At 40.6% G+C, this 72,089-nt stretch overlaps 4 protein-coding genes and 1 non-coding gene across 6 annotated transcripts; 3 read left to right on the forward strand and 2 right to left on the reverse strand.

Moving 5' to 3' along the window:
• Window positions 1-20,962: 20,962 nt before the first annotated feature.
• LOC138909193 (uncharacterized) lies at window positions 20,963-21,682 on the reverse strand. The gene has a single exon (XM_070200380.1). It carries the CDS (start codon window positions 21,680-21,682, stop codon window positions 20,963-20,965), a length of 720 nt encoding a protein of 239 aa, XP_070056481.1.
• Window positions 21,683-27,674: 5,992 nt separating this feature from the next.
• Window positions 27,675-31,856, forward strand: LOC104112346 (uncharacterized protein At3g52155, chloroplastic). The gene is made up of 5 exons (XM_009622232.4): window positions 27,675-28,125; window positions 29,450-29,549; window positions 29,667-29,846; window positions 30,975-31,092; window positions 31,419-31,856. Exons 1-5 carry the CDS (start codon window positions 27,879-27,881, stop codon window positions 31,485-31,487), a joined length of 714 nt encoding a protein of 237 aa, XP_009620527.1. The 5' UTR covers window positions 27,675-27,878; the 3' UTR covers window positions 31,488-31,856.
• Window positions 31,857-34,068: 2,212 nt separating this feature from the next.
• LOC104112345 (uncharacterized) lies at window positions 34,069-45,428 on the forward strand. Its single transcript, XM_009622231.4, has 13 exons — window positions 34,069-34,417; window positions 35,388-35,469; window positions 35,616-35,719; window positions 35,980-36,106; window positions 36,185-36,279; window positions 36,435-36,558; window positions 37,843-37,923; window positions 38,153-38,251; window positions 38,331-38,513; window positions 42,471-42,611; window positions 42,742-42,798; window positions 43,631-43,765; window positions 44,953-45,428. Exons 1-13 carry the CDS (start codon window positions 34,377-34,379, stop codon window positions 45,154-45,156), a joined length of 1,473 nt encoding a protein of 490 aa, XP_009620526.1. The 5' UTR covers window positions 34,069-34,376; the 3' UTR covers window positions 45,157-45,428.
• LOC117280599 (U6 spliceosomal RNA) lies at window positions 34,692-34,798 on the forward strand. Its single transcript, XR_004511125.1, has one exon. It is a non-coding gene; the product is annotated as a U6 spliceosomal RNA (small nuclear RNA).
• Window positions 45,429-45,918: 490 nt separating the features above from the next.
• LOC104112344 (protein PHR1-LIKE 3-like) lies at window positions 45,919-51,229 on the reverse strand. Of its 2 annotated transcripts, none has more exons than XM_009622229.4 (6): window positions 50,824-51,229; window positions 47,947-48,023; window positions 47,712-47,766; window positions 47,138-47,216; window positions 46,931-47,000; window positions 45,919-46,584 (listed from the first exon to the last, which is right to left on the reverse strand). In XM_009622229.4, exons 1-6 carry the CDS (start codon window positions 51,011-51,013, stop codon window positions 46,105-46,107), a joined length of 951 nt encoding a protein of 316 aa, XP_009620524.1. In that variant the 5' UTR covers window positions 51,014-51,229; the 3' UTR covers window positions 45,919-46,104. The 2 variants fall into 2 exon arrangements, with proteins under 2 accessions (XP_009620524.1, XP_009620525.1); XM_009622230.4 differs by having other exon boundaries at window positions 47,754-47,766; window positions 50,824-51,159.
• Window positions 51,230-72,089: the final 20,860 nt, after the last annotated feature.

Consider the following 72,089-nt stretch of genomic DNA (forward strand, 5'->3'; position numbering starts at 1 on the left):
AGATGAGTGTGGCCAATTATACATACCTCTGTTATTGTTGAAGGTAACTCAAAAGGCTTATATTCCTCTGCCTGAATTGTAAATACTAATAATCTTCATTAGCTGGGCCCCTCGTACCCTTCTTCCTCTTGCTTCTTTTACTTATTGAAACTTGTATCTATCTTCTGGATCTCTCATTGCCTTTCACCATAGAGGTGGATAGATATTCCTATCTTAAGGCTCCTTATCAAAAGGCTTACCCGTCTTAGTACACACATGATCTACTGAAAACCTTATATTTATCCATCATAAGCATCATGCAAAATTGAGATCCTCTGACTCGACTGTTTCACATCCACATACAATCTCTTACCAACCGTCTTTCTAGATATAGGCATCATCGTATTATGAATAAGATAGAGTTTAGGGAATTGAGTACCTACAACTGAGCGCTACCACACGATCTAGAGTAAGAAGAAAAAGTGACAGTCCTAAATGCCTTGTAGCCTCCTGCTTATAAGGGTGGTGCACAACACACCCATAAACAAGACTCTACTAGACACGGCTTGTAGACTCCCTAGGACAAAACTGCTCTGATACCACTTTTGTCACGACCCAAATATATGGGCCACAACGGGTACCCGGTACCTTACTCAACCGAGTACCAATATACATATCTTTCTTATCGTACTTTCATTGTCAATTGGGACAAACGGGCCGTCATGGGCTAACCAGAATAAATATAGGGGAATACTCAATATAGGACGAACCAACCTGATATAAAAACTTATAAATGTGACATATGGGCCTATAAGGCCAACATGATCATTTGTAAACTAAACATAGGCCGACAAGGCCATACAAGTATTCGTATACATGACATCTGTCTACAAGCCTCTAAGACTACATAAGTATCATAAAGGTCGGGACTGAGCCCTGCCATACCAATCAATACATATCCTAACTATACTGACCAAATAAGAAACTCCGGAGCAAATGGAGCGCACCAACATCTTCCATTGAGCTGATAGCCTACTTGGAGGACTCTCGGCATGTCTATCGGGACCTGCGGGCATGAAACGCAGCATCCCCAGGAAAAGGGACGTCAATACGAAATAATGTATCGAGTATGTAAGACACTATACTGAAAGCTGAAACTGAACTGATAATATAATAACTGAAAGCAACTGGAAGTCAATGATAATCTGAAGATATGCTTACCTGCTGATACTGACTCAACTCTCTCAATATAGTAGGTAAAATAGTTGTCCGGCCTTATAAGGCTCGGTATATATATAACTTCTCTGCCGTAGTAGGCTCGCTCATAGGCGCTCGGCCACAGTAGGCTCGGTATATAACTTACCATCTGATCAGAGGCTGCCCAATAGGGGCCTGCCCATCGATTATAGCTCGATGGTAATGAAAATACTGTAATACTGTATATATAGACTTTCTACTCTCTTGACTGGAAAAGGGAAATACTCAATTGAATATGAAGTCCCGATAAGGAGAATGTTGTAACTTACAAGGCTAGGAAAATATACGTAAATTTTGGGACATGAACGTTTTTCTTTATACCTCGTTATCAAACTTGTGTAATTACGAGATCATGCCAAAATGAAGAAAGTGCTTAACCTTAACATACCCGGAGTAGGGAAAAATCCGTATGATATTCTTGGAAAAGGTTGCACCGTACTCCCCTTAGAATCGCAAAATTCCGTTACTATTACACAGTATAATTTCGGATAAAACAGTTTTGCTGAAGCAAAATCACGTAGATTTATCTCACTTTGTAAAAGATTTGCATGAAATCTTGTTTGAGACTTTTCTCGTTTCTTAGCAACACAAGTGCTCTATTTATTATTGTGATTCCCTTCCAGTTTTCCATTAAAGCATTTCTTTGGAGTATAATATATTTGTATATAATCTATCAGTAGGATATTGTGTACGGTCAAAACCGATTCTCAGTCATAAAGACTGGTCGAGACAATGACGTTTCAATCGAAGGGTATCCACATGACAAGCTCGGACGAATTCCGAAGTAGGGACGTCGAGCTATAAGACCAATCAACGGCAAAACTCGATATCATTATCGAGCCCGTGTCCGAATCGGACTACGAGGCAACACCGATCGATACAGGCCCTGAATATCGATGCCCCAAGGTAGAACCGAGCTCGAACCAAGACTGGGGGTTCGATCTAACACCGAGCTTGAGCCCGTGCCAAGCTCGCAGACAAGAGCCGTTACAACCGCACCGAGGGAGAGAATCTTGGCGAGAATCAAGGAAGAAACAAACCATCATGGGTCCTCCACTATATGTATTATTTTATTATGTTGTTATAGATAAAGCAGTGACCCTTTACTATAAAAAGGGGGATAGACTGCAATAGAGGCAAGTCCTCCAAGATACATTAAGATTTCATTGTGCTTGTTTTTCTAACTCATTTCAGTCTTCCCGTCCATCATTCCCATTTTATAGCAAAAATACCTGTATTGTCATTTTGTATCAAAGGAATTTGCATACCCTTAGAACCACGTCTAAATTTAACATTATCCGATTTTTCGGGTAAACAGTTTGGCGCCCACCGTGGGGCTAAGGGTAACAGTGATTGTTTGATATAAATCTACAGTACACTCCAGCTTACAACTTCAAAATGGCTCTACCTATCAACCTCGAAGCCGGCCTTCAAGATGAAACCAACAACTTGGCGGCCGGGGCCGGAAGGCTACCTGACGACGGCAACTAGGCTCGAATTGAAGAACCCAAAATTCGAGCCGAAGTACCATTGGATATCAATTCACAAATAGCTCTAGAAGCGAATCAGCGTTCTGAACCGGAAAGAAGCGTTCAGGGCGGTGCTCGACCCATAGCCCGAGACACCTACAGCATGGGGGAAATCGGGGTCAGCTTGCGTATGATTTTTGAAATGTTACAATCCCAACAAACAGCGATAGCTCAGTTGCAGAGCCGAACTCATATGCAAAGCGGGCCGAACTCCAATCCGCTTCTTCGAGAAGTCACCCCCAGAACGGAGCCCGCCGTAGTGAAATCAAACGAGCAGGAATCGGGGACCGCTCCTGAAATTGCTAAATTGCTCGAGGAACTCACAAAACGAGTCGAAGCTAACGACAAAAATATGGAAACGTATAACGCTAGGGTCGATCAAATCCCGGGGGCTCCGCCAATGATAAAGGGCTCGATTCGAAAAAATTCATACAAAAGCCTTTTCCCTCGAGCGTGGCCCCAAAACCAATCCCCAAAAAATTCCGTATGCCCGAAATTCCCAAATATTACGGTACGACTGATCCTAACGAATACGTCACCTCTTACACATGTGCCATCAAAGGCAACAATTTGGAGGATGATGAGATCGAATCCATATTGTTGAAAATGTTCGGAGAGACCATCGCAAAGGGAGCAATGATCTGGTATTATAACTTACCACCAAATTCCATTGATTCTTTTGCCATGTTAGCAGATTCGTTCGTAAAAGCACATGCTGGTGCCATAAAGGTTGCAACAAGGAAATCAGATCTCTTCAAAGTAAAACAAAGGGGTAATGAAATGCTGAGGGAATTCGTATCCCGATTTCAAATGGAACGTATGGACTTGCCACCGGTCACAGACGATTGGGCCGTGCAAGCTTTCACCCAAGGACTGAACGGGCTAAGTTCGACAGCATCACGTCGGCTGAAACAAAATTTGATCGAGTACCTAGCAATAACTTGGGCAGATGTACACAACCGATACTAATCAAAAATCAGGGTTGAAGATGATCAATTGGGAGCTCCGTATAGGCATGTACGTCAGAACCACACAACCACTAAAAATCAGAGGCAAATCAACAGAGAACAAAGGTCGAACAGAGACCGATACCAACCATACGACACAGATCAAATGAACAATGGCTCAGCACGTGATGCGGTTCGGAACAACCGAAGGACTGATCAGGGACAAAATTCTCGAGGACTTATGAGCAAGAGCGGCTTTGATAAATATGTCGATCCTATAGAAGTCCCTCGATTATCGGAGTATAACTTCAACATTAGTACATCTGCCATCGTATCGGTCATCGGACGCATCAAAGACACCAGATGGCCTCGACCCATGCAGACTGATCCTGCCCAAAGGAATCCTAATCAAATGTGCGAATATCATGGCACCCATGGCCATATAACGGAAGATTGCAGGCAACTAAGAGAGGAAGTGGCCCGCTTATTTAACAAAGGACACCTTCTAGAATTTCTGAGTGATAGGGTGAAGAACCATTTTAGGAACAAGGAATTCGGCAAGCAAAATGAGCTAGAAGAACCGCAACACGTCATTCACATGATCATCGGCGGCGTCGATGCCCCTCAGGGACCGATGCTTAAACGTATTAAAACATCGATTGTGAGAGAAAAGCGATCTCGAACTCAAGATTATACACCCATAGGGACTTTGTCCTTTAGTGATGAAGATATAGAGGGAACCATCCAACCCCATAACGATGCACTGGTAATATCCATACTCATGAATAAAACTAAGATTAAGCGTGTGTTAATTGATCCAGGTAGCTCGGCCAATATCATCAGATCGAGGGTCGTAGAACAGCTCGGCCTGCAAGATCAGGTCGTACCCGCAACTCTGGTTCTAAACGGATTTAATATGGCATGTAAAACCACCAAAGGCGAGATTACCCTACCAATAAACGTGGCCGGAACCATCCAGGAAACAAAGTTTCACATGATCGAAGGTGATATGAGATATAACGCCCTTTTTGGAAGGTCGTGGATCCACAGTATGAGAGCCGTACCCTCGACCCTACACCAGGTCCTCAAATTTCCAACATCGGGAGGTGTCAAATAGTGTACGGAGAACAACCGGCCGCAAAGGAAATGTTCTCCATCGAAGAAGCAAAATCAATATCCTCGTCTTCTCCGATAAAAGGATCAAGTTCAGAAGGAGACACAATTGGAGAGCAGAGCGCCAAATAGCAATCATAGACATCGGCTTCGACCTAGCCAGGTAAGCAGAACATTGAAGAAGATGATGATGATCTATGGATCCCTCGATCCTTCGTAACCCCCGATGATTTCGATTCCACCAAATCAACAATTGAGGAACTGGAGCAAATCATATTGATCGAACACTGGCCCGAACGAAAGGTATACCTGGGAACGGGTTTGAGCCCCGAACTCAGGAAGAGACTCATTCAATTTCTTATCAATAACATCGACTGTTTTGCCTGGTCCCATCTAGATATAACAGGGATCCCGCCGGATATAACGGCGCACCAGCTAAGCTTGAACCCTAGGTTCAGACCGGTGAAGAAAAAAAGAAGGCCCCAGTCTGAGGAAAAGCACACATTCATAAAGGACGAGGTAACCAAACTTCTCAAGATAGGGTCCATTCGGGAGGTAAAATACCCCGAATGGTTAGCCAATGTGGTTGTAGTACCTAAAAAAGGAAACAAACTTAGAATGTGTGTGGACTATAAGGATTTGAACAAAGCATGCCCCAAAGATTCCTTTCCACTGCCCAACATCGATCGCATGATCGATGCCACAGCCGGCCACGAAATCCTCACCTTTCTCGATGCCTATTCCGGGTATAATCAAATTCAGATGAACCCGGACGACCGGGAAAAGACTTCATTTGTGACCCGATATGGAACATATTGTTTTAACGTAATGCCCTTCGGGCTAAAAAATGCAGGAGTTACTTATCAACACCTAGTGAACAGAATGTTCGAAGAACAAATAGGTAAAACAATGGAAGTCTATATTGATGACATGCTAGTTAAGTCCGTACGCGCAGAGGACCATTTGGCCCATTTGCAGGAAACGTTCGAGATTCTGAGAAAATACAACATGAAGCTCAACCCCGAAAAATGTGCTTTCGGGGTCGGTTCGGGCAAGTTCCTCGGCTTCATGGTGTCAAATCGGGGAATTGAGATCAACCCCGACAAAATCAAGGCCATCAAAGACATCACCATCGTAGACAACGTGAAAGCTGTACAAAGGTTAACGGGAAGAATTGCAGCCTTAGGCCGGTTCATTTCAAGATCATCAGATCGAAGTCACAAATTTTTCTCCCTACTCAAAAAGAAGAACGACTTTGCCTGGACACCAGAATGCCAACAAGCGTTATAGGATTTGAAATGATATCTATCGAGCCTACCACTGCTTCACACTCCAAAAACCGATGAAAAACTATACTTGTACTTGGCGGTATCGAAAGTCGCCGTAAGCAATGTCCTAGTTCGAGAAGATCAAGGTACTTAATTTTCCGTTTATTATGTAAGTCGGACCTTAGGAGAAGCGGAAACTAGGTATCCACACTAAGAAAAATTGGCACTTGCGCTGGTAATCGCATCTAGAAAGTTAAGGTCGTACTTTCAATGTCACCCCATAAGCGTATTAACCACCTGCCCACTCCGTAATATTTTATATAGGCCCGAACTATCAGGCCGATTGGCCAAATGGGCCATCGAACTCAGTGGGTACGATATCGAATATCAACCCCGTACGGCCATCAAGTCTCAAATTTTGGCAGACTTCGTGGCCGACTTCACGCCAACCCTCATACCCGAAGTCAAAAAGGAACTCCTTTTGAAATCAGGTATATTGTCCAGGGTATGGATCCTTTTTACGGACGGTGCTTCAAATATATAGGGGTCTTGGTTAGGCATAGTTTTGAAACCCTCCACGGGTAACATTATTAGGCAAGCTATTAAAACTATCAGATTAACTAACAACGAGGCCGAGTATGAAGCCATGATTACAGGTCTCGAACTAGCTAGAAAACTTGGGAGCATAAGTCATTGAGGCACATTGTGACTCTTTGCTGGTGGTGAGTCAAGTAAACAAAACCTTCGAAGTCCGAAAAGGTATGATGCAAAGGTATTTGGACAAACTGCTTATCACTTTACACCATTTCAAACAATGGACCCTACGGCAAGTTCCACGAGAACAGAATAATGAGGCCGATGCTCTTGAAAATTTGGGATCGTCGGTCGAGGTAGATGATTTGAGCTCAGGGACTGTCGTTCAACTTTCAAGATCGGTAATCGAAGATGGGCACGCCGAAATAAATTCTACTAGCTTAATCTGGGATTGGAGAAACAAGTATATTGAATACTTAAGAAACGGAAAGCTCCCTTCAGACCCTAAAAATTCCAGGGCCCTACGGACTAAAGTTGCTCGATTCACGTTGGCTGCGGACGGAACACTATATCGAAGAACATTCAATGGACCGATGGCGGTATGCGTGGGTCTAGGAGATACCAATTACATTCTCCGGGAAGTACATGAGGGCACTTGTGGCAATCACTCCGGTGCCGACACATTAGTTCGAAAAGTGATCAAAGCGGGGTATTATTGGATCGATATGGGCAAGGATGCGAAAGAATTTGTTCGTAAATGTGATAAATGTCAAAGGTTTGCGCCAATGATCCATCAACCCGGAGAGCAACTTCACTCGGTCCTATCCCCATGGCCATTCATGAAATGGGGAATGGACATCGTCGACCCTCTGCCATCCACCCCAGATAAAGCCAAATTTATTTTATTTATGACTGACTATTTTTCTAAATGGGTTGAAGCACAGGCGTTCGAGAAAATAAGAGAGAAAGAAGTTATAGACTTTATTTGGGATCATATCATATGCCGATTAGGGATACCCGCTGAAATAGTGTGCGACAATGGGAAGCAATTCGTTGGAAGCAAAATCACAAAATTCTTCGAAGATCACAAAATAAGGAGGATATTATCAACACTATACCACCCCGGTAGGAACGGTCAGGCCGAATCAACGAACAAGACTATTCTTCAAAACCTGAAGAAGAGATTGAACGACGCGAGGGGAAAATGGAGAGAAATCCTGCCCGAAGTCCTTTGGGCATACCGAACAACGTCAGAATCCAGTACGGGGGCAACCCCATTCTCCTTAGTATATGGTTCCGAAGCATTAATACCAGTCGAAGTCGGTGAACCTAGTCCCAGATTTTGATTCATAACGGAAGAATCAAATAACGAGGCTATGAACACCAGCCTTGAATTATCGAACGAAGGACGAGAAGCTGCCCTCATCCGATTGGCCACCCAAAAGCAACGAATCGAAAGGTATTATAATCGAAGAACTAAACTTCGCCATTTCAAGCCCGGGGACTTAGTGTTAAGAAAAGTCACCATCAATACTCGAAATCCAAACGAAGGAAAATCAGGACCAAATTGGGAAGGACCATACCAGGTGCTTGAAAACATTGGAAAAGGATCATACAGGCTCGGCATCATAAACGGCAAACAGCTATCAAGCAGTTGGAATGTATCACATCTAAAATGGTACTACTGCTAAGGTACGACCTTTCCATTTTCATCTAACTGACCCATGCAGAAGTCCGAACAAGAGCTGAAGAAGATATTTCGCTTAAAAGCACGCATTGTACTCTTTTTTCCTTAGACCGGTTTTCTCCCAAATGGGTTTTTCGGCAAGGTTTTTAATGAGGCAACCATCGATCGTGCTGCACTTTTAACAATATCCGAGGCCTCTTTCCAACCGACCTCGAATACCGGGGAGGCATCAGGGCCCTCAAATATATCGAGTTCAGATGCAATAAAGTCATCTCACAACAATAGGGTTCCAACAGGAAAAATTGTAAGAGCCAAATGGTCAAAATGAACCATGCTCATATAGATTGGCCCAAACATAAACACATGTGCAATGACTTGAGATTTATTGTGCAACCAGAATTAAGCCTACGGGCTACTTTCATTCCGAGTTCAAAATGATCACTCGAATATTAAGCCTACGGGCTATTGTTATTTCGAGTTCGAGCAAGCACTCACTCGACCATTAAGCCTACGGGCTACTTTCATTCCGAGTTCAAAATAATCACTCGAATATTAAGCCTACGGGCTACTTACATTACTTCAAGTTCGAATCATTCACTCGACTAAGCCTACGGGCTACCTTTATTTTGAGTTCGAGCAAACGCTCACTCGACCATTAAGCCTACGGGCCACATTATCTCGAGTTCTTCATTCGACTATTAAGCCTACGGGATACCTTTATTCGAGTTAGATCAAACACTCACTCGACCATTGCACCTACGGGCCACATTATCTCGAGTTCGAAACATTCACTCGACTATTAAGCCTACAGGCTACTGTTATTCCAAGTTCGAGCAAGCACTCACTCGACCATTACGCCTACGGGCTATAATATTTCAAGTTCAAAACATTCACTCAACGGCTAATAAGCTACTTTTACTCCGAGTTTACATTAACTCAACCAGTACATTACACCTACGGATTATGTTCCTTCAAAGTTTGAATAATCGACTCAACAAGCAAACCCAGGGGCTACAAATCTGATCGATCAGAGAGACTACAAGGTCAACATTCGATTAAAAGTCTTCATAAAACAAAAACAAGTCGACCTCGTTATACATATATATATACAAAAATTGCCTATGTGATTAAATTGCAAACATGAAGAATTAGAAATTAAGCTTCCTGGTCGAGCTCTTCCCCGTCCTCGGATCCGCTTTTGCTACCATCATCATCATCAGAAGCCAAGGCTTCAGCTTCAGCTTCGAGCTCTTTTGCCTTTTTAACATCTTCGGTAAGGTCGAAACCTCGAGCGTGTATCTCCTCGAGGGTCTCCCTCCGAGACCTACACTTGGCAAGTTCGGCAACCCAATGAGCTCGAGTATCGGTGGTCTTTGCCGCTTCCCGGGCCTCCATCTGAGCAGCCTCAGCATCAGCTCGATATACAGCAATGGACTTATCTGCCAAGACTTTCGATGACTCAACCTCCGCCTTAGCCTCAGCAAGTCGTGTTTCAAGCTCCTCGATCTTCTTAGCTTGAACCGACCCCTTTTGCTTGGCACTTCGAAGTTGAATGTTGGCCGATAATAATTTTGTTAAGATGGTTTCTTTTTCCGCTGCCAGGCGGTCGAGGGTCTCCTTCCACCGATTGCATTTAACTCGGATTTGATCGACTTCTTCTCGAAGTAACCCGATCTTTTCAATCTTTTGCTGCAACTGAGACAACGAAGGGTTAACTTCCACGGTTGAGTCAGACCCATACTTTAACAGAACGAGGCTCACCTGCTTATCGAGATCAACCCCTTCTTCATGGACCTTAGCCAAATCCGCTTGGAGGTCCTTTATAGCCTCGTCCTTTTGGCTGCAAAGAAGCTGCAGGGCATCTCTCTCACCTGAGACATTCCGGAGCTCGGCCTTACACTGGCTAAGATCGATTTGAAACCTACTAATGGTCTGCACAGTAAGAAACACGAGTCAAGTATGGAAAGAACAAAGAAACTAAGCATGGAAGAATCATTACCCGAGTAATGAAACGCTGAGCCTCCTCTAATAAAAGAGAAGCGTCACCAATATCGGAACCATCGTCGACTCCAGTAAAACAATCCCTAAAAGGATCCCCTGCACTAGAGCCTGTGCTGATATCGGGAGCCTTCAAATCTCGAGCTTCCTTCAACGCCTCCTCAGAAAAAGATGGAAGAGAAGGCAAATGACCCATTGTCATAGCCCCGAGCAAATCACTCGGAGTACTCCAGTCTAGACTCAGGTCTTCGGAAACAACCCCGGCAGTCACAGCCGCGATCGTCTCGGGAGCTCTGGCAACCTCGATGGCCTCCGTAGATCGGACTAGCAAAGCCGAGGAGCTATTTTCTTCTTCTTCTTCTCTCAGTCGTTGGATCGAGTCAATCGAAAGGACAATTACTTTTCTACTCACCCTTCTAGTTTTGGGCTTGGGGTCCTTTGACCGAGAGGAAGCTCTTGGCTTCTTATCTTCCCCCTATTTAGGGACTTAGGACTTGTTTCCTTCTTCACCGCTCGAAGGCCTCAAAGCGACATCCCTGGTTACGCCTGCACAAAAGGAAATCGGTAACGAATAGAACGCAAAGAATACTTCGAAGGAAACAAGAAGCAAACCTCACCATGGTTCTTGGCCTCCCATCTGCCTTTTGCCAAATCACGCCAAGCGCGCTCGGCATAAAAGGAGGTCGAGGCTAACTTTCGAACCCAGTCCTCGAGGTCAGGCACCGCTTGTGGCATCCAAGGGGCAGCTAAACAACAGGGAAGGACATCAGAAAAAATTGAAAAAGGACATGAAAAGTGAACAAAAATCACTTACGGTCAAAATTCCATTCTTCAGGGAACGACATCTTCTCCTCCGGAATGAGATCACTAGTCCTCACTCGAATATAACGACCCATCCAACCCTGATCCTTGTCTTTATCGATGCTCGACATCAAAGACTTCGATGCCCGACGATGAAGTCTGATTAGTCCTCGAAAGATCTGAGGCCGATACAGTCATATGAGGTGGTTCAGAGAAAAATCCAACCCCCGGCTTTGATAGAGAAGAAACACAATAAGATCACTATACGCCATAGAGAGGGATGAATTTGGCCAAGGGTGACTTGATACCTTTTGTAGAAATCAATAATCACCGGGTCGACGGGTCCCAGTGTGAAGGGATAAGTATAAACGCTTAAAAACCCCTCCACGTAAGTGGTAACACTCTCATCGGAAGATGGAATTTGCAACACGACCTCGGAACCCCAGTTGCAGTCTTTTCGGACGGCCTCGAGGTGATCCTCCGTTATAGAGCACGTATACATCGATACGTGTTCACATCGACCTGGAACGGAGGAAGGATTCTCCACCTTAAAATCGGTCTTCAAAGTGCACGGACCAGGAACATAGTCATGAACTGACGGCTCCACCGGCGCCTTATCATCAGACGGCCATGAGGAAGAAGCTTTCTCCTTCTGAGGTACGATTTTGGATGTTTTCGCTATTGATATGAAAGGAAAGAGTGCAAAAGAAGGTGAAGAAATAGACAGCACCAAAATTCTGGTGTGGGCGACCCCGTAGCAGCGAAATAGAGAGGATAAATAAGAAAGTTTGGAAGAAGAGAAGGCGCAAAAGTGGTAAAGGTTGTATGGAAAGACTATTTATAGACTAAGGCATGACGGTTCGGTATCAGCGATGGCCGACCACCGTCTAACACACATTAAATGCTTCGGTAAAACCGAGTTGATGGGACAGCTATCACATATGTCAAGATCGGGTTCGATAGAAATGTCAACATAAATTTGATCGAGCCGCAGGGAAATCATATCGTTCCTCGCCACATCCTTTTCAAGAAACGAGGGGACTATCTGTGTACGGTCAAAATCGATTCTCAGTTATAAAGACCGGTCGAGACAATGACGTTTCAATCGAAGGGTATCCACATGACAAGCTCGGACGAATTCCGAAGTAGGGACGTCGAGCTTCGAGCTATAAGACAAATCAACGGCAAAACTCGATATCATTATCGAGCTCGTGTCCGAATCGGACTACGGGGCAATACCGATCGATACAGGCCCCGAATATCGATGCCCCAAGGCAGAACCGAGCTCGAACCATGACTGGGGGTTCGATCTAACACCGAGCTCGAGCCCGTGCCAAGCTCGCAGACAAGAGCCGTTACAACCACACCGAGAGAGAGAATCTTGGCGAGAATCAAGGAAGAGACAAACCATCATGGGTCCTCCACTATATGTATTATTTTTTTATGTTGTTATAGATAAAGCAGTGGCCCTCTACTATAAAAAGGGGGATAGACTGCAATAGAGGCAAGTCCTCCAAGATACATTAAGATTTCATTGTGCTTGTTTTTCTAACTCATTTCAGTCTTCCCGTCCATCATTCTCATTTTATAGCAAAAATACCTGTATTATCATTTTGTATCAAAAGAATTTGCATACCCTTTGAACCACGTCTAAATTTAATGTTATCCGATTTTTTGGGTAAACAAATATAATAAGTATATTGAAGTATAGTTACAGAAGTTACGACTCAGGGTTAGGTGTATCACAATTATGTTCTTGTAGTTTCAAACAATGGATTTCTTTCTCTTATTTCACATTACTTGTAGCAATTCATATGTCGACAGATTATGAGAAAATAGAGGGCAAAATAACCAATTTACTATTAGTCTTTTATGTAGTTATCCACATTCTCTTATTTTAAATACTTGTGGGCCCCACTTTTGGGGTTTATTTAATCCAAAACTTTCCATACACATGCCACCTACCAATGAGTCATAATGCCTTAAGGCCTTGCTGCCACATTAAAAGCCTTCTTAAACTTATCCAAAATCTTAATTAATCTCTCACTAACCAATAATTAATCAATTACCTACATACTTAACAATTATCCCAAATTACTTAAAATACTACTCACTTTTATACATCTTACTATCATTGTCATGTAGTATCTTGTATGGTACTAGTCCATAAATACCGGATATTTTAGCTCGGGCCGTATTTTATCCCAAAATGTCAAACTTTGACGAAATTCTTTTTTTTGGATTTTCTTACCTCTCACCTTCATGAATTTACTGATCACTTGTTGAAATAGAATAATCCTTATAATCTCAAAATAATCTCATTCCCGAACTTTATGTCAATTAACTTACGACGAAACTTTAACATACAAAAATGCGGGATGTAACAGCTTTGCCGACTCTTTGAGTCATTTTCTTTTTCCTTAGGGGAACTAGAGAGACTTAACATCATTCTTTCTTGGTCATGATATTCATTTTCTCCTTCTTTGTTTTCTCCATGCTTTGCATTTTTGCTTTTCTTTGAATCCCTTCAACTCTTCAACTTATTCACTTTCTCTTTGCATCTTTTTTTCTTTTTCTTTGCCTTTCCTTTTCTTCATTTTTTTTTCTCTTTTTGTACCTCGATATCACTTTCAAATTTCTCGTCTCTCCCCCAAACGTATGTTTTAGCCAATTATTTCTCAAGAGTGTTAAGAAAAGCTCGGGTGCCAAGAGAGGATCACTACAAAATGGGTAAAGGCTTATAACATGATTATCAAATAAGAAAGGTTTTAGGCTCAAAAGAGTTGACTAGGGATAACAATATTGGTGGATCATGGAAAATTTCAAAACGGGTCAAGGAGAGCCTACAATCACTTCTCAAGCCAAGCAAAACTTAAAATTTCGCCTAGAAACACATTCAGGGCAAGTTCTAGACCATTTGCACAGGTACTTGGACTTGCAACAAAATATCTCACCTCGCACAAAGCTGGATTGTTCAAGAGGATAGAGTCGAAGGCCCACAACAACCATATTCGAGATTGAAAATCACTAATGGTTCAACTAAATCACTCGATGATTGCTTAAGTCAATATAACAATCAAACGGTCACTAACTAGAGCTATTTCTCTCCAAGAACTTATTTTTAATCATAAGCATGTACTTAAGTGTATTAGTACCAAGTGAAGAATGCTTGACTCTTCTAGTTCGACTCAATTAGGTCCTCTTATTCATTATTACTATTGTTCTTACCGATACATCAAAAACGGACTCAATCCCTTAAGAAGGTTGTCACGCCATCCATCGTTGGGAAGAGTCACCCGGTTCACATAAAAATTACCTTTGGAAAGAACCGTGGCATTAAGAAAACCAAAGGTTTATTGATCACTTAAACATGAAAAGAAACTACTAAATTAAAAAGAAGCTATTAAAGTAAATAAGAAGCTATTAGACTAAACATTGACTACTGAGAAAACAAAATAAAGAAGCTATGAAATAAACTGCTGAAAGCATAAATGAATATACAAACTGAGAAAGGGAAAGAGAATATATACATCAATAGAGAGAGAAGAATATGTACATAATGAAAGTAAAAATAAAAAGAGAATGTTATCAGTTATTACATGCCAATGTCAAATGTCAAATGTCAAATCAAAATAGACTCCACCCCCTGAATAAAAATAAGCATTGTCCTCAATGCTTAGCAAAATAAAAACAAGGAAGGTAAAGAATATAGAGGACTCCCTATGTGGTCTCAGTGTCCATAGAAGCATCACCTCCCTCAGGCTCCTCCAACTGGATCTCATCATCCTCTGCTCGGAGAGTAGCTGGATTGGTGAACATCTGTAGCACCGTCTTAGCCGTATGGACAGTAAGTTCTGGCTCTTCAGACTGGCCAGCTGGTGCCACTGGTACTAATAGTGTTGTTGGGTCTGCTAGTACTAATGGATCTGTCTCCATCAATAAGTCAAATGGAAGATCTCCAACAGCTGCTATCTTGGTCACTTCTCATCTCAATTTGTCAACTGATTTCCTTGAAGCCTGAGATTTCCTCAACTTCTTCACCTGCTACCCAAACTCCTCAATTTCTCCCCATGTGCCACCAAGGTGTCCATGATAGTCTTTTGATTCTCCAATATTTTCTTTAAAGTTTCCTCCACTGACGAAGGAATCTGGGGTGCTGGGGTAGAAGTCTGAGCTGCAACAGCACTGGATAGGTCAGACAGCTTTGCAGTAGCTGCCTGCATCTAGTTGTTAAGACTCGCCAGGGAGACTCGCAGCGCAGAGAGTGGATAAGTAGAGGAGGAAGGCACTGATATTGATGGCCCTGAAGATGGACGTGAAGATATGGTAGCTGTATCAGTGGAAGGCCCGGCTGTTGTGAAAGGCATGGCAGTTGAATCTGCAACTACCATCGACGGCTCATCAGATTGGCCTATGGTAGTAGTCGACTTACCCTTGTTCTTCGGGTTCCTTGGGTCCTTCATAGAGTACCAGGAGAAGGGCTGCTTAGCCCTAACCTTCGTATCAAAGATCTTGGGCTCTGCCCCCGCATCCGTGAGATACTCTGTGATAGTGTTGGGATACGGATAGGAGCTTTCACCCTGCCTGACAACTTGAGACATGTTGGCCGACATGATGTCACTCACATTGATTGGGTACCCGGCCATGATGGAAGCAACCAGGACTGCCCGAGGGATTGGGAGATTGTTTTCATTTCGGCTTGTGTCTATGCGACTGCACACAAATGTTTGCCACCATTTTGCTTCAAAGTTGAGGGTGTTATGCTGAATAGGAACCCCTGCTGTGATCCATGGTGGTGGTGGTCCTGGAGCTGCTAGTATCTCAACTAGCCAAGGGCGAGCTACATCACCAGTGCGAACTTCTATAAATACTGCACCGACTCCTTATCCTCGAGCCCCAAATAAGTGTTCAGATTGGTTTGATCAAATCGTACTTTCAAGTTCCGCACCTTAGTCACCTTAGTCCCCTTCTTGATGTGCGCCACATTGGCGACTAAGTACTCATTGGCATCCAATATGCTTTTCATGAACCATTTTCACCCTTTTCTTTCCCGAAATTATCTTAACACATTCGGGTTGTATCTATCCAGATCTTTCAACACAAACTGTCACTCAAAAGTGAGCGATCTCTGCGGCCACCACTCTCGAAACCTGTTAAATGCAGTCAGGCTTACAAACCTATCTTCCCAAACTTCCTTCTTCTTTGGCCTCTCTAGGCCTGCAACTCTGGTATCCCCCCGTCCCCCGACCGTCATCCGGAATACCATCATCATCATCAACTGTAACTGGTGCAGCGGGGACATGAGTAGCTGGGGGCTTCAAAGCCTGATCATTCCCTTCCGACCCCTCAGAAGTACTCTCAGAAGAGGTAATCTCATCTCTCAGTCAGTATCTGTCCTGGGGCAGCTGTGGTTGTGATTGCATAGTAGGCTGCCTTTGCACTGAGTCGCCCTCTGATGCTTCCCTAGACGGGGCATATAAACTTGATTCAGAGGGCTACGACTGTCTACCTCGGCCTATTGTTGCTTTTTACTGATCACTTTTTGCACGAAGAGTGGTATGGTAACCCTACCTCGGCCTCGAGATGGTTCACCCTTCCCCTTAGATGTATCACCTCGTCTCTGTGATCTAACCATTGTCTACAATACATAGCAATAGGAATCAGTTATAGTTAAATAAAGGCAAGCATAAAATTTGTAGAACAAAACATGTTGCAGATTGGGGAAATGCGGGCCGCACATTTTTTAGTGCGCCCGCAAGTGGGGTTGTGCGGACCATACAATTTGAAAGTGCGGCCGCAGTGATGATTCTGCGGTCCGCACAATTTTAAGTACGGCCGCACATCTGAAGTGCGGTCCGCACAATTTTGGGTACGGTCGCACATTGAAACTTCAAAAATGACAACTCTCTGGATACAGAGAATTGCTTGATCTGCGGCCGCACACACTTTTCTGCGGCCGCTGTTGAATTTCTGCGGACCGCACAATTTCAAGTACGGTCCGCACAATCATTCTACACCAAATGCCCTAGCCTACTGATTTGTGGACCGCACAATTCCTTGTGCGGCCACACAATTCAAAAATTTATCGGGTAGATTCTTAGGGTTTCTAATTCACGCACAATTTAGACATGGTAGTAGCAATTTAGACATGATACACATTTTACCCATCCCCCAAATAGCAAATAGGAAGTTACCCACACAAATTTAAGCTCACATGATGATGAATTTGACATTAGGCCTAAAAATAACAAAACTAATTATGAACAAAATTAAGAAAATTGAAAATTTTAAAGATGAATTGAACATACTAGTAATGTAGTGATGCTAAGTAAGAATCAAAGATGATGAAATGAGTGTTAGATGCGTGAATCAGTTGAGTGCACTGTATTTGCCTTTGTGTTAATTGTTTAGAGTTCGTAAAGTCTCAACAGTAGTGAGAAGGCTACTATTTATACTTGACCGGTTAGGGCAAAAGTTTAATAGATGACTGCGGTCGCACAATTTTGTGTGCGGTCCTCACTCCTTTATCTATTACACATTACCCTTTTGCTGATCTGAGGTTCGCACATTTTTGAGTGCGACCGCAGATTTTTGTGCGGACCGCACATTTTTGAGTGCGACCGCAGATTTTTGTGCGGACCGCACATTTCCTTGTGCGGCCGCACTTTGTCCATTTCTCTGACGTGCACAACTTCAGAAAGTTTGCAATTTCTGATCTCCAGTTGTGCGGCCGTAGATCCCTTTCTGATATGGCCTTCAAAATTATGCGGTCCGTAATTTTTTTTACACTTAGCCACTTTTCTTGAGCACAGTTCCTGCAAAGCACTCATTCTTGCAACACACTTCAAAATCAGTTAGCACAAAACAAGACCTATCTAAAGAAGAAAAAAAAAGGAAAAGAAACATGGGTTGCCTCCCAAGAAGCGCCTGATTTAACGTCGCGGTACGACACAGATTACCATCAATCACTTGAAATGAATCACTGTCACTACGTGGCCATCACCAACTTTTCCCAGATAGTGCTTTACCCGGTGACTATTGACTCTAAACACTTCATCATTTTTATTATTCAAGTCCAATTCACCAAAGGGTGTCACACTCACAACTTCAAACAGGCCACTCCATTTAGACTTCAACTTTTCTGGAAACATCCGTAACCGAGAATTGAACAATAACACAATATCACCTTCTTTAAACTCCTTGTTCTGAATGTACTTGTCATGGAGGTACTTCATATTCTCCTTGTATAAGGATGAACTTGTATATGCATAGTACCAAAATTCATCTAGCTCATTCAATTGTGCCACCCTTAAGTTGGAGGCGACATCCCACTCAAGATTTAGCTTCTTTAAAGCCCACATTGCCTTGTGCTCAAGTTCCACCGGAAGGTGACAAGCTTTCCCAAACACTAATCGGTATGGAGACATCCCAATCGATGTTTTGTAAGCTGTCCTATAAGCCCATAAAGCATCATCAATTTACTTTGACAAATCCGTCCGGTTGGCATTCACTGTTTTTGACAAAATACTCTTGATCTCCTGGTTGGAGACTTCCACTTGTCCGCTTGCTTGAGGGTGATAGAGGGGTCGTGACTTTGTGAGTGACACCATTCTTTCTAAGCAAGGTATCAAAGGCTTTGTTGCAAAAATGCGACCCCTCATTGCTTATAATGGCCCGCGGAGTACCAAACCTTGTGAAGATGTTCTTTTTCAAAAATGCCACCACACTTCTAGCTTCGTTGTTGGGTAGAGCAACGGCTTCAAATCATTTGGACACATAATCCACAGCTACCAAAATGTAGGTGTTCCCACAAGAGCTTACAAACGGTCCCATGAAATCAATACCCCACACATTAAAAATATCAATTTTCAAGATGGTGGTGGGGGCATCTCATTTTTTTTTTGAAATCCCACCAGCCCTTTGACATTTATCACAACGCTTGAATAGATCACTTGCGTCCTTGTAGAGAGTAGGCCAATAGAATCCACAAATCAACACTTTGGTCGCCATTCTTATTCCCCGATGGTGACCACCGTAGGGTGAAGAATGACAAGCCCCAAGAATTTTACTTGTTCCTCCTCCGGCACACATCTTCTAATCACGCCATCGGTACAAATTCGGAAGAGGTGTGGTTCATACCAATAATAGTCTTAACAATCCCGTTTGAGCTTTTTTCTTTGATTTGAAGAGAACTCATCCGGGATGATACCACTCACAAGAAGATTTGCTAGATCCGCGAACCATGGTACCTCTTTCATTGAAATGGCTAAGAGTTGCTCATCGGGGAATGAGTCATTGATTTCAAGGCCATCATGCGGCCTCCCCTCCTCCTCCAAATGAGACAAGTGGTCCGCCACTTGGTTTTCACTACCTTTGCGGTCTTGGATGTCTAGATCGAACTCTTGAAATAAAAGCACCCATCTCATTAACTTAACCTTTGAATATTTCTTGCTCATAAGGTACCGAAGTGCCGCATGATCCGTGTGGACAATCACCTTTGTACCCATCAAGTACGGGCGGAACTTCTCCATAGCAAAAACAATAGCAAGGAGCTCTTTTTTGGTCACAGTGTAATTGACTTGGGCATCATTCATGGTCTTACTAGCATAGTAGACCGGATGAAAAGATATTGTTGACACGTTGCCCCAAAATTGCTCTGATCGCCACATCACTAGTGTCACACATGAGCTCAAAAGACAAGCTCTAATTCGGGGCGGTGATAATAGGAGTAGTTGTCAATTTGAACTTGAGCAATTCAAATACCTTATGCAATCCTCATTGAAATGGAATTTGGCATCTTTCTCCAAAATCTTACACAAGGGGTTCACCACTTTGAAAAAATCCTTGATGAAACGCCGGTAGAACCCCGCATAACCCAAGAAACTCCTCACTCTCTTCACGGATGTTGGAGGTGAAAGTTTAGAAATCACCTCTATTTTTGCCTTGTCAACCTCAATGCCATTCTTTAAAATTTTGTGGCCAAGGACAATACCTTCCTTAACCATAAAATGACATTTCTCCCAATTCAACACCAAGTTCGTCTCTTTACATCTTGCCAAGACCTTATCCAAAATTTTCAAGCAATCATCAAAAGAATTCCCGACCGCCGAAAAGTCATCCATGAAGATTTCAAGGAAATCCTCTACCATGTCCATGAAGATAGCCATCATACATCTTTGAAAAGTCGTCGGTGCATTCCATAACTCAAATGGCATCCACGAGAATGCGAAAGTACCATAAGGACATGTGAAAGTAGCCTTCTTTTGATCCTCCAGAGCAATAAGAATTTGATTGTAGCCGGAATACCCATCAAGGAAATAATAGAAAGCACGACCGACCAACCTATCAAGCATTTGATCTAGGAAGGGAAGCGGGAAATGATCCTTCCTTGTGAATTTGTTGATCTTGCGGTAGTCCATACACACTCTCCACCCGGTCACCGTTCTTGTAGGAATCAACTCGTCCTTGTCATTGGTAATCACCGTCATGCCCCCTTTCTTTGGGACACATTATGCCGGAGAGGTCCACGAACTATCGAAAATAGGGTAAACAATCCCTGCATCTAAACACTTGATGATCTCCTTTTTGACCACCTCTTGCATTGCTTCATTTACCTCCTTTGATGTTCAATGAAGGGTTTGGAATATTCCTCCAAATTAATCTTGTGCATGCAAAATGCGGGGCTTATTCCCCGAATATCCACCAATATCCATCCAATAACTTTCTTACTCTTTTATAGCACCGCCAACGTGGAGTCTACTTGTATGTTAGTCAAACAAGAGGAAAGAATAACCGGTAAAGTAGAACAAGGGCCAAGGAATTCATACCTGAGATGCGGAGGCAATAGTTTTAACTCCAAAGTGGGAGGCTCCTCGATTGAGGGATTTGTTGGAGGAGTCTTCCGATTTTCAATATCCAAGGACAATTTGTAGGGTCCAAAGTGTACGACCCCATTCCTTGCAATGAGTTCACGCATTCCACATAGCCATCCGTCTCGTCATCATCAAGGTTAAGCAAAACGTCCTGCAAAGTATCATCAACATTCATCGTGGCACTAGTATCATCAATAATCACATCGGTCAGCAAGTCCACAAACGAACACATTTCATTGCTATTCGGTTGCCTCATAGATTTGCACACGTGGAACACCGCCTTTTTATCACCCACCAGGAAAGTGAGTTCACCGATTTTCACACCAACGAGAGCCTTCCCCGTAGCAAGGAAAGGTATACCCAGAATAATCGGCACCTCATAGTCCGCTTCACAATCAAGAATCACAAAATCCGCCGGGAGAATGAATTTATCAACACGAACTAACACATCATCAATGATACCCAACAGTCTCTTCATGGTACGATCCGCCATTTGTAATCTCATAGATGTAGGTCTTGGTTGCCCAATTCCCAAAGTCTTGAAAACTGAATAGTGCATCAAATTGATACTTGCCCCAAGATCACAAAGAGCTTTAGCAAAGTCGGCACTTCCAAGGGTACAAGAGATTGTGAAAGTGTCGGGATCTTCTAATTTAGGAGCCATTGAGTGCACAATTGCACTCACTTGATGAGTCATCTTTATAGGTTCACAATTCATCGACCACTTCTTTGTCACCAAGTCATTCATGAACTTTGCATAACCGGGCATTTGCTCCAAAGCCTCAACCAATGGCACATTAATAGATAGACTCTTCATCATGTCAATGAACTTTTTGAATTGATTCTTGCCATTTTCCTTGGCAAGACTTTGAGGATATGGAGGAGGAGTCCTTGGCATTGGTGCCTTAGCCTTTAGCACTACCGGTTCTAGTATGTCAACAATGTGCTCCCTAGACGGGTTCACTTCCTCTCGAGTCTCCTCCACATTGTCATCAATATCAATTCTTACTTTATCATTTACTTGCACCACATTGTTCGGGATCTTATCTTCTTGTACCACTTGCTCATCATCCACAATTTTCCTTTGACTTGAGGTGGGTGCATCCCCACCTTTTCCACTCCTTGTAGTCACGGCCATGGCATGTCCCGTATTGTTTTCACCCTTTGGGTTCACCACCGTATCACTTGCGAGTGCCCCCTTAGGATGAGTGTTTAAAGCTTGCGAACTTTGCCCCAATTAAACTTCCAAATTGCGAATTGAAATGTTGTGAGAGGCATCGGAGTTGGCATTCTTCTCCATCATTTGTTTGAACATATTCTCAATTCGTCTCATCTCACTGTTGGAAGAGCTTGGACCATTGGAAGGATAAAGAGGTGGGTTACTCGGTTGTTGATACATCGGGGGCCTTTGAAAGTCTGACCCCCGATTTCCTAGGTTATTGTTCCACCCCCCTTGGTTGTTGCCTCCCCAGTATCCTTGACTATTGCCACTCCATTTGCCTTGGTTATTTTGATAATTCCAATTTCCTTGATTGTTTTGATTGTTACAATTCCCTTGATTACCATGAGGTCGCCATTGTTGTTGATTTGGGCCTTGAGAGTTGTTTCTTTGCCCTTGGAAATTGTTCACATATTATACTTTCTCCTCTTGGTCATTGTAAGATTCATCTTGATCAAACCCACTATCTTCTTGCATATAATGTTCCGCATGGTTTTGCACTTGAGGACCCTTTTGCCTTCTCCTGTTTACCATCATATTAACTCCCTCCATTGCATTTACTTTCTTAGGACCTTGCACTTGTTGAAGTTGAGCCTTGGCTAATTAATTCATTGTGGTGGTCAACTCGGCAATTGCTTGCCCATGATCATGCAATTCTTTATGTAGGTGAATCATGTTTGGATCACCTTGAGGAACATTTGCTCTACTTTGCCATGACAATGAAGTATTCGCCATTTCATCTAAGATCTCACAAGCTTCCGCATATGGCATTGTCATGAAATTTTCACCGGCAAGTTGGTTGACCACGCATTGATTTGTAGTATTGATCCCCCTAGAGAAAGTTTGTTGAATCATAGCCTCCATCATGTCATAGTTTGGGCACTCTTTCACCATAGTTCGGTACCTCTCCCATATCTCATGCAAAGGCTCATTGGGTTCTTGTTTGAATGCTAAAATCTCGTCTCTAAGAGTAGCCATATGCCCGGGAGAAAAGAACTTGGAAATAAATTTCTCCGCCAATTCATCCCATGTATGGATGGAATGGTTTGGCAACCTTTCTAACCAATCCACGGCTTTCCCCCGTAGAGAGAAAGGAAATAGCCTCAACCTTAAAGTATCCTCGGAGACGTTTGTCTATTTACTCCCCCAGCAAGTGTCCACAAACCCTTTCAAGTGTTTGTACGCATTTTAATTCGGAGCCCCGATGAAGAATCCATGTTGCTCTAGAAATGTGAGCATAACATTTGTGATTTGAAAGTTGCCCGCCCTAATGCGGGGCGGGACTATGGTACTTGCATACCCTTTATTCGGCAACACCCGGTGTGGAGCCACTCTTGGTGGATTTGGGGGTGGAACGGGAGCGTTGTCTTGAGGCGGTCAGCCTCGTCTATTTGCTTGAGGTTCAAGAGAAACCTCTTCAACTTGGTCATTTTCCACGTCCATATCCTCCAAAGGCATGTTTCCGAGATAATCATTGTTGTTGAGAGCCATTGTTTCACCTACAATTATTTCACCAAAATGATTAGTAACACCAAAGGAAAAGAAGACAATTCACATACAAAACCAAATATATAGCTAAATCCATTTTTATGCTCCCCGACAACGGCGCCAAAAATCGATCTCGTCCAAGTCACACCTCTATTCGGGGTTGTGAAACGATCGGTTGCAATAATAATACCCCAACAAGGAGTCGGGATCGAATCCACATGGAGCTGAGATGGGATTAGTGATATATATTTGGATAAAACATGTGAAGTATCTTGGTTGCACTTCCACAAATATGGTTTTGTTTTTACTTCTAAAATTACGTTAAAGATTACAATTCTAAAGATATAAAACTAGAGAATATTATTTTTGGATGGTTTTCAAATATATAAAAAGTCCTAGGGGTATGACTTTCACCTAGGTGTTTGCCTAACGGTTTGTAAACTTTAAAGCTTATTTTATTTTTGGGGTGTATTATAGCAATCAACACTCAAATACCCACTCAATACCTCTCGGTAAGAGAGTGATTTTGTCCAATTTGGCTTTCTCAAATCCAAATGGCTATTGAATAAAACAGTTGATAAAATGCTCAAGTCAGGTTTTACTATCTCTAGGTTCAATCCTTTAATTGGGACTATCAATCTCTTGATTTTATCCCAAATTCTTGTTAGCCAAGTTTTCTTAGACTAAGTCTCTCTTTCTCAAGTAGAGACTAAGTCAAATAGGCATAAACTAATATTTGCAACCATTAATTCTACAATTAAAGGCAAGAATAAGGCTAAATAATAAATACCCAACCATAAACAAGCCATAAATCAAACACCCATTAGGTTCACACTCTAGGGTTGGGTCACAACCCTAGCTAAAATTCTAGCTACTCATAATGGGTATAAAAGAAAATAAAAAAGAGAAGATGATAAAACTCATATTGCAAGATTAAAAGATAAAAATCCAATCTTAAATCACCAAAGTAAGCTAAAGTTGCCTAAAGGGGTAAGTAAAAACGGCTACAGGACTTTCAATATTCAAAACTTGACCTAATTTCGTGAAAGTAGTTTATTTATACAAAGGTAGAATTTTCGGACAAAATTGCCCTTTCGGATGTTCTGTGATTGCACAATTATATGTGCGGTCCGCACTTCTCTTCAGATCTTGACAGGAGTTGATTATGCGGCCGCACAATTCTGGATTGCGGCCGCATCTCTCATGTTCTGCGGTCCGCATAATTCTGGGTGTGGCCGCACTGGGCTCTTCTGCGGACTGCACATTTCCTGAGTGCGGTCGCGCAGTTGTTTCTGCGGTCGCACAGTTATTGTGCGGTCCGCATTTCTTCTTGAGCTTAAAATAAAACTCTCTGAATTTTGGCTCTTACGTAGCTTCTGCGGCCGCACAATAATTATGCGGTCCGCACTTTGCACTGGGGCTCTGTTGATTTTCCTTCACATTTTGCGATTCTGTGCCTGATTTTTGTCCTTATTCAGATCACTCCTACTTGAGTTGGATTTCATCGTAGTAGCTCATTTTCCAATACTCCTGCAGGTAAGCATATTTCATCAGTTTTCGGGAGTACAATTAGACACTTTTGGACTAAAACGAAAGCTAAAAGGCGCTAATAAATAGTCAAAATTTCCACTTATCATATTCCGGTAATTTAGACCAATATACTGCTGCAATGTCCTTTACAAGTGTATGTCCACACTAATATGCAAGAGATTGAAATAAGCTTTCAACTATCTTGTAGCACCAAATCAGGCAGCATTTGTGAAAGGGAGATCCTTGGTAAACAATGTCCTTATATGCCATGATCTTATGACACACTATAACAGGAAAACATCACCAAGATGTTTAATAAGGATAGATTTAAGGAAGACATACGACATGGTGAGTTGGGAGTTCATAGCTGAAGCACTGATTGGATATGGGTTCCCTGAGACTTTCATACAGCTAGTCATGACATGTGTTACCACTATTAATTTTACAGTGAAGGTTAATGGAGAAGGTGTTGGGTATTTTGAAGGGAGAAGAGGACTGAGACAAGGGGACCCAATATCCCCATTACTATTTGTCTTAGTCATGGAGTACTTATCCAGAACACTTAAAAAATGAGTGAGCTTCCAGATTTCACATACCCAATGTGTAAGGCTCTCAAGTTAACTCATCTGATCTTTGCATATGATTTGATGATTTTCTGTAAAGGTGATCTAAACTCCATTGCTAGAGTGATGGAGACCTTAAGCCATTTTAGCAGCACTACAGGTTTAGTTGCAAATGTTGAGAAGACTAATATTTATATGGCAGTAATTGATGCTGCTACACAAGAACAAATACTAGCTAGAACAAGGATTTACTACAGGGATCCTCCTATCAAGTACCTTGGACTTCCCCTCTCTTTCAAAAAATGGAGTAAAATAGAATGTCATGAACTAGTGGAGAAGATAACTAATAGGGTCAGAAATGCCTATTCAAGATGCCTATCATATGTAAGGAGGTTACAAATTATAAATGTTGTATTGTTCCCAATATATAACTTCTGGGGAGCTGTGTTCATCCTACCTCAGAGTGTTCTGAAAGAGGTGGACAAAATATGTAGGGATTATCTTTGGAGTAGTACTGAAGATCACAGGAAACTTCCATTATTAGCTTGGGACATAGTGTGTACTCCTAAGAAGTATGGTGGGCTGAACATCAAAGGGTGCAGGAACTAGAATATAGCTGTTATAGGAAAACTACTCTGGCAATTGGCAATAAAGAAAGATGTATTGTGGGTAAAATGGGTGCATGGGATATACATGAAGCAGGAGAGAGACATTTGGAATCACAACCCTCGTATTGATAGTAGCTTGTACTGGAGGAAATTAAATTCATTAAAAGAAGTGATGACACAATGGTACAATAATGGGAACTATGTGCTCACAGAGAATGGAGAATACTCATTAACAAGAAGCTATATAGAATGGGAACTATGTGCTGACAACAGTGAATTGCTCAAGTGGTGAGCACCTTCAACTTCCAACCAATAGGTTGTGAGTTCGAGTCATCCCAAGATCAAGGTGGGGAGCTCTTGGAGGAAGGGAATAAAAACTTAATTAAAAAAAGGAGCTACAATGCACTACCAGGACCACATGTAAGATTGCAGAAGGCAAATTTGGTGTGGAATAAAGTGATGCAACCTAAGCACGGATTTTGTATTTGGTTAGCTAACCAAGACAGGTTACTAACCAAAGAAAGAATGATTCGATTGCATATCCCAGTGGAGGATCAAACATGTAAACTATGTGATCAAGGGAGTTTGGAGACTTAGAAGCACTTATTTGCAGAGTGTACATGGGCTAGAGCAGTAAGAGAAGGACTGTCCAATTGGATGGGGATCAAGTTGCCTCAGATGAATATTCAACAAAGTATCCAGTGGATTAAAAGCAAGTATTGGAAGCAGAAGAAGAAAGAGATAGTTGCTGCAGTATGGGGAGCCATGATTTATCATATCTGGCAAACGCAAAATTAGAAGATCTTTAGGAAAACTGATGTACATATAAATCGTGTAATAGCACAGATATAAAAGGAAACAAGAATTAGAGTAGAAGAAATGCAACATAGGAGAAGAGCTAATAGTTGTTAGGGATTGATTGTACGAATTTGTAATTAGTATTTGACTGTCCGAGGCTTAGCGAGATATAGCACCCTTCCTAGAAGTTGGTTATATTCCTAAGTGCTCTCTAGGTGTATTGGAAAGTTGGTTATATTCCTAAGTGCTCTCCGGTGTCCAATATTCGTACTAGGGTCCGATTAAATTTGAATTTGCCTCGAAAAATCTAAAGCGAAACTTTTACTTTCGTTCATTTAAAAGTGTTTCTAAGTGTATTTTTCTCAAACTTAAAAAAAAAAATATCGTTGTAAAAAATTGGCCAAACACTTTGACTTAAAAAAAAATAGAATACATTTGGCCAGAGAAAAGGATAATAGTTATGCATAAGTTTATTCTAGGATTATTTTTCCTTGCACAAAATCCAAACAACTCCTCAATCTGGACTGAAGGAGCGATTATATTTGTAGGGGCAAAGGGCCAGGCTACCGCCGGAGAATCTGCAGCTTCATTCAACGAAGTATTGCTCAGCTCAAAGTCAGAGGGAGAAATTCATTGAGTTTAATGCTGAGTGATTGAAGGTATTAATCCATTGACAGCACCACGAAAATGAATGTTGTAGCATCGCCATTGCAAGTACCATATTGCTGCTGTACAAAATCCCTAAGCAGGAATCGGAACAGAAATCCAAAATGTGTGGCCTCAGCCTCTGGCGCTACTTCTCTTGTAATTGATGATACCATTCAAGGGCAAACTTCGACTTCAATGGAAACCCCAACGACACAGTCAGTTACAGCACGTCGACTCATATTGCTTCGACACGCAAAGAGTTCTTGGGACAATCGCTCCATTCGGGGTACCATTATTCACTCATTTCACCCCACTAAAATTTAAAAGAATTTTAAGTTATTTATAAAGTTAGTGTAAGAAAATTTAGGATTTAAGTTATAGGGGTTCAATCTTAAAATTATGGATTCAGACCTATTATTTGTTATAATTTTAGTAGTTTTTTATACATAAATTTATGTTTTGCGTCAAAAACCCGGTGTGTGAGTGCTACCGGTGGCAGAGCCAGAATTCTCATCAAGGGTATCAAAATATAAAAAATTAGGTACCCGAAAAAGGCAAGGGGAGTCAACATACAATAAATATACATAAAACAAAAAAATTTATCTAGCAATATAGTGTAATTTTCCAGGTAAGGGGTGTTGAATATGGGTCGGCCACTGAGTGCTGCATCCGCCATTGAATCAAGTTACCTTTACCTATTGTAGCACGTGATATGTTATTTCAAGATAACAAACATAGATATCCTTTGCCTGACATGATAGTCTAAAAAATTCTTTAATATGATAGTATAATAACTTAAAAACCAATATATGAAAAAGTTGCATGTTTTGCAGTGTGAGTAATTTTTTCACCTTTATTTGTTATTAACATTGTCTTATTTTTAATATTACAAATTGCCTGTAGATATCTTTGATCATCTGGTAGTGTAAATTTTTTTACAGGTGTTTATAACTTAAAACTCAATTTTTAAAAGGTTTTCTGTTTGGTGGATTGATTACAAATAACTTAATCAACTTATGGGAATTACAAGTTGCAACTTTAGGAGTTTGCAACTTTTAACAGTAAGTCAGTAAGTGACAATGGGTTTGATCGATTACTCGAGCTATATACATGAATCCTTTTCTTTTCTTGTTATGTTGGATGATTCAGCACCTAACCTATTCAAATCTGTGCCGTAGGGCACCAATTTCCGTATGTCATTTCATCTATCCTTCTATTTGGATGCTAAATGATATTATTACAAGCCTGCAAGGAAGAAGTCAAAGGCGGTTCCAAGATTTTAACTTGATATGTTTAACCTTTAAAGTTCTTAATGCTGAAAATTCACTATACTTTTAAAATTTGAAGTGAAGAGAGACAGGAAGAACTCTTTAGATTCTGGTTTTTGTATGACTGTGAGTTGTAACAAAGACATAGCTCAAATATCATGCTCCTAAGACTTGAATTACTGCCTCGTGGAAATGTTCCTTTGTAAAAAAACAATTACAGTAAAAAGTTCATTGTGTTGCTCTATAAACAAAAGATACCAACTCTAACAATATAACCAAAAATTAAAAAAAGAGTACTTATTCATAGGTTTAATATAATATTTCATCATTATGTTTGAGCAGATCATGATCGTCCTTTGAGTAGAGCTGGACAACTAGATGCGATCAAGGTCTCGCAAAAGCTCCTAGAATTGGGCTGGATTCCAAAACTTATTTTATCAAGGTAAGTGGTTCTTTAAGAGTATCTAGAGAGGAATTTTCTATGAGATTTTTAAGCTGCCGGAAAACTTAATTTCATATTTACAAACTAAGTGGTTGTTTCTTTTTCTTTATGGCATAGTGATGCAATGAGAACGCGGGAAACACTGAAAATAATGCAGGAGCAAGTCCAAGCCTTCTTGGAAGCTGAAGTACATTTTATTTCAAGTTTTTATTCTGTTGCAGCGATGGACGGGCAGACCGCTGAGCACCTACGACAAGCAATTTGTAAATACTCGAGGGATGAGATCTTTACAGTCATGTGAGTTTTCCTTCTGCCTTTGATTCTTTGGTGGTGGCATTTGACATAATGAAAGAGCATTAGTACACTACATGGGAATCTATTATGGTGCTTGATTGAAAGAAGTTATCTGGAGCTAATATATTTTCCTGTTTTTTAATTTGGATTTCTAACAATGGAAGTCACTCTTGTGTGAATTTTTCCCATCATTTTTAGTATTACCAACCATAAGAAGCAGTAGTTGCTCAGAATTCAGACTATATAAAGAGCAAAGAAGAATTTTATAGGACTTGAAACTCAAAAGAAATTCGCAAGACTCAAAAAAACGGAGAGCTCAAGCTGCTTGAATTATTATACAAAAACATGTTTCGCTCACTGACAAAGACCACTGAAAATATTAAGGGTAGAGGGACGGCATGTTGTTTGTGAAATCGTATCATAACAGGCTACTTAGGAGGAAGGACAGGAATTTTCTTCATTCCTCGATATGAGTGTTTAGGGTACAGAGAGAAGTGTCATTTATTGGACCCAACATGGGGAGCCATTCTTCATTGCAGAAAACTTGAGGGAAAGGACGACCCATATTTGTTGGTTGTTTTTGTGCGCATGGAGACATGAGAGATGTCAATCATTTGTTACTTCACTATCCAACTGATATGGAATATGTTGGGAGTTGAATTGGGTGGTGTCGTGATCGTCAAAGATATGCTACTAGTGTGGGCATTCGGCAGGAGGATGTGGAGGAGAGCATAGTAAATAGCTCCTTTATCACTTTTGTGGATCAGCTGGAAAGGGAGAAACATAAAAGAGTTTGAAAGAGTTAATGAATTCCTCTTTACAATTGGTGAAGTTTCTTTTCTTTTTTGTACACTTTTGGAGCATAAATGATATTTCAGTCAGTATTGACGACTAGATGCTCTTTATAAAGAATCATTTTTTTGTGAAACCCTTTGCTTTTTGTATACAGTTTGTATGCAAAAGGTTTTTCCCATTATTTCGAATGATTTAACTTGATTAAGAAATAAAATTGGGACATGTACAATCTTCTGTTTCATCTTCAGCGAGAGAAATGACAGTTTGATATGTCAATTTCCAGTTATTGGGTAAAGTGCTTCATAGCAAATTACTAAGATTTAATCCTCTATTCAGGTGCATGGGTCATAATAGAGGATGGGAGGAGGCAGCCTCAATGTTTTCAGGTGTTACTGTGGAACTAAAGACTTGTAATGCTGCTTTGCTTGAAGCCACTGGGAAGTCGTGGGAAGAGGTTTGGTCATTCTTCTGTAACTTTTGGTTCCATTTTTGCCAGTCCTACTTTGCAAATTCAATTGCATCATGAATGTCAAAGTAGCATATGGTAAGTTGGTATAGAGAGTTTCAATGTGAAGTGAAAATGCTATTGACTGCAAAATAGGGCCCCATCATCCCGAGAAAATAACTTAAATCCGCAAACTTGTCAGTAACGAACCATATTCGAATCTTGAGATGTGATGATGACGACGTGCATGCTTTATTGAACTTTAATAGTTCCATAATCTGCAAAATGAAGTTTCTAAGATATTTGATCTTATCTGACTTAAGTGCTCTCCTTAGGCATTTTCTCTGGCTGGACCTGGTGGGTGGAAACTTCAAGGGCTTGTGAAGCCAGACACTGCTGTTTAGAGTTATATCAGTTAAAGGAATATAATCAGCCATTTGAGAACCAGCAGCCACAAAATTGCAGGATAGAAGCAGAGTGAATTAAAATTTGTCAATTGTTCGTTCCGATCCGTATTCAGGTATCTTACTAACACCACCACCCAGGCCTTCACTTACGTTCGACACTGTCATTAAGATGTATATTGTCTTTGTACTAAAAGGTTGATTTTCACTCACAAGGTAGAGGCTATGCCAACAATCTCATTGTAGAATAACTTTGTTGGATAATTCAAGCCTGCTTGTCTTGCTAGATTTATACTCATGTAACCACTATGTAGCAGAACAATAAATTTGTAAATTTGAATATGGCCAAAAGTTTGTGGTTCTTGCACATTTTTCTGGTTGAATTCATAAATTTAATGCCGAAATTGATATGGAAGAGGATGTATGCAAGTGATTTTAACATCGTGTTATACATTCTGTCTTTCAGAAATATGGTCAATATGGTCGATGAAGATTCATATACTAAGGGGTCGTTTGGTAGGATGCATTAACTTTGTGTATTAATAATACATTGTTTGATACACTTTTTGAACCTATGCATAAGTTATGCAAGCATTAGTTATACACCCTATTTGGTATTATCATATGTATAACTAATGCATAAGAAATCATGGTATTAATAATGCAATGAGTTTTAATGCATGCATTAACTTAGTTAAAGACAAAATTGTCCTTCAAAATTTATGCTTGATTAAAATATGCTATTATATTAATGCAAGTTTGAAATAATCCAAGAAAGTGAGAAATACAATTATATCCCTAGTAAATAAATAAATACTTAGCATATTTTCTTTTTTTTTATAAATAATAATTAAGTTATATACTACAATATAAGTAGACAAATCAAATAATTTTTAAAGCCTTTTTCATATAAAAACATTCCGCAACATATGTTTCTTTTAAGAAGATAACGTGATGGACTGATTATGATGGTATTTTTGTAAACAAATAATTCTTTTAGAAATTGTGCAATGCTTTAATATATCAAAGCAAACAATGGATAAGAAATATGTCAGCATAACTAATGTAAGCATAATTAATAACTACACCATATTCAACATTATTCTTATGCATTCAACCAAACAACCTCTAAGATGTATATTGTCTTTGTACTAAAAGGTTGATTTTCACTCAAAAGGTAGAGGCTATGCCAACAATCTCATGTGTTGAATAACTTTGTTGGATAATTCAAGCCAGCTTGTCTTGCTAGATTTATACTCATGTAACCACTATGTAGCAGAACAATAAATTTGTAAATTTGAATTTGGCCAAAAGTCTATTAAACTAAATTTGTGGTTCTTGCATGGTTTAGTCCATAAATTTAATGCCGAAATTGATATGGAAGAGGATGTATGCAAGTGATTTTAGCATCGTATTATACATTCCGTCTTTCAGAAACATGCATAGTCAATATGGTAAATGAAGATTCATATAAGTGTTTGTAACTAACGCACTCAAAGCTTGCACGAGATAAACCCCAAAGGTCAAAGCACGCACAATAGGAACTTTATCGGCGACTCCTTAATATTCATGTCATTGTTTTATTGCGATGCTTTAATGTAAAATAAAAAAAAATAATTTCACGTATTATAGCAATAATTTTTTCTTTTTTTACTTATAATGGTCTCAAATTTCGGCTATTCTCCACACTCAAATCTATCACCAACAGATTCAAGTCCCAACATTTGTCATCGAGGTTCCTTTTCACGTTACTATGGTCATCCGTGATCCGATAGTGAATGGACTTCTCAAGACGTACAATTTGAAGAAAGATTTCTATTGCTAATTGAGAAAAAACAAAGGGGAAAATATTCAAATTTGTCCTTATACTATCCAACTTTGCTTAATTTTGTCATCTATTAATAATTGAAGCGGGCAACTCGGTACCCTAAGCTCTCGCTATGTGTGGAATTTGGGGAAGGGCCAAACCACAAGGGTCTATTGTACGCAGCCTTACCCTACATTTCTGCAAGAGACTGTTTTCACGGCTTGAACCTATGACCAAAATAGTTATCCACTTAACCACTTAAATTCAAAACAACTAGCAAATGTACAATCGTATATAACCAGTATATAATTTATGTATGCCGGCTAATATTAGTCAACAACAATAACAACTTAGTCGAATCTCATTAGTGGGGTCTGGGAGGATAGAGTGTACGCATACCTTATCCCTATCCGAAGGGGTAGAGAGACTATTTACGGAAGACCCTCGGCTCAGAAACAAAAGATCCTTAACAACACCGACTAAAAAAAAGTAAACAACAAAAATACACCTATGTTTGGACCATTCCTATTCTTTTTGGACTAACATCCGATATTGGAAATTCATTGGTATGATTAATTCAAGTTCATGTCAAGCAAAAATTATAACTTGTGATTAGGGATTAAGGCAGTTAATCATTTCTCTAACTTTTTTCCATAAATCATTTCTAACTTTTAACTATAATTTTAAAAAATTATGGAAACTTCGTCAAGGAAAAAAATAGACTTTCTCCTAAGGGCAGTTAATATTAAACCAAAATCTAATGGAGATTAATGTGTAAATAGAAAGTGAGGTAGCAGCGAGAGCTCCTCCAAGTAGTACTATATCCCAACCCCCAGACGTCTGCAATTAGAATCTCATCCCCTAATATTTCCAAAAATAAATCCAGCATTTAGATCGCTTTAAACTTCTCGCAATGAACTATTGAAAATTACAACAATATTGTACTGCCATTACTGTGATTTCTACTCATCTCAAATCCTCATTTTGCCCACGCGATGCAGTTTCAAATTAAGCTCTTAAACCACTAATACAGCAGCTTTAATTTGGTCTAAGTATAGTTTGGATGCGAGTTAATTTAGAATATGATTGAGCAGTTCATCAATTTTGTTATTCGTCCCCCGAGGTGAGTGCGTTTATCCACTAATTTGCTTTTTGTCTTTTTAGGGCACTGTTTGAGGATTAAATTGAATTTTACTCTAGTTGTTGCGTATTTTACTTTTTATTTGATTATTTGTATGCTTAATTGGGTAATGTAGGTTTTTGATTGCATAGTCCATGTTAGAATATTTTATGTTTTTTTTTTCCTGCTCATTATAGCTCATAAGTTCATTCTTTGAATCTTTTCCCCCTTGTAAAGTACTAAAGTAAGTGAATGCGAAGATTAAATTAACTCATATGTAACTGTCTCAGTAAAAAATAAGCAAATTGGAATGATACAGAGAAAATTAGGATTGGCCCCTGAGCAAGGATGATACGCACAAGTCGAGAAATTGTCCTAATTTTCAGCATCCAATGGTGTGATGTAGTGGCCAATAAAGTGGAAGGAGAATCATGAGGTCTTGTTCATCTTACAAGAACTACTTATAATTCTTTACAATGATCCTAGAAAATCAAGTAAAGATTCAGCAACCTGTACATAATTTTCTTTGCACACTAGCGGAGTTAAAGAAAAATATAGTGAACTAATACATTCTCTATGTATTTTCATAATATTGACATGACATGAGTTTAAACAGAGTAATTGAGTAATATGGTTAGTGAGAATTCATACAACGGACCTCAACTTGTTTGGGACTGAGGCTAGCAGAAGTAGTTGTTTTTGTATACACTACTATGCATTAACATTTTAAGATATGCCTGCAGTATGTTTGCCATTGCTTTTCTAGGTCCATGAGTTTTCAAATTATTCAGTCAACTCTTCTAACTAGGTCTCCAGCTTGAGTTATGGAGCAATCACTGCTCCATTTTGTATTTGGTCTTCGATGCAATAACCTCTAACCTAATGCTATAAAGTTTCAATCTATCATCTTGAGTCTTTTTAGTTGTTTGATAGTTCTTGAGAGGTTTGTCAACTGCTCTCCATTGTATAACAGGGCAGATTACAATCCAGAACAGTTTTTATGGGAGAAAGAGTTTAGTGTTGGGGGAAGAAAGTACAAAAGAGAAGACTTTGAGGCAAGTACGGTCACCTCTTACCTAAAGTGGTCACCCTTGCTTGTTTGTGTTGTCATGGTCTTCTATATAATTTGATTATCCTTGTTTCATCTATCTTCTTCTTCTTCTTCTTCTTTTTTATTTTTTTATTTTTTTTATTTTTGCAGCTTAAGAATGAAAGAGGGCATACCTTGCAATGCAGTCATTATACTCCATCATCGTTTCCTGATGGTGCTCCTCTTCCTTGTGTTATATACTGCCATGGAAACAGGTTTACTGTTTGCATCTATGACTTTTAGTTCATTGAAATGAATGCTAATCTGCTTAGGCTATGAGCAGTTTATGAAAGTCAAAATATTAAATATTCAATAATTAAGTGTTCCATTAGTCTTGTTAGGCTGTGGACCTTTTTTATACAATCACATACATTCTAGTATGTTAAGTATTGAGTAAATACGTACTCAAATGCATCATATTTTCTAACATATTATTCTCAAGGTTGAGCTTTTACTAACTTTCTGGACCCTGCAGCGGCTGTAGGGCTGATGCGAATGAGGCAGCTGTAATACTTCTTTCCTCAAACATCACTGTGTTAACCCTTGACTTTTCTGGTTCGGGCTTGTCAGATGGTGATTACGTTAGTCTTGGTTGGCATGAGGTACTTCCTTTTCCTTGTCTTGCATGAATTATTTTAGTGGTGCTCTTGATATATGAAAATTCTTCGTTTCTTTTTCAGAAAGATGACCTCAAGGTAGTTGTGTCACATCTGAGAAGCAACCTGAAAGTATCACGCATAGGTCTATGGGGGCGGTCAATGGGTGCAGTTACAAGGTATTTCACTTTGCACTCATCTGCTCGTTAATTTGCAGTCCAAGTTCTTCTGAAAGACAAGTTAGATTTTAGCAGACAGTTTGGCAATGGTTCTGATTTTTACGTTTCTCACTAATTCCATGATCACGATTTTAGTAACTTTGTTCAATGTCCAGCCTTCTATATGGAGCAGAAGATCCTTCTATTGCTGGAATGGTCTTGGATAGTGCTTTCTCTAACTTATTTGATCTAATGATGGAGCTTGTAGATGTCTACAAAATCAGGCTTCCTAAATTCACTGTATGGATCTCCTTCTTTTCTGTAAATGGACATCTATTATGTGATCTTAAATAAGTACTTGCATATTTATGATTCTTTCTTAGAAAGGGGGGTTAAAAAGAAATTCTTTATGGTAGAAAAGGTAGTTATAAGTCATACCATGCTCGATGTGTGGTAAGAGCATAACGCATGATGTGTTGGTTAGGCACACATCACATGTTCAAACTCTGCCTTAGACAAAAGCCTTGTATTTAAGTGGAGAAGGCTAGAGGAGTAGGCCCATATCCACCGAGTTTCGAACCATGCACCACTGGCTCTCGGGAATTTCTTGGTTATAAAAAAAAGCTGTACTATGATTGTTGTTTAATGAATCTGCATGTGGTCAGATATGGTTTTTAGAATTTTGGTTTCGCAAGTATGACTTACGCTGCTGTACCGACGATGTTTCTGCTTTATGCCTGTGTTTTAAGTACTACAAATGTTTTATGGATGCGCCGAATAGTTGTTTTACCCCTGAATGTCTAGTCAACAGCTGCGCCTCCACATACCAAACCCTCCCCATTCTTTTGATTTGCGCCTCCACATACCAAATCTTTGGATTTTACAAACCAGTTGAAAGAAATTGGAGGTATTCTCTGGAATGTGATATTCCACCCAAAAGTTTGCTTTTGTTTTTAGATGGCATGCCGCCACTAGCACTCAATTATATGCTATTCCTTAATGTGTTAGTTTCATCATCTTGTGGCGGAGACATCAATTTCTGTCTCAATATAATTTTATTATTTTGTGTAGGGAGACATCGATTTGTATCTAACTATTCTTTCTGACAAGTAAATTGCTATCATGTGGATATTATGTCATTATTTTTTTGGACATTTCACTTGGTCCATTTATTTTGCATGGGAATGTGGTTTATTTCCCAGTTTTTGTTTGTTCTCTTCAAACAATTACACAAGGAACTAGGAAGAGGAAAGAAGAGACTGAATTATGAGTTTAAAATGTACCTTTCTCCTTGGCTCTACTAGCTCAAGATCACAGACAAGAATATGATTTATGGATCGTGTCTGCTGGATAATTTGCTGAAAACTAGGAAACATGCTGCATGTAATCCGCCTTATTTATGTCCTTTCTAGCTAAAAATTGCATATTTTGTCAAGGCTCCCTACTGTTACATCAAACAGAAGGAGAAGGCAACAAGAAGAGTGTTAATTGTCTTAAGAAAGTTGTAAGGTAGTCTTGAAGTACTTCAGAAGACCCGTGTCATTCTCATAAAGTAGTGAGACCTTTCTCTCTCTTTCTCTGCAGGTAAAGGTTGCTGTGCAGTATATGCGGCGCGTCATTCAGAAGAAGGCCAAGTTTGATATCATGAGCCTTAATTGCTTACAGGTACTTGAGCTCATGACTGTGTCGAGTATAATCAATTTTGCCTTTGAAGTTGATAAAAGCTTGTTTAGTTCATGTAGTTAATATATTTATAAATGCACTTAATTCTGGGCGAACATATAACTAAGCTGAGTATTACAACAGGCATGAATCTTTTTCTACTATGCACATATCTGATTTGGATTAAATAGGTATTAATCATGATGCTTCAAAATTTTACCGAATCTGGCAGGTGGCTCCTAAAACTTATATTCCTGCTCTCTTTGGACATGCTAAGGATGATAAGTTCATTCAACCCCACCACTCTGATCTCATTTATAAGTCATATGCGGTACAGAATATTTTGGAGATCTTTGGAGTAAGTTACAATGTGGTGAATTATGCATAATCTGTTATTGTTCTTTGTACAGGGTGATAAAAATATTATCAAGTTTGATGGTGACCACAATTCCTCCCGGCCACAATTTTATTATGATTCTGTGTCCATATTCTTCTACAATGTCCTACACCCTCCCCGGATTTCACCAACTTCAACTAAAATAGAGAAATATTACGATCTAGGCGACATCAAGGTCGGTGCTGGAATGGATGAGGTAATTTTTCCCAATTGCATTGTACTTCCAGATGAGAATAAAAAACTCATTAATTATCCAAGATTTGAAGTTTAGCTTATTTCTTACCAAGAATTATATTTAGCTGGTGAATTCAATGTAAAAGAATATTACCTTTTGTGTCAATAAAGCAAAAAATACATTCCTAACAATTTTGAAAGCAGAAGAAATCAAATTTGTAATATGAAATTCTTGTTTTTTTTTGTTGGTCAAAGCGGGAGGATATTTTGAAAGATCTTATAGTTTTTGGCTATTGTCTTCGTTCGTGTAACACCACCTATGTGAGCTTTGCAACATGTAATCAGTCCCAAAACCAGATAAATGATATGGTTTGCAGTAGATTGACGGCCAACATGAAAATATTCTTAATATGTTGAACCCTCTAAATACTATATTCCTAGGAACATAACAACCTAGACATGCACTACATTAGTACCTATATGTAGTGTTAAATAAGCAACGGGTTCCATCACATTGACACATGGGAGCGAAGGAGTATGAGCAATGGTTCAGACACCAGGTGTGGGTAAAATAGTCCCACCTCATTTATGCCAAGATTTGGTGCAATGGTACCACACCTTTCGGAACACATGGAGTACCTAAATTAGTGACGCAGAGAATCATATCTTGGCTATAGACTTTTCTAGCTTATGTGAGCGGGGTTTTGGATTAATCTGGAATTGTATAATTAATTAGAGAATAATTACTTTGTCTCGAAGCTAGTTTTCTAGATTATGTATTGTTCAGAGAAGAGTGTTCATAGGATTCACGCAATTTGACTAGGCATAGTTACCTTTTTTTTTGTGGATAACTGTTAGGACCCGATTCTTTGTCAATTGGACGTGGCGCGGCTATGGCAAGGATTGGGGCGTGATGGCCTTGCCGTTGGCCTATGCGGGAGCAAAACGATCATGCGGGACAATGGACGAGAAACATTGTCATGAGAACAAGTATTGGCCAAGGTCTTGAGACAGGCAAGACGGGCTTGGCAAAGGCTTGATGAGGCAGTGCGGGCAAGTTTGGGCGGCATGAAGCGGCATGCGCGCCAAAGACAAAGGTACGGGCAGTTCAAGTTGTGGGAGCGCCAAGTACAAGCTAAGCTAAATTGCGGAGGCACGGAATGATGGCAAAGGGTTTCAATAGCCAAGGCAAAGCTATGTGAGACAAAATACAAACAATGGCATGGATGAAACAAGTGTTGACAAAGACAAGGCAGAAATGCGGCTAAGGCAATGTGCGACCGACAAGCGTCGGGCGTGTGCGGTAAAATCATGGACAGCAGGTTGCGGACGAGACATTGGCGCGGAGCAATGTCAGAATCAGCCAAGGCTGGGCGCAATGCCAGACTTGGGGCGTGCAAAAGCTGACCAAGAAAAAGGGCACATGTAGTGCACATGCCAAAGCAGTGGGCCGTTGTATTTTTGTAATGACTTGTATCCATGTCTGTTTAGTGCTTGTAGCTAATGTCATTTCGTGTAAGATAATGGCCTATGTAGTTGGGGGATGTCAACTACAAGATAAGATCAGATTTAGTAATGCTGTGTGTAAAGGCTTGGTTCAGTGGGAGTGGGACCAGTGCTCCACCAGTGGGCTAAGTGCTCCACCAGAAGAGCTGAGTGTTCCACCGTGAAGGCTGAGTGCTCCACAAACAGAAATAAGTGCTGAAGAGGGCCATTTCGTGGGTAAGTGCCCCATTAAATGATTAAGTGCTTATTAGTGCTTTGACTGGGCAAAGCACAATGACGGAATTGCCCCTTTGTATGTTGTCCCTTCAAATCTGCCAGTGGAAGCCCCTATATCTATATATATGGGGGCATTTCGTGAAGTAAATGCATCAAGACTAAGAGAGTCTTGCATCAAGCATCAAGACTGAGAGAGTCTTGCATCAAGGATCAAGACTGTGAGAGTCTTAGATCAAGACGAAAATCAAGACTGTAAGAGTTTTGAGCAGAAGGAGAGGGTCTTCAAATGAAGAAGAGGGTCTCCGAGACGAACACGAAGTGGTACTAAGGCTGGGCATGGGCAGGTCTTAGTGTGTCAAGATCGGCTTGTGATCTTGACTAAGTGGGCTATGAACGACTTGTGTTCATAGCAAAGAAACGGAAACAGGTTAGGAAGGTGATTCTTTCTAAGTGTTTCAAAACGGGGGCTAAGGCTAGGCTTTGGGCAGGTCTTAGTGAGCAAAGATCGACTTGTGATCTTTGCAAAATGGGAAAACAAGAGAGAAACGTGAGGGTTTCTAAGTGTTTTCAAAAGTGGGCTAGGGCTTGGCATGGTCAGGTCTTTGTAGTTATGAACGACTTGTGTTCATAGCAAAATGGGAACCAAGAGGGAAACGTGAGGGTTTCTAAGTGTTTCCGAAAGTGGGCTAAGGCTGGAGCGTTGGCAGGTCTTAGTGTGACAAGATCTATTTATGATCTTGGCCGGACGAAGTGGGCTGTGAACGGATGTGTTCATGGCAAAGAGGGGTCCTTTGTATATTTTGTTATTAATACAAAGGTTGGGTTTTTCCCGTAAATGTTGGTGTTCTCTTTATGTTGCTGCCAAATCTTGTGGGAAGCCAAACTTGATGAAAAGTTGGCTAAGTGTTGGAAAAGGCTGAGTAACTTGAGTGTCAGGTTGCTGCCGCGCGGTGTCAAGTTGGGTGCGAAAAAATTGACCCATAATGGCCCCGTGACAATAACCATGGAGTCCGGGCCTGCTTGCGCGCACCTCGACTAATTCCATGGGGTACGTGCTACCTCCTACCAGCAACAGGTAACAGGTAACTCTATCCACCAAGGTTTTGATAGATGAGAAGAAATCACCTAGTATTTTTTGCTTCCGCCGAGATTTGAACCTGAGACCTCATGGTTTTCACCCACTTCATTGACCACTAGGCCACACCCTTGGGTGCTTAAAGGCATAGTTACCTTCTTAACCTTGTAAGTTGCAAATTTCACAAATCCATGAGAGCATCCAAGAGGAGAACTTGTCTAGCTCCAAAGACCCCTTAGCCACTTTATTTGAAAAAATATGCATCTTGTTACCTTATCCAAAGTGGTGTAAGATATGTGTGTGTGTGTAAATATGTACATGTATGTATCAGTGTTTTAAAAGGCGTTTTTGGGGCTAGTCCCGGGACGAGCCCTGGGGCGAGGCGCACCAAAAATGCCCCGAGGCGATGGTGGAGGGAAGGTCTCATGAGGCGTACGCCCAGCAATTCAGGGCCTACGCCCAGGCGTGGAGGCGCGTTTTTGAAGTGAGGCGTAAGCCCAAGGGACTTTTTCAAATTAAAATAAAATTTGTTAAATAAGTCCTTAATACAATACCCAAATTCTTAAAAGTCAACTTGTAATTACTCAAACGTTTTAAAAAGTAACAGAAACATTAAATTTAAAAGTAAAGACCTTTTTTTTATTTCTAGAAGCCCTAATTTATGGTCTTTCCTAATTCTTTATCTTGTCCACTAGTCTGCTACTATCTCCCAAAAGCAACAAACAATCAATTTTTCTTTTTTTGCAAATACAAAGAGAACTCCATTATTTCTCCCCAATAGCAGCAAGTTCAAAGTTCAAATTGCAGGTTAGTCATCCTTTTTGTTCTTCATGTAGAAACTCAAGTTACTTGTACTTATAAGTAGCGTATAATGAATTGTTTTGACTAGTTTTTTTTATGGGAATGGAGCACATCTATATATATTTTTCACTTATTTATAGTTTTCTTCCATTTTTATGCAATTTTACTTATTTAAAAATATTTATTGTAACTATATTATTTTATGAAATATTAAAAATTAAATACCCATGGGGCTTAACTTGGCTGACATAAATTATCCACACTATTGTGTATTACTAGTTGTTTCTTGTCTGGTTGATCTGATGTTAACGATGCATATTTACTTGAGTGCTGTTTTAACACATGCAATCTGATGCAATATTTTTGGTGATTTGTTCCTAGAATCTCTTATATGAGATAATTGCAAGTCTTAGGAATGTTACTTCTGATACAGCAAGCTCTTCATCTGTGCCACCTAGCATTTCTACAGCAAAGTCTGCTGCCGAACTTCTTTCTAACATTGCCCCAGTCGCCTGTCTAATTGTAAGAGTTCTCCTTAACTATCAAGTTCCGATTTTCTTCCACCCCTATCTCTTCGTCAGTGAGGTTTTCTCTATGGCAGTGATGTTAAGCTGCTTTACTAAAAGTTGATTGATATGTGTACTGATTACAGAATCCATTAACTAATAAAGGAGAAGAACTCATTGGTCATGACACTCCACAAACAGAGGTATGTGTTTTAGCACAGTTTACTCTTAAAGGTGTTGACTAGTCGATTAAAAGATTAAAGCATTAGCGTGCCTTATACTTTAAGAATAAGTAGAGCTCTTAGTTCCCAGAGAGGTTCTTTTTTCTATTTGGAGAAGTAAAAATGGTTTTCTCTTTCAACCAAATAAGTGGAAAATCTTGTGTTCTATCAGTATACAGATCCTTAGCCTCATATAATGTTAGACTTAGGAGCAGGAAATTAAAGGAGCAATACAATTTTACAAGTGCCTCTACACAAAGGGAGAGTTGAAGACCGACTCTAGATGGAATTTCAGAGCATCAATTTAGCAGAACCAAGTAAAATTGGAGAAACCTTTTGAAAGAGAGGAGGTGGAGGAGGCAGTGGAAAACAGGAGATAGAACGTCAATAGTGGATTCACAATGGTATTATTTCATCATTGTTGTGATATTTTCTGTGATGACTTGATGGAAAGATTAGAGCACTTCTACCAGACAGGCTCTTTGAGAAGAGAGTATTTTATTATGCTCACCCCAAAGAACAATGAAGTGAATGATTTAAAGGATTTCATATCCATTGGTTTGGTGGAGAATATTTAAAGAATAATAAACCAGGTGTTAGTTAGCAAACTCATGGTTGATATCCATCTATAGATATCAAAAAATATTAAAAGAAAAAATTTGTTTGACACTTGAAAAAATGGGCCCTTCGTTTTAGAAGGCTGGAATATCAGGTTGATGGCAGTTTTAAGTGTTTTAGAATACTGTACTCTTCTTTGGTGCTGGCTTTGGTTGCTTTTCCCTATTGCCAAAATTCCAGATATTCTGATTCTCAGGACAAGCAAAGTGGCCAAGATGAGGACTGTTGCTCTTACACAAGCTCAAACAGAGAGAGTTGGGGAAGGTGCTCATCTCTGGGAAGTGATGCTGAGATTTCTACAGATTTTGTAGATGCCATCGGTGGCAGTCAGGTATTTATCTTCTGCCCCCACTCTGATAATTCGATTTGAATCCACATTGCCATACTTGGAAATAGCTATTTTTTATTTGTCAGCCCTGCAATTTTATTTGTCAACCCTGCAATTTCTTATAAAATGTAAGTTTGTACCTCCCTCTTGGAGGGTGGCGTTATTTTCTTGGAAATATTGGGGAGGAAAAGCACTTTCAATCAGTCATTTTCTCTGGAAGACAAGTGGAGGAAAGTTTTCTTCTGTACTTCTTTCAATTTGTCTTACATATAATGACTATAATACATAGGTATTTATAGATACTCTTCTAACATGTACCTAATCTAAATACATGTATCTTAATTTCATCATGTGCTTCTCCCTTTTTCACGAATGCATAGGCGCTCCCCATGTTCACAGTCTGGACATGGGATCCAAGTTTAGTCAGCAAGAATAACTCACCTAAATACAATCAGATTTTTGAAGTGTTAATGCAAGAACGAGAGGGAGGATAATCACCTTTCCCGCACAAATAACACAGATTTGCTTTACACACCTGGGTTTCCTTCTCTTTTTAATAAGTCCTCACCTGATTTCATATTTATGTTTCCACCATTTATTGACATCGAAGTAATTTCTGGAAACCTGCTGGTGACTAAGAAGATTCTACCAATCAAAAGCTCATGTACATGTTCATTTAAGCTAATATGTTACAACAAGGTTAGCGTGGATTGACCACAACGAAGTCTCATTTCTCAATTGAAGACAGTCTTATAAAACTGTGATTTTCTTGTCCTAAATTTTGCCCATCTACATGCATGTGTTCACCCTCAGATACTCTTCAAGGTTATTATTTCCCTCTATCCTAATCTTATGGACCATACGTTATTTGAACGTTAACTGTGTTAAGTCCTAACCTTTGACATTTTGATATAGTAGCATTTTTCTTTTAATTTCAAGTCCCTAAATATTATTTATTCATATTCGATATCACTCCGAAAGACTGTTACATTAACCCTCTAAAAAGGAAAGAAGCCAAGACACTTCGGGATTGGATATGATATTCAGCTGAATGAAAAATAAAACACCAACTTGCTTCATGATATAAAGTTCAAGAGCCATTGACTTGAGTCTGTTTCAACCAATAGATTTTATGCTTTACTGGTATATGCTTCGTGATAAACAGCTGCAAGTTTCTGCTTGAGTTGCAGATTACGACCGATGTGCTTGCGACCCCTCTTTGTGATAGCCAACATACTGCACTGGACTCATCAAAGGACGATGAAAAAAAGAAAGCTCCACAAGTTACAAAGAAATCTAAGCGTGAGAAGTTTGAAAAGTTGGAGGCTCTTAGCCAGCGATTACGGCTTTGCTTTATGAAGAGAGTTAACCATAGGAGATACAGCTCCTCCTAAACATCTTCTGCCATTGACAAGGATGATCGGTAAAGTTCATTTTACAATTCTATTCACAAGCTCTGTTCTATAAATGGGGAAGTTGGTAACTTCTTCTTTAGTGGCTCTTGCGTGTATGTATGGCTAGCAATTCCATTTACTATTTTATACGCAATAGCTTAGATTTATGTAACTAATTATAACTCATCCTTGTAAAGTTCAATTTGTTGCCCATTGGTTCAAGGAAACTCCAATGCAAGTAAACCACATTCATGTTTCCCTTTTCTTTCAAATGTTTGCCTTTAGTTTGATTGTGAAGTCAGCTTAATTATATGGTCATTAGTAGAGAAAATTCTTCAACAGGAAGATGGATTCTTTAGGTCTGAGATAAACAAGAGATGCAACTGAGACTGTTGAGGAGCTCAAAACGGATGTCCAAACATGCATAATCTTCTCCGTCGATATCCCAACCACCTGGTTGTCTTCACAATATATGTGATATATATATATGTGTACGATATAGAACAATTTTTGGTTGTAACGCAAATACATGTGACCACTCTCGACTGGGTCGATATAATCAACCTTCATTGGGTATTTGGAGGAAAAGGCAAGCATATCCCCAACCCAAGAGAACTTGAACTTCATGCAAACATTTTGCACAAGCAAAAGTTCATTTGGTAAACTGAAGTATTCCCTAACATGCAGTCAAACTCAAAGCAGTTAAACATTTAAACGAAAATTATGACAGCAAAGTAAATTGAGACACTGAAAAGCAAGATATAAAGCATTACTCGCATCTCAATTTTCTTCCTTTTTTAGGATTTAATGTTCAGGGGGCGCAGTTAGAGTAAGAAAGTCATCAGCTTGCATTTACAACTTGACAAGTCCAAGGCCCATCAGTATTCCCAGAAACCGCAATATGCAGTTTGAGAATCAATGGCTGTAGATAAACTCAGCACTAATCTCTTAAGAAGAGACATTTTGAACATTAGAGCTAGTAATCCCAAAGCGATTAACTTGTAGCAGACGAACACCTGACGATATCATATCTGCTTCACCCCAAACAACTGATGCATGTGTTGAATCTCCATTCGGCCCTCGTTTTCTTCCTCCAGGTGAAGTTCCTTCTAGGGGAAGTCCAGCAGGACTCTCATGCGAAGTTAAGCAGCTTTCAGTGGAACAATCCGTGAATTGTGGATGGATTCTGGGGGAAACTTCTTCTGGACCATGGATTCCAACAAGATCAGCAGATTCCGAGGGGCATAATCCAAGTGGATTACAAAGAGGGCTAACTTGTGTCCTTGTTCCTAATCCTTGGCAAGTCTCTTGATCATTTTCAGTAACTACACCACCAATGAATTGATCAGCAAGCATTTTACAGGCCTTCTCCAGCATGCTAATATACCTTTGTTCAGCATCCTGCCGAATTTGCAAGTGCTTCTCAGCCTGTGTAACAAAAAATATGAACAATCACCAGCCAGAATATCTTTGGACTGTAGTCCATAGATAGCAAATTGAATTGCATAATGTCATCTACCACTTCCTCTTTAACCATCAAATTATTCATTCGACCCTAGCCCAAGCATATTTTACCAAGCAATTATCAACTATCAATTCCCATAGACTAAGAACGCGTTTATCTGAAAAACTTTTTTTGAAAACGTTTATTAAAAAAGAAAAGATTGTCAGGTAAACGTGTTCTAAGCATAAGTCTCTAAACTCAACTCCACCTATTTATTTTGAGAAACATTCAAAAGCAATTTACTCATCCGATGTAGTGCAGAAAACTTACTTCAACTTGCAGGTGCAATTTACTTTGCACTTCCATCTGAGCTCTCAATGCCTCCTTGACTTCATAACCTCTGCAGACATTATCCAATCCTTAAACTAGGTGGTGTATTTCAAGCAAAGCTTAAACAGAAGCATCGCTATATAATTTATTGTGGTTAGGTTAAAAACAAGTAGTAATAGTTGTCTTAGTTATAGGATGAACCCTTACTCATTCAAGTCCGATGCCGGCAACTGCTGAGGAGTACCACCAGAACAAGGGCTCTCTAATGAATATGTAGCTGTAAGTCCTTCAATGAAGAACAAGAATCCAGTTTCAAAAGAAAAGAAAAATTCAAAAAGAGCTTCTTCCTAGAGCCTTCTGAACTGATCTCTTCTCACACATAAACATCACGGTGTCTTCTTGGCTATTCTGTAAGCTTCACACATCACAGCCCAAGTTTATGCTATTTTTCCTGCATTTTTCCATTTTTAATTTTTGGCTTTTTTTTATAAAGGAATCATTTTGGCTTATTTAAGAAGTTAGGGGGTTAATGGAGTTGCTGGAGTATACATTCCAAATGGGATACCATTGTCCCTGAGATATTCCTTCCATGTGAAGGGGGACAGGGTAGGGAGCAATTTATATCAACCCTAAGGCAGCCAAGTTAGCGAAGGAAAGATTTATATCTTAGCCACTAGGCAAAATTTGAAGCTTAATTAGCACATATATGCCTAGAGAGTTGTGAAACTACCAGCGCAACCATGTTTCCAGTTATAGGAAAATGGGAGTCAACTATACCTACCATCTTTTGAAGCCTCACCGAGATCTTTCTGAGATAGCTTACCTAGTCTGTATTTCTGCAATGAACAAAGACAGCATCATATTTAAAAATTGAGCAAAACATACTTCATTTTAGCTCAATAGAAAACATATAAGGTTTTGCTCCCCCACCCCACCTCTTCTTACATCTGTGAAATCAATGAAGGATGTGAGGTGGGCTTGTGAGCAATAAGAAAATTTAATGCATTCTAATAAACCTGAAGGTGACTCTTTAGGTGGAAGAGGGTCAGTCCCTTGACACCCATTGTCCGCATTATCGCCTTTGGCGTAGCTTCTGCAATTGATAGTCATAGTATACGCATGAGAAAAGTTGGCGTAGTGAGATATCAAGTGCGCAACCACTATACTAGCAAGGACAAGTAGAGTAATACAAAGCCCCCCCCCCCCCCCCCCAAAAAAAAATAAAATAAAATAAAGAACACTCCTTTCTGTATCTTTTGGTTCTCTTGGTTGGAAAAATCTATGACAATTTGAATCCAAATACAGATAATAAAGACAAGAAAAGGAAAAATCGTCCAACAAGATAACTTGTCCTTGTTTCAGTCAAACAAAGAGTGAAACCCCGTACTCAAATAAATTTTATTAAAAGAAAAAGGAGGTAAAGGCAACTAACAAGAGAAAATAGTTACATTATCACACAATTTGGAATGAATATGTAGGTCTCTAGGAACACTTAATTCTTTTATTGCTAAGTACATCTGCACTTAACCTGAAAGATAGATATCAGACAGTACTTCAATATCTTATCTCGATTGCATATTGTTACTGAAAAATTATGTTCCGTTGACAGAGTAATATTGTGTTTGTTCGAGCTTTCAGGGTAGGGAAAGGAAGGGTAAGGGCAGAGACGTTTTTTTTGAAAAGGATAAGGGCAGAGACTTAGGAACTCTAGTACTCCAGCAACAGTTCACTTGGTACTAATGGTAACAAAACAGCACCAGATTCAGCCTTCTTTCAATTTTTCTCCAACTTAAGTCAGTAGCATATCTTTCACAATCCGAACCCATCTTGTCCAGATTTTCCCAGGCTCATCCAGTTAAATACTAATCATGAATCTGCCCTAGAAATTCTTGCTAGTGTTGCTAAAGCGAAAAACACCGAAAACTGCCAAAATTGGTTGGGAGATTAAGCTCGAAGTGCACGCTTTAGCGAAGAAAAGCGTATAATGAAGAACTGAAGCACAACACAACATCAATTATAGCAGTAAAGGAATTGAACTAAACTTGCAAGTGTCATTCTCTTTTAGGATAGGTGAATAAACTTGCTTGTGTCATGCAAAAGGAGAAGGCAATATCTTGTGACTATTAAGGTAAAGCTAAATTAGATGCTATCTCAAGTTACTGAAATTGCTCCTTATCAAGATGCGAATCTTCACGTAAAGACAAATATAGAAACCAAATTGAAATATTAACACTCTATAAGAGTCATTTAACTGTATTTCTAATGCTATATCAGCATTTTGAACATGTGTCTTTTTGTATATTATGGTATTGGTCAAAACTAAGCAAGATTTTCAGAGGGTAGAAAAGAACTGTATGTTCTCTTGACCTTGCAAATAACAACTAACAACAGAATATCTTGAGTTAATAAAATCTCCAGCTTTTTAATACACTAAAGAATTTGTAATGATTCTTTGCAAGCCCAGTTGTTTTCCTTTTACGCACCCCAATGTAATTTTTCTTTTTCTTCTCCAAGACAAAGGCTGCGAAGTAATTGATTTCAAATATAGTAAATAATTTATAGAGAAGAGTCTTGATATCCAACTCACATGATATCACTATTAGGTAAAGTTTGGTAGGCTAATTGGAAATGTCTTAGCAGTTTAACTATGGAATTTTTTTGGATACGTGAGAAATCCCGAGGGCTAGTGGCGCACGTTCTGAAGCTCGATGAATAATGGGCTCGCCCTCTACTCTTCTCCACTCAAATAACTTTTGTCTATGGCGGGTTTGAACTCGAGATGGCGCCTAACCTACGCATCACACGTTGCGCTCTAACCACTAGACCAAAGCCCTAGAGTCCAGTTTAACTATGCTAATTGGGTTTTTACCTTTTAAATTTTCTCCATTCTTGCTAATGGGGTATTTGGGGGGTGGGCGAATTGAGGAGAGTGGAAATAGGAAGATCTAACGAGTAGTTGGACCGAAAGGCTTTGTTCTGGTTAGAACTCATCTTAGCTGTAAGAATTAACTGTCAAGTCTCCATAGAATGCTAGCCATTTGAAATCTGCAAAACAGTTGGTGAACTACAAGTGCACTACGCCATTTACTCGGCAAAAAAAAAGAGACAAAGAAACATGTTTTAAACACTAAATGTAACACAGCAAATAGCTTAGGGGTCCTCCATGAAGGAGCAACATTCTTTTTTTTTCCTTACTAATACCGCGCTAGTGACCATACAAGCTTGTGGGCAGCTCGACTATTCCACCAGTACTTACCAGCTATCTCATCAGGTACTTGTTACCTCTAACTCCAAACTAGCACAGGTATCGAGTAACTCGGTACCAAGACTTTAGCCTAGTGTTTTTTTGTTGTAAAAATGGGATTTCAACCCTGACTTATTTGCATTCGCATCATTGACCATTAAGCCAAAGGAGCAACATTCTTTTTTATCTTACTAATAACAGTAGTGATCGTACAAGCTCGTGGGCAGCTCGACTATTCCAACAGTACCTACCAGCTATTTCATCAGGTACTTGTTACCTCCAACTCCAACTATCACCGGTATCGAGTAACTCAGTACCAAGACTTTAGCCTAGTGTTTTTTTTTTCTTACTAATAACAGTAGTGATAGTACAAGCTTGTGGGCAGCTCGACTATTCCACCGGTACCTACCAGCTATTTCATTGAGTACTTGTTACCTCCAACTCCAACTATCACAGGTATCGAATAACTCGATACCAAGACTTAGCCTAGTTTTTTTTTTTTTTTTTGTCAAAATGGGATTTCAACCCTGATCTATTTGCATTCGCTTCATTGACCATTAAGCCAAAAGGAGCAACATTCTTGAGAAGTTCAATAACACCAAAAAAAAAGAAAAAAAAGAAAAGAAAAGAGGGCAAATGAAATACTAACTGCTGGGACCGCCAAGCTGAGTAACAGCATCAACGAAGCGTTCGTGAAGGTCAGCAGTCCAACGAAGTCGAGGCTTCGGATCTGACGTCAGCACAAGGCAAGGATCTCCATTAATATTATGAGTATGATGAATCCCAACATTCATATTATATTCATCTTCCCCTTGTGGTTGAATCAATCTCGGAAACATTTGAGTCAGCTCAGCTCAATCTCCTTTCTCTCTGTATTTAATTAAACAATATTTATTCGCATAGAAATTGAAAGAAGATCGAAAAGGGGAAGCTGAAAATTTTTGAGGGCACGAAAAAAGAGAAAGAGAAAGGGCTAATCGTATCGCCTACTACTCCTGTTTATAGAGAGAGAGACAGAGAGAGAGAGAGAAGTTACGGCCAACCCCATAAGAGTCAATAATGAAATGTACAGTAATGGAGTTTATTACCCCGGCGATTGTCCATGTTTGAAATGTGCAACCCAAGACACATTAGGTAAAAACCTGCACTGTTATTTACACAAGCCAATCAAATAGTTAAAAGGTAGGTAACCCTTGTTAATATGGTTAGAGTTTGTGTTACTTAATCGGGGAGATTTCTAATACTCCTATGTACTTAGAGTTCACTTTTATTTGACAATTATATTAAAATATATTTTTATTTTTACATGTCAAATTTAACAAGAGAAAAATAATTTTTTTTGTTTTATTCGCCTAAAATTTTGTGCGCTTATCAGAACTGACCTAATGAAAATAATTATTTTTTCGTCATGATTGTTCTTCGTTTTTTGATGTGTTACGACCATAAAACAGGATTTCAGTATGATTTTTTATTTTTCGTGTGCTAATGTCCAAACCAAACATACCCAGTATTATCCCACACCGTAGGGTCTGGGGAGGGTAGTGTGTACGCATGCCTTACCCCTACCTTGCAAGGATAAAGAGGTTGTTTCCAATAGACCTTTGGTTCAGGAAAGTATAAGCACCACATCTATGAAAATATAAACAAGAAGTGACAGTATCAAAAAGCCATATAAAAGCAGAATAAAAATAACAAGACAATAAGATGATCAACAATGAAAGAAAACAAAGGTAATGTCCACACCATCTTCATGAATTCGGGCGACAAGCTCCAAATCACCTAATATTTTGTGGGCCAATAAAAATGACCTAATGAACAATAACCATTGCTTTGCCATGAATATTCCTCTTTTTTTGGCATTTTAAGGCCATAAAACGGGAATTCAGGACGATTTCTATTTTTTCGTGTGCTAATGTCCACGACATCTTTATGAATTAGGTGACGGGCTTCGAATGCCTAAAACTCCCATCAGAAATGACCTAATGAATAATAGTCATTGTTTCGCTATGAATGTTTCTCTTTTTTTTTGTTGCGTTTTAGGCCCATAAAATAGGAATTCATGACTATTTCTAATTTTTTGTGTACTAATATAAACATCGTCTTCATAAATTCGGGCAACAGGTTTCGAATCGCCTAAAAATTTGTGAGCCCATTAAAAATGACCTACTGAACAATATTCATTGTCTCGACATGACCGTTCATCATATTTTGACGTTTTAGGGCCATAAAACAGGAATTCAAGACCGTTTTTGATTTTTCGTGTGTTAATATCCACGCCACCTTCATGAGTTTGGGAGACAAACTTCGAATAATCTAAAATTGTGTGGGCCTATTAAAAACGCACTAATGAACAATAGTCAGGACGATTTTTGTTTTTTCCTGTGCTGTTCACGCCATCTTCATAAATTCGGGCGACGGGCTACGAATTGCCTAAAATTTTATGGGACCATCATAAATGACCTAATGAACAATAGTCATTGCTTCGCCATAAATATTTCTCATTTTTGGGCGTTTTAGGGCCATAAAAAGGAATTCAAGACTATTTCTAATTTTTCGTATACTGATGTCCATGCCATCTTCATGAATACGGGCGACGCGCTCTGAATCACCTAAAATTTTGTAGGCTCATCAAAAACGACCTAATGAACAATAGTCATTGCTTCACCATGACTGTTCCTCGTTTATTGGCACTTTAAGGCCATAAAATAAGAATTCAGGACGATTTTTAAATTTTTGTGTGATAATATCTACACCATCATCATGAATCCGGGTGACGGGCTCCAAATAGCCTAAAATTTTGCAGACCCATAAAAAATGACCTAATGAATAATAGTCATTATTTCTCCATGATTGTTCCTCATTTTTTTAGCATTTAGGGCTATAAAACTAGAAATGTAGATGGCTTGCTGGTTCGAAACCATAGTCATCGGTTCGACCGGACCTAAAATTTCGTGTGATATAGCCTACGCTAATTGCACGGGTCCGAGAGACCGGACCCAATCGCCAAAAACTTTGTCGGCCCATAAAAATGACCTAAGAAAAAATAGTCATCGTCTTGCCATGACCATTCCTCGTTTTTGGTATTTAGGGTAAAAAATGAGGAACGATCATGCCGAGGCGATGACTAATGTTCCTTAGGTCTTTTTTGATGGGCCGACAAGATTTTAGGCGAACCGGGCTCATGCATAATGTGGCTAGAGCATCCAAAAATATGAGAATTGAGCGGAATTCGAATTTTATGGCCCTAAAATGTCAAAAAAAGAGGAACGGTCATGATGTGGCGATGACTAAATTTTCTTAGATCATTTTTGAAGGGCCGAATTCTTTTTAGTTGATCCCGGTCCGGGAACCCGAGCCCATGCAAATGGTGTGGGCAATAGCACACGAAAATTTAGGAATTAGGCGAAATTCCTATTTTATGGCCCTAAAACGTCAAAAAATGAGGAACGATTATGGTGATGCGATGACTAATGTTCCTTAGGTCCTTTTTGATGGACCGAATTTTTTTTAGGAGATCCTAGTCTGGCTGCCTAGGACCAAGCAGATGGCGTGGACTATATTGCACACGTAAATCTGGGAATCAGGCAGATTCCTATTTTATGGTCCTAAAATACCAAAACGAGGAACGGTCATGGCGAGGCGATGACTAATGTTCCATAGGTCATTTTTATGAGTGGGGCAAAATTTTAGGCTATCCAGGTCTGGGCGCCAGGCCCACGCGGGCAATAGTAAACGAAAATATGTGAATTGGGCGAAATTCTAGTTTTATGGCCCTAAAGTGCCGAAAACGAGGAACGGTCATGCCGAGACGATGACTAATATTCCTTAGGTTATTTTTGATGGGACAAATGTTTTTTAGGTTATCCTGATTCGGGCACCCAGTCCCACACAAAATGGCGTGGGCTATAACACACGAAAATATGAGAATCAGGAAAAAATTCCTGTTTAATGGCCCTAAAATACCAAAAAATAAGGAATGGTCATAGTGAGGCGAAGACTAATGTTCCTTGGGTTGATGGCTGGTAAAGTTTTAGGTGATTCGGGTCCCGACGCCCAGGCCCATGCAGATGGCATGTGTATAGCACACGAAAATGTGAAAATCAGGCAGAATCTTAGTTTTATGGCCGTAAAACGCCAATAAATAAGGAACAGTCATGGAGAAGCGATGACTAATTTTTCTTAGGTCATTTTTGACGAGTCAGAAAAATTATAGGAGACATGGGCTCGGGCGCCCGAGCCCGTGCAGATGACATGTGTTATAGTATACGAAAATATGGGATTCGGGCGAAATTTCCTTGGCCCTAAAATGCAAAAAAAAAAGAAGGAACGGTCATGGAGAGGTAATGAATAATGTTCCTTAGGTCATTTTTGATGAACCGGTAAAATTTTAGGCGATCCAGGTCTGGGCACCAGAGCTCGCGTAGATGCTTGGGCTAGCACACGAAAATCTTTAAATCAGGCAGAATTCCAATTTAATGGCCTTAAAATGCCAAAAAATGAAGAACGGTCATGGCAAGGTGATGACTAATGTTCCTTAGGTCATTTTTTATGAGCCGAAAATTTTAGGCGATACGGGTCCGGGCCCCCAAGCCCGTGCAGATTTCGTAAGCTATAACATACGAAAATATGAGAATTGGGCGGAATTTTAGTTTATGGTCCTACAATGCCAAAAACGAGGAACAATCATGGCGAGGAGATGACTAATATTCCTTAGGTATTTTTTGTTGGGACGACAAAATTTTAGGAGATCCAAGTCCGGGTACCCGGGCCCACGCTGATGGCGAGAGCTATAGCACATGAAAAATGTGGGAATCAGACAGAATTACAGTTTTATGGCCCTAAAACGGCAAAAAAGGAGAAACGGTTATGCCGAGGCAATGACTAGTGTTCATTAGGTTATTTTTATGGGCCGACAAAAGTTTAGGCGATACAGGTCCGGGCCCCCGAGCCCGTGCAGATTTCGTGGGCTACATCATACGAAAATATGAGAATCAGGCGGAATTCCAAGTGACGGTCATGGCGAGGCGATGACTAATGTTCCTTAGGTCGTTTTTGTTTGGCCGGCAAAATTTTAGGCAATTCGAGTCCGGGTACCCGGGCCTACGTAGATGGCGAGAGCTATAGCACACGAAAATCTGGGAATTAGGCAGAATTTCAGTTTTATTGCCCTAAAACGCCAAAAAGGAGGAACGGTTATGGCGAGACAATGATTAATGTTCCTTATGTTGTTTTTTATGGGCTGGCAAAATTTTAGGCAATCCGAGTCCTTGCACCCGAGCCCACGAAGATGGCATGGGATAAAAGCACATGAAAATTTAGGAATCGGGCAGAATTCCAGTTTTATGGCCCTAAAATGCCAAAGAAGGAGGAACGATCATGGAAAGGCGATAACTAATGGTCCACAGGTCATTTTTGTTGGTCCGACAAAATTTTAGGCTATCCGTGTCTGTATGCCCAGGCCCACGTAGATGGCGTGGGCTACATCACACGAAAATCTAGAAATCAGGCAGAATTCCAGTTTTATGGCCCTAAAATGCAAAAATAAGAAACGGTCATGGAGAGGCAATGACTCATGTTCCTTAGGTCATTTTTGATGGGCCTATAAAATTTCAGATAATCCGGGTCCGGGCGCCCGGGCCCGTGCAGATGGCATGGGCAGCACACGAAAATTTGAGAATCTGCTTGAATTCTAGTTTTATGGCCCTAAAACATTAAAAACGAGGAATGATCCTGGCGAGATGATGACTAACGGTCAATAGTTCATTTTTGATGGGTCGGCAATTTTAGGTGATCCAGTTCCGTGCGCCAGGGCCCGCATAGATGCCGTGGGCTATAAATAGCACAAGAAAATCTTAGAATCGGGCCGATTTCTGATTTATGGCCCTAAAATGCCAAAAAGGAGGAACGGTCATGACGTGGTGATGACTAATATTACTTAGGTTGTTTTTGATAAGCCGGTAAAATTTTAGGCGATCCCGGTCAGGGCGTCCGGGCCCACGCACATTGCGTGGGTTATTAACACAAGAAAATCTGGAAATCGTGCGAAATTCCAGTTTATGGCCCTATAACGCCAAAAATTGAGGAACAATCATGGCGAGGCGATGACTAATGTTCCATATGTCATTTTTAAGGGCCGAAAAATTTTTAGGCGATCTAGGTCCGTGCGCCAGGGCCTGCGCAGATGGGGTGGGCTATAGCACACAAAAATTTGGGAATCAGACGAAATTTCGGTTTTATTGTCCTAAAATGCCATAATACGAGGAATGGTCATGGAGAGGCAATGAATAATGTTCCTTAGGTCATTTTTTATGGGCCGACAAAATTTTAGGTGATTCAGGCCTGCCGTCTGGGCCCACACAGATGCCTTGGGCTATAGCACACGAAAATTCTGGAATGGGGCGGAATTCCAGTTTTATGGCCCTAAAAAGCCAAGAAATGAGGAACGGTCATGGAGAGGCAATAACTAATGTTCCTTAGGTGGTATTTGATGGACCGGAAAAATATTAGGTGATCCAGGTTTGGGTGCTCGAGCCCGTGCAGATGGCGTGGGCTATATAGCACACAAAAGTTTTGAAATGTGGCGGAATTCTAGTTTTATTGCCCTAAAACGCCAAAATATCAGGAACGGTCATGGCTAGGCGATGAATAATGTTCCTTAGGTTGTTATTGATGGGTCGACAAAAGATTAGGCGATCTGGGTCCGAGCGCCCGGGCCCACGCAGATGGCGTTTGCTATAACACACGAAAATATGGGAATTAGGCGGAATTCCAGTTTTATGGCCCTAAAACTCCAAAATATAAGGAATGGTCATGGAGAGGTGATGACTAATGTAGCTAAAGGCATTTTTGATGGGTCATAAGAAATTGAAAAGATGCGGGTCCCGGAGCCCAGACCCACGCAGATGGTGTGGGCTATGCACACGAAAATCTTGGAATCGGGCGAAATTCCAGTTTTGTCCCTAAAACGCCAAACATCGAGGTTTGGTCATGGCGAGGCGATGAATAATGTTACTTAGGTCAATTTTGATGGGTATACAAAATTTTAGACGATTCGGGTCCGGGCGCCGAGACCCGTGCAAATGACGTGGGCTATCACACACAAAAATCTGGGAATCAGGCACAATTCAAATTTTATGGACCCAAAATGCAAATAAAACGAGGATTGGTCATGGCGAGGTGATGACTAATATTTCTTAGGTCGTTTTTGATGGGCTGGCAAAATTTTAGGCGATATGGGTCCAGGCGATGGGCCCTTTCAGATGGCATGGGATATAGCACACGAAAATCGAGAATCGGTTGGAATTCCAGTTTTATAGCCCTAAAATACTAAAAGGTGAGACACGGTCATGGTGAATTGATGAATAATGTTCCTTAGGCCAATTTGATGGGCTAGCAAAATTTAAGGCGATACAAGTACGGTCGTACGGGCCGACGCAGATGGCATTGGCTATAACACACGAAAATGTGGCAATCGGGAGGAATTCCAGTTTTATGGCCCTAAATCGCCAAAAAATAAGGAACAATCATGGCAAGGGATAATTAATGTTCCTTAGGTCATTTGTTTTGGGTCGACAAAATTTTAGGCGATCCAGGTCCTGGTGCCCGGGCTCGTGCGAAAGTGTGGAACATGGCACACAACAATTTGGGAATCAGGCATAATTCCAGTTTTATGGCTCGAAAATACTAAAACACATGTAACGGTCATGGCGAGGCGATGAATAATGTTTCTTAGGTCGTATTTGATGGGCTGGGAAATTTTTTGGCGATCCGGGTCCTAGCGCATGAGCCAGTGCAGATGGCCTGGGCTATAGCACACGAAAATCTAAGAATCGGCTCGAATTCAAGTTTTATGGCCCTAAAACGCTAAAAATGAGGAACGGTTATGGAGAGACGATGACTAATGTTCCTTAGGCCATTTTTATGGGCTGTTAAAATTTTAGGTGATCCGGGTCCAGGATCCCGTGCCCGCGTAGATGGCATTGGCTATAGCAAACGCAAATCTGAGAATCAGGCGGAATTCCAGTTTTATGGCCCTAAATCGCCAAAAAGAGGAATGATCATTACGAGGCGATGACTAATGTTCCTTAAGTCATTTTTGTTGGGCGTGAAATTTTTTAAAAGATGTGGGTCCAGGCGCTCGGGCCCACATAGATGGCATGAGCTATATCACACGAAAATCTAGGAATCAGGCAGAATTCTTTGTTTTTGGCCCTAAAACGTCAAAAATATGAGGAATGGTCATAGAGAGGCGATGAATAATGTTCCTTAGGTCATTTGTGATGGGTCGGAAATATTTTAGGCGATCCGGGTGGGGCGCCCATACCCACGCAAATGGCGTTGGCTATAGTACACAATAATATGGGAATCGGGTGGGATTCTAGTTTTATGGTCCTAAATCACCAATAAATGAAGAATGGTCATGGCGAGGCGATGACTAATATTCAGTAGGCCATTTTTGATGGGCCCGAAAATTTTTAGGCGATCCGTGTCAGGGCGTATAGGCCCACGCATATGGCATTGGCTATAGCACACGAAAATGTGGCAATTAGACAGAATTCCAGTTTGATGGCCCTAAATCGCCAAAAAATGAGGAATGATCATGGCGAGGTGATGACTAATATTCCTTAGGTCATTTTGGATGGCCGGTAAAATTTTAGGCGATTCGGGTCCGGCCGCCCAAGCCCGTGTAGATGGCGTGGGCTATAACACACGAAAATCTTGGAATCCGGCAAAATTCTAATTTTATGGCCCGAAAATGCAAAAAATGAGGAACGGCCATGGCGAGGTGATGACTAATGTTCCTTAGGTCATTTTTAATGAGCCTGCAAAATTTTAGGCGATCTGGGTCCGGGCGCCTAGGCCCATGCAGATGGCGTGGGCTATGCTCACGAAAATGTGAGACTTGGTTGGAATTCCAGTTTTATGGCCCTAAAATACCAAAATATGAGGAACGGTTATAGTGTGGTGATGAATAATGTTCCTTAGGTCGCTTTTGATAGGTATGCAAAATTTCAGGCGATTTGGCTCCGACCGCCCAGGCCCGTGCAGATGTCGTGCGATAGCACACGAAAATTTGAGAATCAGGCCGAATTCAAATTTTATTGCCCAAAAATGCAAACAATTGAGGATTGGTCATGGCGAGGCAATGAATAATGTTCCTTAGGTCGTTTTTGATGGCCTGGAAAAATTTTAAGCGATTCGGTCCAAGCGGCGGGCCTGTTCAGATGGCGTGAGCTATAGCACACGAAAATCAAGAATCGACTAGAAATCCAATTTTATAGCCCTAAAATACTAAAATATGAGAAACGGTCATGGCGAGGTGATGAATAATATTCCTTAGGTCATTTTTGATGGGTTAGAAAAATTAAAGGCGATCCAAGTCCGGGCTCACGGGCCAACACTGATGGCATTGGCTATAATACATGAAAATTTGGCAATTAGGCAAAATTCAAGTTTTATGACCCTAAATCACCAAGAAACGAGGAACATTCATGGAGAGGTATGATTATTGTTCCTTTGGTCATTGTTTATGGGTCGATAACATTTTAGGCGATCCGAGTCCTAGCGCCTGTGATCGTGCGGATGGCGTGGAACATGGCATGCAAAAATCTCGGAATCGAGCATAATTCAAGTTTTATGGCCCGAAAATGCCAAAACATGAGGAACGGTCATGGAGAGGCGATGACCAATGTTCCCTAGGTCGTTTTTGATGGGCTAGCAAAATTTTAGGCGATCGGGGTCCTAGCGCCCAGGTCCGTGCAGATGGCGTGGGCTATAGCACATGAAAATCTGAGAATCGGGTGGAATTCTAGTTTTATGGCCCTAAAACGCTAAAAATAAGGAACGGTTATGGAGAGGCGATGACTAATGTTCCTTAGGCTATTTTTATGGGCTAGCAAAATTTAAGGTGATCCGGTTCCGGGCTCCCGTGTATATGCAGATGGCGTTGGCTATAGCACATAAAAATCAGGGAATCACGTGGAATTCTAATTCTATGGCCCTAAATCGCCAAAAGCGAGAAAGTATTATGAAGAGACGGTGACTAATTTTCCTTAGGTCATTTTTATTTGGCATGCAAAATTTTAAAAGATGCGTGTCTGGGCGCCCGGGCTCACGTAGATGGCGTGGGCTATAACATACGCAAATCTGGGAATTGGGCAGAATTTTTGGTTTTTGGCCCTAAAACGCCAAAAGGAATGAGGAACAATCATAGCGAGGCAATGAAAAATGTTCCTTAGGTCGTTTTTGATGGACAGGAAAATTTTTAGGCGATCCGGGTCAGGCGCCCATGCCCATGTAAATGGCGTTGGCTATAGCATATGAAAAACTGGAAATCGGGCGGGATTCCAATTTTATGGCCCTAAATCGCCAAAAAACGAGGAATGGTCATGCCGAGGCGATGACTAATGTTTTATAGGTCATTTTTGATGGGCCAGAAAATTTTAGGTGATTTTGTGTTCGGGCGTACGAGCCCACGCAGATGGCATTGGCTATAGCACACGAAAATCTGGCAATCGGACAAAATTTCAGTTTGATGGCCCTAAATTACCAAAACATGAGGAACGGTCATGGCGAGGCAATGAATAATGTTCCTTAGGTCATTTTCAATAGGCCGGTACAATTTTAGGCGATTCGGGTCTGGGCTCCCATTTCCGTACAAATGGCGTGGGCTATAGCACATGAAAATCTGGGAATCAGGCAGAATTCCAATTTATGGCCCACAAATTTTAAAAAATGAGGAACGGTCATGGCGAGGCAATGACTTATGTTCCTTAGGTCATTTTTAATGGTCCGGCAAAATTTTAGGTGATACGGGTCTGGGTGCCTAGGACCACGTAGATGGCATGGGCTATAACTCACGAAAATCTTAGAATCGACTGGAATTCCAGTTTTATAGCCCTAAAATGCTAAACAATGAGGAACGGTAAAGTGAGACGATGACTAATGTTCCTTAGGTCACTTTTGATGGGTCTGCAAAATTTCAGGCGACTTGGCTCCGGGCGCCAGGCTCGTGCAGATGGCGTGGGGTATAGCACATGAAAATCTGGGAATTAGGGGAAATTCCAATTTTATGGCCCGAAAATGCAAAAAATGAGGATTGGTCATGACGAGGCGATGACTAATGTTCTTTAGGTTATTTTTTGATGGGCTTGCAAACTTTTAGGCAAATCGGGTCCGAGCGGCAGGCCCGTCCATATGGCGTGGGCTATAGCACACGAAAATCGAGAATCAGCTGGAATTCCAGTTTTATAGCGCTAAAATGCTAAAAATGAGAAACGGTCATGAAGAGGCGATGACTAATGTTCCTTAGGCCGTTTTTGATTGGCTGACAAAATTTAAGGTGATCCAAGTCTAGGCACACGGGCCCACGCAGATGGAATTGGCTATAAAATAGGTAGTTCGTATTGGTATCAGATCTATTCCCATGTTCCGATCTTTCCATTTTTTGACCCATTTCTTGGGTAAAGTCTCCCAACTATATTTGAAAATGAATTGGTTATCCATAAAGAGAAAGAAAGTTTTCTTCTAGTTTCACTTTTTGCTCTTCCAATTGAGAAAGACTTGTCGAAAATCGCCGGTTGGGTTGGTCCGACCAAGAAAGGCATGGTACTTTTGGGCATTGCTTGGGCGAGTGTTGCATGTCTACCTAGTGATTTACAAGCACCCTCAATGCACACTTCCTATATATCTGTCTCCATCAAATCAAAGACGTCCATGCCATAGAGAATCAGGCTACAAATGAAAATATGGCAATCGGACGGAAATCCAATTTTATGACCATATATCGCTAAAACATGACGAACGATCATGGCGAGGGATGATTAATGTTCCTTAGCTCATTTTTTATGGGTCGACAAAATTTTAGGCGATCCGGGTCCTAGCACCCAAGCTCGTGCGGATGGTGTGGAACATGACACACAAAAATATGAGAATCGAGCATAATTCTAGTTTTATGGCCCGAAAATGCCAAAAACGAGTAAAGGTCATGGCAAGGCAATGACCAATGTTCCTTTGGTAATTTTTGTTGGGCCGAAATTTTTTTAGGCGATCCGTGTCCGTGCGCCCTTGCCTAAGCAGATGGCGTGGGCTACATCAAACAAAAATCTAGGAATCGGGCAAAATTCCAGTTTTATGGCCCTAAAATGTAAAAATGAGAAACGGTCATGGGGAGGCGATGACTCATGTTCCTTAGGTCGTTTTTGATGGGCCTATAAAATTTTAGATGATGCGGGTCCGGGCACTCGGGCCCGTGCAGATGGCACGTGCTGTAGCACACGAAAATATGAGAATCGACTTGAATTCTAGTTTTATGGCCCTAAAACATTAAAAACGAGGAACGATCCTAGCGAGATGATGACTAATGGTCAATAGGTCATTTTTGATGGGCCGACAAAATTTTAGGTGATCCACTTCCGTGCGCCAGGGCCCGCGTAGATGGCATGGGCTATATATATCACACGAAAATCTTAGAATCGGGTCGATCTCCGATTTATGGCCCTAAAATTCCAAAAAGGAGGAACGGTCATCACGTGGTGATGAATAATGTTCCTTAGGTTTTTTTTTGATAAGCTGGCAAAATTTTAGGTGATCCCGGTCAGGGCGTTCGGGCCCACGCACATGGCATGGGTTATTAGCACAAGAAATTTTGGAAATTGTGCGGAATTCCAGTTTATGGCCCTATAACGCCAAAAATCGAGGAACAATCATGGCGAGGTGATGACTAATGTTCCATATGTCATTTTTTAAGGGCTGGAAAGTTTTTAGGCGATCTAGGTCCGTGCGCCAGGCCCCGCGCAGATGGGTTGGGCTATAAGCACACGAAAATCTGTAAATCAGACAGAATTTCGATTTTATTGTCCTAAAATGCCATAGTATGAGGAACGATCATGGCGAGGCATGAATAATGTTCCTTAGGACGTTGTTGATGGGCCGACAAAATTTTTGGTGATCCAGGCCTAGGCGTCCGGGCCCACGTAGATGCCTTGGGCTATAGCACACTAAAATCTGGGAATGGGACAGAATTCCAGTTTTATGGTCCTAAACAGCCAAGAAACGAGGAACAGTCATGAAGAGGTGATAACTAATGTTCCTTGGGTGGTATTTGATGGACCGAAAAAATATTAGGCGAACCATGTCCGGGTGCTCGGGCACGTGCAGATGGCGCGGGCTATATAGCACATAAATATTTTGAAATGTGGCGGAATTCAAGTTTTATGGCCCTAAAATGCCAAAATATGAGGAACGGTCATGGAGAGGTGATGAATAATGTTCCTTAGGTTGTTGTTTATGGTCCAACAAAAGATTAGGCGATCTGGGTCCGAGCGCCCGGGCCCACGTAGATGGCGTTTGCTATAGCACATAAAAATTTAGGAATCGGGCGGAATTCCAGTTTTATGGCCCTAAAACACCAAAAAAGGAAGAATGGTCATTGAAAGGCGATGACTAATGTAGCTAAAGGAGATTTTGATGGGTCGGAAAAATTTGAAAAGATGCAGGTTAGGGAGCCCAGGCCCACGCAGATGGTGTGGGCTATGCATACGAAAATCTTGGAATCGGGCGGAATTCTAGTTTTTTAGCCCTAAAACGCCAAACATCGAGGGTCGGTCATGGAGAGACGATGACTAATGTTCCTTAGGTCTCTTTTGATGGGTATCCAAAATTTCAGGCGATTCGGGTCTAGGCGCCCATGCCCGTGCACATGACGTGGGCTATAACACATAAAAATATGGGAATCATGCACAATTCAAATATTATAGACCAAAAATGCAAATAAAACGAAGATTGGTCATGGAGAGGCGATGAGTAATGTTACTTAGGTCGTTTTTGATGGGCTGGTAAAATTTTAGGCGATATGGGTCAGGGCGACGGGCCCGACCAGATGGCGTGGGCTATAGCACACGAAAATCGAGAATCAGTTGGAATTCCAGTTTTATAGCCCTAAAATACTAAAAAATGAGACACGGTCATGGTGAGGCGATGACTAATATTCCTTAGGTCATTTTTATGGGCTAGAAAAATTTATGGCGATACAAGTACGATTGTACGGTCCCACGCTGATGGCATTGGCTATAACACACGAAAATCTGGCAATCAGGCAGAATTCCAATTTTATGGCCCTAAATCGCCAAAACATAAGGAACAGTCATGGTGAGGGATAATTAATGTTCCTTAGGTAATTTGTTTTGGGTCGATAAAATATTAGGCGATCCAGGTCCTGGTGCCCGGGCTCGTGCGAATGGCATGGAACATGGCACACAAAAATTTGGGAATCGGGCATAATTCAAGTTTTTATGGCCCGAAAATGCTAAAACACATGTAACGATCATGGAGAGGCGATGAAGAATGTTCCTTGGGTCGTATTTGACGGGCTGGGAAATATTTAGGTGATCCGGGTCCTAGCGCATGGGCCAGTGCAGATGGCCTGGGCTATAGCACACGAAAATCTAAGAATCGACTGGAATTCTAGTTTTATGGCCCTAAAATGCTAAAAATGAGGAACGGTTATGGAGAGATGATGACTAATGTTCCTTAGGCCGTTTTTATGGACTGGCAAAATTTTAGGCGATCCGGGTCCAGGCTCCCATGCCCGCGCAGATGGCATTGGCTATAGCACACGAAAATATACAAATCAGGCAGAATTCCTGTTTTATGGCCCTAAATCGCCAAAAAGAGGAATGATCATTACGAGGCGATGACTAATGTTCCTTAAGCCATTTTTGTTGGGCGTGAATTTTTTTAAAAGATATGGGTCCAGGCGCTTAGGCCCACGTAGATGGCATGGGCTATAGCACACGAAAATCTGGGAATCAGATAGAATTCTTTGTTTTTGCCCTAAAACGTCAAAGAAATGAGAAACAGTCATATCGAGGAGATTCCTAATGTTCCTTAGGTCATTTTGGATGGGTCGGAAATATTTTAGGCGATCCGGATCGGGCGCCCATACCCAAGAAAATGGCGTTGGCTATAGCACACAATAACCTGGGAATCGGGCGGTATTCTAGTTTTATGGTCCTAAATCACCAAAAAATGAAGAACGGTCATAGCGAGGCGATAACTAATATTCCATAGGTCATTTTTGATGGGCATGAAAAAATTTAGGTGATCCGTGTCCGGGTGTACAGGCCCACGCATATGGTATTGGCTATAACACAAGAAAATGTGGCAATCAGACAGAATTCCAGTTTGATGGCCCTAAATCGCCAAAAAATGAGGAATGGTCATGGCGAGGCGATGACTAATGTTCCTTAGGTCATTTCTGATAGGCCGGTAAGATTTTAGGCGATTCGGGCCCAGGCGCCTAGGCCCGTGTAGATGGCGTGGGCTATAACACACGAAAATCTTCCTTAGGTCAATTTTATGGCCCGAAAATGCAAAACATGAGGAACGGTCATTGGGAGATGATGACTAATGTTCCTTAGGTCATTTTTAATGGGCCTGTAAAATTTTAGGTGATCTGGATCCGGGCGCCTAGGCTCACGCAAATAGCATGGGCTATAGCTCACGAAAATGTAAGAATCGGCAAGAATTCCAGTTTTATGACCCTAAAATGCTAAAATATGAGTACGGTCATAGTGTGGTGATGAATAATGTTCCTTAGGTCGCTTTTGATAGGTCTGCAAAATTTCTGGCGATTTGGCTCCGGGCGCCCAGGCTCGTGCAGATGGCGTGCGATATCACACGAAAATTTGGGAATCAGGCAGAATTCAAATTTAATGGCCTGAAAATGCAAACAAATGAGGATTGGTGATGGTGAGGCGATGACTATTGTTCCTTAGGTCGTTTTGGATGGCCTGGCAAAATTTTAGGCGATTCGGTCCGGGCGGCGGGCCTGTCCAGATGGCATGAGCTATAACACATGAAAATCAAGAATCGGCTGGAAATCCAGTTTTATAGCCCTAAAATACTAAAAATGAGAAACTGTCAAGGCAAGGTGATGAATAATGTTCCTTAGGCCATTTTTGATGGGCTAAAAAAATTTAAGGCGATCCAAGTCCGGGCGCACGGGCCAACGCTGATGGCATTGGCTATAATACACGAAAATTTGGCAATCACGCGGAATTCAAGTTTTATGACCCTAAATCACCAAGAAATGAGGAACAGTCATGGCGAGGGATGATTAATGTTCCTTTGGTCATTGTTTATGGGTCGGTAACATTTTAGGAGATCCGAGTCCTGACGCTTGTGCTCATGCGGATATCGTGGAACATGGCACGCATAAAATCTAGGAATCGGGCATAATTCAAGTTTTATGTCCCGAAAATGCCAAAATATGAGGAACGGTCATGGCGAGGCGATGACCAATGCTCCCTAGGTTTTTTTTGATGGGCTAGCAAAATTTTAGGCGATCGGGGTCCTAGCGCCCAGGTTCGTGTAGATGGCGTTCCCTATTGTTTAGCATTTTATGGCCCTAAAATGCTAAAAATAAGGAACGATTATAAAGAGGCGATGACTGATGTTCCTTAGGCTGTTTTTTATGGGTTGGCAAAAGTTTAGGTGATCCGGGTCCGGTCCCCCGTGTATATGTAGATGGCATTGGCTATAGCACATGAAAATCTGGAAATCACGTGGAATTCCAGTTTTATGGTCCTAAATCGCCAAAAAAGAGGAACGATTATGAAGAGACGATGACTAATTTTTCTTAGGTCATTTTTATTAGGCATGAAAAATTTTAAAAGATGCGTGTCCGGGCGCCCAGGACCACGTAGATGGCGTGGGATATAGCATATGCAAATCTGGGAATTGGGCAGAATTCTTGGTTTTTGGCCCTAAAACGCCAAAAAGAATGAGGAACAATCATAGCGAGGCGATGACTAATGTTCCTTAGGTCGTTTTTGATGGACAGGAAAATTTTTAGGTGATCCGGGTCAGGCTCCCATACCCATGCAAATGGCGTTGGCTATATCACAGGAAAATCTGGGAATCGAGCGGGATTCTAGTTTTATGGCCCTAAATCGCAAAAAACGAGTAATGGTCATGACGAGGTGATGACTAATGTTTTGTAGGTCGTTTTTGATGGGCTGGAAAACTTTTAGGTGATTTTGTGTTTGAAGGTACAGGCCCACGCAGATGGCATTGGCTATAAGACACGAAAATTTGGCAATCGGACAAAATTCTAGTTTGATGGCCCTAAATCAGCAAAAAACGAGGAACGGTCATGGCGAGGCAATGAATAGTGTTCCTTAGGTCATTTTTGATGGGACGATACAATTTTAGGCGATTCGGGTCCGGCTCCCATACCTGTGCAGATGGTGTGGGCTATAGCACACGAAAAACTGGGAATCAGGCAGAAATCCAATTTTATGGCCCACAAATTCAAAAAAATGAGGAACGGTCATGGAGAGCCGATGACTTATGTTCCTTAGGTCATTTTTAATGGGCCGGCAAAATTTTAGGCTATCCGGGTCTGGGCGCCTAAGCCCATGCATGACGAGGCGATGACTAATGTTCCTTAGGTCGGTTTTTGATGGGCTGGCAAAATTTTAGGCGATTCGTGTCCGGGCGGCGGGCCTGTCCATATGGCGTGGGCTATATCACACGAAAATCGAGAATCAAGCTGGAATTCCAGTTTTATAGCGCTGAAATGCTAAAAATGAGAAACGGGCATGGCGAGGCGATGCCTAATGTTCCTTAGGCCGTTTTTGATTGGTTGGCAAAATTTAAGGTGATCCAAGTCCGGGCACACGGGGCCCATGCAGATGGCATTGGCTATAAAATAGGTAGTCCGTATTGGTATCAGATCTATTCCCATGTTCCGATCTTTCCATTTTTTGACCCATTTCTTGGGTAAAGTCTCCCAACTATATTTGAAATGAATTGGTTATCCATAAAGAGAAAGAAAGTTTTCTTCTAGTTCCGCTTCTTGCTCTTCCAATTCAGAAAGACTTGTCGGAAATCACCGATTGGGTTGGTCCGACCAAGAAAGGCATGGGACTTTTGGGCATTGCTTGGGCGATTGTTGCATGTCTACCTAGTGATTTACAAGCACCCTCAATGCACACTTTCTATATATCTGTCTCCATCTAATCAAAGACGTCCATGCCATAGAGAATCAGGCTACACACGAAAATATGGCAATCGGGCAAAAATCCAATTTTATAGCCCTACATCGCCAAAAAATGATGAACGGTCATGGCGAGGGATGATTAATGTTCCTTAGATCATTTGTTGTGGGTCGACAAAATTTTAGGCGATCCAAGTCCTAGCACCCGGGCTCGTGCGAATGGTGTGGAACATGGCACACAAAAATCTGGGAATCGAGCATAATTCCAGTTTTATGGCCCGAAAATGCCAAAAACAAGTAACGGTCATGGCAGGGCAATGGCCAATGTTCCTTAGGTCATTTTTGATGGGCTGACAAAATTTTAGCGCCCGGGCCCATGCAAATGGCGTGGGCTATAACACACAAAAATGTGAGAATCGGCTAGAATTTCATTTGTGTGGCCCTAAAATGCTAAAATTGAGGAACGATTATGGAGATGCGATGACTAATGTTCCTTAGGCCCTTTTTTATGGGCTGGAAAAAGTTTAGGCGATCCAGGTCCGGGCTCCCAGGACCGTGCAGATGGCGTGGGCTATAGTACACGACAATTTGGGAATGAGGCAGAATTCAAATTTTATGGCACAAAAATGCAAAACATGAGGAACGGTCATGGCGAGGCGATGACTAATGTTCCTTAGGTCATTGTTAATGAGCCCGAATTCCATTTTTATAGCCCTAAAATGCTAAAATTGAGGAACGGTTATGGAGATGCGATGACTAATGTTCCTTAGGCCATTTTTATAGGCTAGCAAAATTTTAGGCGATCCGGGTCCGGGCTCCTAGGACCGTACAGAAGGCGTGGGCTATAGCACATGAAATTTGGGAATGAGGCAGAATTCCAATTTTATGGCACAAAAATACAAAAATATGAGGAACGGTCATGGTGAGGCGATGAATAATATTCCTTAGATCATTTCTGAATGGCCGGTCCAATTTTAGGTTTTTCGGGTCCAGGCTCCCAGGACCGTGCAGAGGGCGTGGGCTATAAAAATTTGGGAATGAGGTAGAATTCCAATTTTATGGCACAAAAATGCAAAACAATGAGGAACGGTCATGGCGAGGCGATGACTAATGTTCCTTAGGTCATTGTTAATGGGCCGGAAAATTTTTAGGCGATCCGGGTCCGGGCTCCTGGTTGTCACGACCCAAAATCCATTAAGGTCGTGATGACGCCGCACACCACTATCAGGTAAGCCAACAATAAATACTAAATCGAGTTCTCATTTTTATTACTTTTGAAATCATATTTTTCCTTTAATATACATAGTAAAGAATGAGGATTTACAGAGTAAATAATAATACTTTTAACAAATTCAATACAGAACTATCCATAATCCTCCCAAAACCCGGTGTCACAAGTGCATGAGCATTTACTAGAAATATAAAACAAAATACTGCAACTGTCCGGAATACAAATTAGATAGGAAAAATATAAATAACTATGAAGGAGACTTTACTGGCTGCGGATCATAATATATAATGGATCTCACCTAAGTCTCCGCATTAACCACACCTCTGCGCCCACAAGGCTACTAGACATATACGTACCTGCACAAAAATGTGCAGCAAGTGTAACATGAGTACGTAAACAACGTGTACCCAGTAAGTATCAAGCCTAATCTCGAAGAAGTAGTGACGATAGATCAACTTTGACACTCACTAAGGGTCAATAATATTAAAAATAGAAATATTAAATCAACATGATTTATAGGATTAACAATAATTTTTTTTAACCAGCAGAAATAATTAAATTCGTTCAAATGCGACCATTTCCAATTTATTAATTAATTTCACAAGCTGCAACAAATAATAAAGTATCGTGTAATTATTATTATTAGGCACGATGTCTGCCGAGGTCGTTCGGCCCTATCCAGAGTGTCGTGTACACTGCCGAGGGACATGCGGCGCGATCCATAGATGCATCTATACTACCGAGGCATTCGGCTCGCTCCACAAGAAAGGAGAAAATTTTCTTATATACCTCCGAAATGAGAATATATTTATATTTATTAAGATTTACACACTAGGATGTATAGTTTATAGCAACAGTTAAATAATTTGAGCAAAAATTCAACTATGTGAAATTTCAGTCTCTTATTATTTCCTCTAACAATTTACAAAAAAAATTCCAATATTTCAATTAAGTGAAAGATTCAATTATCACAAGTAATTCATGATTTGAGTCCTAAACTACCCTGACTTAGCAATATTAGTAGCTACGCACGGACTCTCGTCACCTTATGCGTACGTAGGCCCCAAAATTAGCAATAATTATTAATTTAAATCACCTAGGGGTAAATTCCCTCTTACAAGGTTAAACAAGAGACTTATCTCACTTCGAAGTTCCATAGCCGGCTCCCAAGCCTTTCAAACAACTCGACCAATGCCCAATGCTCCAAAACTCGCTTTCGCATTATTAACATTCACAAACCTTTAATCCTCTTCCGACATCTTAACATTGAGTAAAATGCTCATACGCCACCAACAAATTGATATCTACAATTACAATCCCAATTACAATCAAAATATGACTCCAAAATATTTATCAATATCTATTTATGGCTCACAAGTTGGATACAAGCCTCCAGCTCAAATCGTCTAATAGGTTCACTAACTAGCACATTCAACTCCACTCTTATAATTTAATACCCATTTGAAGTCATCAATGATACTACATTAATTCTCCAACACCGCCAAATTACTATTCATCGTCTTCCTTAACCAACATTTCCAAAACATTCAATTTGGTGATTACTTAGTTGAATACTTCCAACTAAGCTAGAAAATGATTCCATAGGTTCATTGCATCCTTTAATTTCATTTCTAAGAACACTATTTATCTTTCTCTCATTTTCTCAAGAACACTATTCATGTCATAAACTAGGGTTTATGAAATCAATTATCCAACCATAACAACTTGAAACAAATATTAGAATTACTCTCACTGACTCATAAGAAATGAGCTTGAAGAATTAGTATTACCTTCTTGAAGTTTTTCCTTAAAATTCCAATGTTTGGGAAATTTGGTGTTCTTGAACAACTTGAAAGATTTCTAGGGACTTCAAAGATTGAAAGATGTTAATACTAGTGTTAATAGGATGTAATTAACTTAAAATATCCAAAACAACTCACCTTGTATTCTTAAGTAGTCCCCATGGTCGAATCCACCATTAGCAAACCAATCCGTAGCTCAAGAAAATCACCAAAAATGGCTGCTGCCCGTGACTGCCTTATATAGGCACAAGTGCTTCAGCGAGTTGTACCTTGCGATGTGTAGGTTGTACCTCGTATTACAAGTTTTCCCCTGCTGGACACCTTTTACTAAAACGTCCATAACTCCTTGTAGAAATATCCAATGACGAACGATTTGAAGCGTTAGAAACTAGACTCGGAGATCTTTCATTTGATAGGTTGTGCACACACACACACACACAAACACACACACACACACACACACATATATATATATATATATATATATATATATATATATATATAGACATGCTCGTCCAAAGTTAGGTTTTGGTGTACTCATTTGGAACTTTAGTCTATCATGTAATTTCCAACTTGACTTAGACTTAGGGCTCTCCTTAGACCCCACATCACTTATAATATGACTCGTACACTTATTAACATACGAACCTGTTGGAACCTTCAAATCCCGATTCTGAGGTCGTTTACTCAAAAATCCAACCTTAGTCAATTCTTCCAACTTAAAGCTTTCGAAATGAGAATTTTCTTTCCAAATCAACTCTGAACTTCCCGAAATTAAATTCCGACCATGCGTACAAGTCATAATACCTAAAGTGAAGCTGCTCACGGCCTTAGACCGCCGAACGACGCGCTAGGGCTCAAAATGATCGATCGGGTCGTTA

Source organism: Nicotiana tomentosiformis, chromosome 4 (assembly GCF_000390325.3).
Source record: "Nicotiana tomentosiformis chromosome 4, ASM39032v3, whole genome shotgun sequence".
NCBI lineage: Eukaryota > Viridiplantae > Streptophyta > Magnoliopsida > Solanales > Solanaceae > Nicotiana > Nicotiana tomentosiformis.

Excerpts from the sequence above, each read along its gene's own strand:
- LOC104112346 (XM_009622232.4), top strand. The coding sequence starts at position 27,879 with ATGAATGTTGTAGCATCGCCATTGCAAGTACCATATTGCTGCTGTACA. Across the intron at positions 28,126-29,449 it reads GGACAATCGCTCCATTCGGG|ATCATGATCGTCCTTTGAGT; the intron begins GTACCATTATTC and ends ATGTTTGAGCAG. Across the intron at positions 29,550-29,666 it reads CCAAAACTTATTTTATCAAG|TGATGCAATGAGAACGCGGG; the intron begins GTAAGTGGTTCT and ends TTTATGGCATAG.
- LOC104112345 (XM_009622231.4), top strand. The coding sequence starts at position 34,377 with ATGATTGAGCAGTTCATCAATTTTGTTATTCGTCCCCCGAG. Across the intron at positions 36,107-36,184 it reads TTAGTCTTGGTTGGCATGAG|AAAGATGACCTCAAGGTAGT; the intron begins GTACTTCCTTTT and ends TTTCTTTTTCAG. Across the intron at positions 43,766-44,952 it reads ATGCCATCGGTGGCAGTCAG|ATTACGACCGATGTGCTTGC; the intron begins GTATTTATCTTC and ends CTTGAGTTGCAG.
- LOC138909193 (XM_070200380.1), bottom strand. The coding sequence starts at position 21,682 with ATGACTCATCAAGTGAGTGCAATTGTGCACTCAATGGCTCCTAAATTA.
- LOC104112344 (XM_009622229.4), bottom strand. The coding sequence starts at position 51,013 with ATGTTTCCGAGATTGATTCAACCACAAGGGGAAGATGAATATAATATG. Across the intron at positions 47,767-47,946 it reads ACCTAAAGAGTCACCTTCAG|AAATACAGACTAGGTAAGCT; the intron begins GTTTATTAGAAT and ends TGTTCATTGCAG. Across the intron at positions 46,585-46,930 it reads AATTGCACCTGCAAGTTGAA|GCTGAGAAGCACTTGCAAAT; the intron begins GTAAGTTTTCTG and ends TTTGTTACACAG.